Below are 60,331 nucleotides of genomic sequence, written 5' to 3' on the forward strand. Positions count from 1 at the left end.
GACTCCTCTAGAAGGAGAGTGTTGCAGGCGTTTGAAGGAAGAGGTCTCCCAAGTTCTTAGATGGAAATTTACTGCCTACAGCAACCTGAAAAGCAGTTTAACAGAATCCTCCCTCCCTGCTTTGTGTCATTTTGCAGATGAGAAAACTGCAGCTGAGAGAGGAAGGGCCTTGGTGCAGGGCTGGCCAGGGAGACAGTGGCCAGCCTGAAGCTGCCTGAGACTGAGGGGAGGTCCTTCTGAGTGGGAGCAGGTGGGAAGGGAGCTGGTTCTGTCTCCCAGGTCTCTGGGCCCCAGCCTGGCCACACACATGCCCCCAGAGAATCTAACAGCCTCTGCAGGAAAAATGGCCCTGCCCCGTCTCCACCATCACCCCACCTGCCAGAGAATCCCAGCCTTTGATAATGAAGGATTCCTAATTTAATTACATCTTTAATTCATTCAGGTCTCTGAGGAGCTTTGAGTTGGAGTTGGAGTCTGAGGGCATGCTCAATAGTTCCCAAGATGGGGGGAGGATTTCCTTCCCTGTTTCAGGGAGGGGAGAAAGAGAGGCCATGGTCCCCTTTTCCTCTGGGACTGTGTGTGCCCCCCACTTTCCCTGCAGGGAATCCCTCCATCAGACTTGGACTTTGGGATAAGCAGGGTGCTAGCAGAGGGTAAGGAGGCAGTTGGTGGAGGAAGCAAGGAGTACTGGGGAAATCCCCATATTTTAAAAGACACAGTGGACTTCCCTGGTGGTCCAATGGTTAAGAATCTGCCTACTAGTGCAGAGGTCACAGGTTCAATCCCTGGTCCAGGAAGGTTCGACGTGCCACAGGGCAACTAAGCTCACACACCAAAACTAGAGAGTAGCCCCACTCTCGCCGCAACTAAAGAAAACCCTCGAGCAGCAAAGAAGACCCGGTGCAGCCAGAAAGAAAGAAAAAGTAAGCTCAGGGCTTCCCTAGAGGCTCAGTGGTAAAGAATCCTCCTGCCAATGCAGGAGACATGGGTTGGATTCCTGATCCAAGAAGATCGCACATGTCACGGTGCAACTAAAACCATGGGCCACAACTACTGAGCTTGTACTCCAGAGCCTGGGAGCCCTAAAGCCTGCGCTCCAAAGCAAGAGAAGCCACCACAATGAGAAGCCCACACGCCACAACTAGAAAATAGCCCCGGCTTGCCGCAACTAGAGAAAAGCCTGTGCAGCAGTGAAGACCCAGCCAGCCAAAAATAAATACAGAAAAATTTTTTTAATCTGCTTTTAAGAAAATGAATAAATAAGCTCACTATTTTAAAGAAATAAAAGCCACAGAGCTCACATGCATAGCAGGAAGTTGGTTGTGGACTGCCTGCTTTCTGCTGGGGCATCTTAATCACTGTGATCATTTCTTGAGGGTCTTCTCTTGTCAGGCACTGCATCTGATTTAACCTTTACCTCCCAATATTACCATCTGTGTTTTGCAAAAGAGGAAACCGAGGCTTCGAGGAGAGGAGATGACTCACCCAAGACCACCAGGTAGGTAAGAAACATAACCAGGACTCAGAGGTGTTCTTTCTGGCTAGAAGCCCCAGCTCACATGTCCTACCCCCACAGGGATCTCCAACGTCCACTCACACATTTCTGACAAGGAATCCCAGGGGATATCTAATCCAAGGATGCTGACACTCCAGGAATGAACCTCTTGGAAATGTTTGGGAAATATTGTGTCCATGTGCAAATTTCATCAACTTATAATAATAGCAAACATTTATACAGTCTCTATTGTGAGTTAGGCGCTGTTCTAAGCACTTTCACATATTACCTCATTTAACCTTCACATCAGCCCTGTGAGGTAGGTGCTCAGATTATCACCCCCATTTTACAGATGAGGAGACCGAGGCACTGAGAGACAAGTAACCTGGCTAAAGTTCACATACCTGGGAAGTAAGACTTATAATCCTGACTCTAAAGGTCAGGAAACAGGCTCAGAAGGAGGCATCTCCCAGAGACACACAGGAAACGACCTGACTTAAACTCACACCCAGGTCTGACCTCCCAGTCTCATGCTCTCCACTGCATCGAGTAGGTAGGAACCTCTGTTTCCGCATTCACCAAACAGATTAGGTGTGAGGCCCAAAGTTTAACTGGGAAAGCACTCTACAAATGGATAGGCACCAAAAAACTTAACAGCTAGGTTCCTAAGGCGCTTAGAATGTGTTCATTTAATCCTTATGACAACCTACAGGGTTGACATTATTGTTAAGCAGTTTATGATGGAGCCACCAAAGCACAGAGAGTTTAAGTAATTTGTCTAAGGTCACACAGCAGATAGATGGTGGAGCTAAGATTTAAACCCAGACATCTGACTCCGGAGTCATGCTCTTAACCATCATGTTCTGCTCCCTCCACCTGGGAGCATGAAGGAAAGGGAAGAGAAGGGAGCCAGCAACCAGGCCTGGGAGGACACAAGAGGAGGTCATCTGACAGAGAAGAGAGGAAGGCAGAGGCAGAAGAAGGGACAATTCTGGGATCAGACTGGGGTGGAGGCACAGCCTAGCGCCCCACCCCCAGGACCAAGGGGTCTTGTGAGCCTGTCAGTGTATAAGCCTAAGCCATGGGTCTTCAGGCACAAAAGGTTTGTATGGGGGGAGAGGGTGTGTTCCCAACCCTGGGGCCAGCAGAGGAGGCAACAGCCACCCTAAAGGCCACAGCTGGACAGGCAAAAGCTGCCCACTCCCCAGGCAGGCCTGCCAGCAACTCCCATCCCAAGCAAGCATCTGCAGGCACAAGCCTCTGGACGGATGAGAAGTCATCTCTAGGGCCTGATGACCCTGGGGGCACATTCCTGGGGGTGGAGAGAAGGCAGACTCTGAGGTGATTTAGAAAGTTGAATGGACAGGACGGGTGACTCCTCTCAGGTGGGGTAAAGGACAAGGGGAGACTGGCACCCCAGTTTCTGGCTGGAGTGAGACAGAGGAGAGGAGAAGCAGGTTTGGTTGAGGACAGCAAGCTCCCTTAGGGACAGGTTGAGGCTGAGAGGCCCGTGCAACACACAAGAGCAGAGGTCATGCCAGGAGCCCATGGAGAATGAGTCTGGGCCCTAAAGAGAGGCCGGAGTTCACACAGAAGCCACACAGCCTGAGACGGCTTGGCCAAGGACCAGTGGACTCACCAGCCTCCTTTGATCCGTTTCTCAGGAGAGGAGTTGAGGGGAACTACCAGGACCCTCTGGGGACAAAGAATTGATGCTTTTGAACTGCGGTGCTGGAGAAGACTCTTGAGAGTCCCTTGGCAAGGAGACCAAACCAGTCTATCCTAAAGGAAATCAACTCTGACTATTCATTGGAAGGACTGATGCTGAAGCTGAAGCTCCAATACTTTGGCCACCTGATGTGAAGAGTCGACTCATTGGAAAAGACCCTGATGCTGGGAAAGACGAGGGCAGGAAGAGAAGGGGACGACAGATGATGAGGCAGTTGGATGGTATCCCTGACTCAATGGACATGAGTTTGAGCAAATCCTAAGAGATGGTGAAGGACAGGGAGGCCTGATGTGCTGCAGTCCGCGGGGTCGCAAAGAGTCAGACACAACTGAGCGACTGAACAGGAACAAGTGGGGACATGTCCTGCCAGTGTCCACCAAGTCAGAACCCCCACAAGGGGCGATCACCCAGGACGCCCTTCCACACTGAAGCTGCAAGTGACACTGTCCTCAGGCTGGGCTTTGCCCCCCTTCCCGGCAATTCCAGACTCAGGACCTCCAGCACGGATGCTGCAGACAGTGCAGGCGCCAGGGGCTGACCCAGGTCTGAAGGCCATCCTGCCAGGAAACAGGCTGCCTGCTGAGGAGTGGGCTCCCCGTGACAGGTTACAGCCGTACAACGAATGGATGCTCCCTCCTCCCGACCAAGCCTTCCCCCAGCCCGTTCCCCCCAACCCTGTCTCCCTGTCCTTGAGTCTGTGGACACCATCTGCATCCTGCCTGCCCCTCTACCGTCCAGCATCCACACTCACTCTGCTCCCCTCCCTCACTTCTGCCCCAAAGCTCACTCATAAGGAAATCTCAGATAGTCCCTGGCACACAGTAGCTGCTCAGTACATATTTTTTACCTAACAAATGGCTTGACACTCATTCATTCGTTCAACAGATATCTGCCAGGCACCATTCGAGGGTCTGTGGCTGCTGCCAAGAAGATATAAAGAGTTTCCCAAACAAGCAGAACCTCACAAGAAATGTTAAAGGGATTCCTTTAAAAGGAAAAAGAGGAAAAGGCCATAAGTAGGAATACAAAATTATGAAAGAAAAAAATCTGATGATAAAGGCAAATAAGTTGTAAAGGCAGTAGAGCAACCACTTATAGAGCTAATATGAAGGTCAAAAGATAAAAGCAGAAAATCTACAATGAGTTAGTGAGTGTGAGTGAGTTTGAAGTCGCTCAGTCGTGTCCAACTCTTTGCGTTACCATGGACTGTAGCCCACCAGGCTCCTCTGTCCATGGAATTTTTCAGGCAAGAGTACTGGAATGGGTTGCCATTTCCTTCTGACCTGACCCAGGGATCAAACCTGGGTCTCCCATGTTGCAGGCAGACAGTTTGCCATCTGAGCCACCATGGAAGCACCACGGTGAGTTAAAGGATACACAAAATTAAAGATGTAAAATATTATATCAAAAACACACCTCACTCTGTAGTAGGGGGATAATAAAAATGTAGCACTTTTGGAATGCACTCAAACTTAAGCAACCATCAATTTAGACCACTATGTACATAGGTTGTTATATGAACCTCATGATAAACACAAACCAAAAATCCACGACACAAAGATAAACAGAAAGGAAGATGAACATAACACTAAAGAAAGTCATCGAATCATAAGGAAAGAGAGCAAGAAGGAAGGAGCAGAGATCAAGAAAAACAACCACAGACAATAAACAAAATGGCAATAAGTGCGTTCCTATTACATTTAATGATTAATTTAAGTGTAAATGGACTGAAGGTTTCAATCAAAAGACACAGAAGGCTATATAGAAGCCCTGTGGGCCTCACATCACGTTTGGGAAGACAGACAACAAATAAGAATAAGAAGTGGAATAAAATATCTGGGGGTCAGACAGTGGTTAGTGCTGTGGAGCGAACACGGGCGGGGGTGGGGGGCAGGGGCAGCAGGAGGTGTGTGATGGTCATTTGAAGATCGCAGGGTGCATCACCTGTGGATCCATTACTGCCCCACCCCACCTCAAGGCTTTACACTCTCCTGAATCCTCACAACTCTAGAAGGTGGTGTCATTTTTTTTTTTCTTTTTTCATTTTGCAGATAAGGAAACCGGCTGGTTCTTGTGCTGCGGTGGGAGGGGTGAGGGGTGCCTTAGAAAAATCCCAAGCTGAAAAACTCTTCCAGCCATGGGCAGTCCCACTGGGCTCCCCACCTCCACCCCCAAGGGCCTCATGCTTGGTTAAAGGCTCTGCTCTCAGCTTACTGTCTCCATTTTGAACAAGGGGCGCCACACTTATTTTGCACAGGGATCCACAAATAGCTAGTCCTGCCCTCAGGGAACAAGGACTCTGACAGATGCTCCCTCCTACCCTTCCCCCCTTCCTCAGGCCTGCCAGCCCAATCACACCAAGCCAAAGGACACTGTCACCGTCTTCCCCACCAGGCTCCTTGACGGTGGTGAGGTCAGAGCAATTCTTCTCTGTGTCTCCAAAGCCCAGCACGGGACTAGCAAAAGCAGTCCCCTGGGGAGTGTTGGCTGGGTCGGACCAGTGGGGTTGGGATGGAATAAACTGACCCTTCCTGGGGGTCCTTGGTGGAGTCATTGTTGCTCAGTTGCTAAGTTGTGTCCGATCTTTTTGACGTCATGGACTGCAGCACAATAGGCTTCCCTGTCCTTCACCATCTCCCAGAGTTTGCCCAAACTCATGTCCATCAAGTCAGTGATGCCATCCAACCATCTCATCCTCTGTCTCCCCCTTCTCCTGCCTTCAGTCTTTCCCAGCATCAGGGTCTTTTCCAATGAGTCAGCTCTTCACATCAGGTAGCCAAAGTATTGTAGCTTCAGCTTCAGCATCAGTACTTCCCATGAATATTCAGGGTTGATGGTTTGATCTCCATGCAGTCCAAGGGACTCTCAAGAGTCTTCTCCAGCACTGCAATTCGAAAGCATCCATTCTTCGGTGCTCAGCCTCCTTGGAGGAACTTTTGGCCCAAATTTCTAACTCTGTGTCCTCCTGGGAGATCCTGGGATTCCCCTCTGACCACATCCTGACTCCTGGTCCCAGGGTCCTGACTGGGAGGCAGCCTCTCAAGATGCACCCAGTTTGGGGCTCTGCGGTCCAGAGAAGCCCCCATCACTGGCCCTGCCCCCATCACCCGTGCCCTCAGCTCCACCTGTGTGCGGTGAAGAGCTTCAGACATTCCATACCTTCTCTTTCCACTGGTTGGCTGGAGCCTCTCCTGGGCCGCCAGCAAGGACATGCAGGAGTGGGATGACCCTGCCCCAGCCTCTGACCCTGGTTCCTCACTAAGCTCCCCCATCAGCCATCTCAGGACCCTGGGGTTTCCTTCTCTGCGACCAGAGACCTGGTCGAGGTCTGAGCACACCCAGAGGCCTCAAGCCCCAGCTCCAGGCCTCTCAGTCCTCTGCATGCGTGAAGCCTGAGACTTCAGGGACGGGAGTTTCACCACTGAGCAGACACAGGACCCTGAAGCTGTGACAAAGTCTGCTCCTTCTCATTCTGCCTCTGTGCATAGACGATATAGGTCATCCTGGAGCCCCGGCCTGACCTCTTGGGGGCTCCTGGGGATGCTCAGGAGGGGAACTGGGAGGTGTATTAGTCAGGATGTGGTAGGCTATGCTATGGTAACAAACTGATCCCGAATCTCAGAGTTGCAAAAAACTGTAACAACAATAGTTAATTTCTTATGAATGTCACAGCTCTACTGGACTGTCCTCTGCCATCCATAGTATATTGTACCAAGGTCGTGGTAGCAAGGAACATGAGCTGGAAGGACTTCCCTGGGGGTCCAGTGGTTAAGACTCCGAGCTTCCAATGCAGGGGTGCAGGTTCGACCCCTGATTAAGGAATTGAGATCCCACATGCCATGCAGTGCAGCCAAAAAAAGGAAAAAAGAAAGAAAATGAGCTGGAGATTGCAAGGGGTGCTTTCAAGAGCCAGGCCAGGCCCAGAGTTGTGTCATTTCCTCCACCGGCACGCCATCAGCCAGAACTCATTTTCTGACCCCACCCAGCGATCAAGGCTGGTGAGCCGCTGTAAACTCCAGCACTGAGCCGTCAGGATTGGTAAGGGGGTTGATGCACGCTTCCTGGCCTCTCCTGAGAACTGACCCCCACCTTGTTCAATATCTGGCCCCTCCGAGACCAGACCCTTGAGCCCCACCCTTGTTCTTATAGGGATGTGATCTTAACCACTTAGCATTAAGAACACAAAATCAATCATCAGACACATTTTATAGCCACTGTTCCCTGCCCCCAACACCCTGTCTCCCCCTTCCAGCACTTAAAATAAGGCCACAGTCACCCACAGGTTCAGAGGCTGAAAGGTGTGCACAGAACAGCCCGTGCTCATTCTTTTCTCTGCCGTCATGATTTATTTATCAAAATCATGTATACTCTCAGCTATTTCTAAAGAAGGTTTCTCAGGAAGCAAAATAAAAAGATTAGAAATCATTTAGGGAACAAGAGTGAACTAGATAGATTAGAAAGCTGAAATGGATACAGTACAGCTGAATAATATGGTAACATAATAATGTAATCAGTTACATTTATTACTGTATTACAGTAATAATGCCATCCAATCTGAGCTTCCTAGTAACAGAGGCAAAAAGGAATACAGCTTCTTTCATGTAATCATCCCTTCTGGCTTCTTTCACCAGCTCTCTCTTCCCTTCTCTTTATCCTCCCTGTTTTCAGATTCACTTGGGGTAGAAAGGTCCCGCCACCATTTTTCAGGCATCCACATCTCCCTTGCAAAAAAGGAACAGCATAAAGTCAAAGGGCTGCAGTATTCGTGTAAGAGTGGCTCCAACTGAGGACCTGAGCATACACAGGACTTGAAGGTCACTCATGCCATTATTTTGGCTCTTGGTTCAGGGATGCAGCAGAAGCCAGAATTCCAGGGCAAGAGACACCTCAGTTCATCACGGCGAGGGGTCCAGACCACGGCTTCATCGGGTACCCTGGAACTGCATCCGGAGAGCAGACCCTGCTCTCTGATGTCCTGTACATTTAATCACTGAATCCCCAGGGCGATCCTACAAAAGAGGCCTATAGTGTTATCCCCAGTTCACAGATGGAGAAACTGAGGCCAAGGAGGGAAATGACTTCATCAAAGTTACCCAGCTCCCTTCCCCTAAAGACCCAGCCTTGGGGCAGGAGACCCCCAGCTGGTGCATGAGAGGGAAGAAGAGCGGTTCCAAGCAAACTGAAAGTTCAGGAGATGGAGACCAGCTCCCCTCTCCCCCATCCCTCAGATTCCAGTTTCCATGACAACAGGTCCTCCTTTCTGGGTGTTTGTGGAAATTTGCATTTTAATGGAGATGTAATTAGAATTAAAAAGCTGAGGCTGGAAGGGATGAGACCCTTCCTGGCCACTTGGAACCTGAACCATCCTCTACTCCCCACCCTTCGCCCATCCCGAGCCCTGTCCTGACACTTTGCAGCCAGGCTCCTAGTGTCTGTCCCCACTGCCCAGATGGGCAGCCTGAAGCCAGGAGCAGAGAAGGGACTTATTCAAAATCTCACAGTGAGGACAGGTCCCCAGAGTCTGCACTGCCTAAGGACCCCCCCATCTGACAAGAGGAAGGGGTGCTGGCTTGATGAGGGCCCCTTGGGTCCTCCCCTGACTCTTCCAAGCTCACTTTTCCTCTCCCTGTAATCTCACAACATCTCAATGACCCTGGGGACCTGGCAGGTCTCTGGGGCTGAGGCGGGGGGTGGGAACCCTCCCATCTCACCCCAGAGGGAACTGAGGCCCAAGCAACTTAGTATCTTTGGCCGGTCAGGGCTGAGTCCATAAAAAGATCCCACTTTTGGGACCTGCTTGGCAGTCCAGCGGTTAAGACTTCACCTTCCAGTGAGGGGGTTGGGTTTGATCTCTGATCAGGGAGCTACCCTCCTACTTGCCTCCTGGCCCCAAACCCAAAACATAAAAACAGAAGCAGTATTGTAACAAATTCAACAGAGACTTTAAAAATGGTCCCCATCAAAAAAAACAAAAAGATCTCATCTTTGACCCCCACCCAGAGTCACTATCTGACCCCAGAGCTCCATGGAGAATTTCTAGCAGGGTGACAAACGCTGCATTTGAACACAAGCCTGCTGACTCCAGGCTCTTGAACAGCACTCTCCCCGTGTGATCATAAGAGCATGGAGGTCCAGCAGCTACACAGACACACAGATGACACTCACAGACGTGGACGGAGGTCCCAGGGCACACTGCCGGTCCTTCATTTTCAAACACATCGTGCTTAAACTCTGTACCCAATGTGCTATTCCAAGTATTAACACTTTGCACTCAATCCCCACAGCCACCCCAGAAGGCAGGGACCATTATTATAATGAACACACAGATGAGGAAACCAAGGCACAGAGAGGTTATGTGACTTGCCCAAGGTCACACAGCTAGTGAATGAAGAAGCCCGAATCCAAACGTACACAGCCTGGCTCCAGAACCCATGTTCCCCTCCAGACCTCAGGACCCTGGAGCCAGGAGCTCTGGGCGCCGCCCCCCGCCCCCAACCCTCAGCCCTGGGAGGAGGGCCGGACAATATTTCCCAAAGCCCAATTGACAGAGGAGGAAACAGGCCTGCACAAGGAAGGCAGCCTACTTTGGGGCACACGGCTGTGTAAGCCCAGAGCCTCTGCACCAGCCCCAGCCCTGCCCACCTCCCAACCCCTCCCTCGGCCCACAGAGCCTTCCCCTACCCATGGGGGCTGCGGACGAGTGACTGCCTGGTGACAGCCTGGTCAGGAGGAGATGAGACAGGAGACAAGAGCATCACCTTTCAGAAAAGAAAGCTCCAGAGACTCTGAGAGGGAGGCGATGAGACCAGAGGCCGAAAAGAGCCCATTCCCCGTCCATTTAGAACCAGACAGTGCAGAAATGGATTTTCTCTTGAGCGCTCTTGTGAACACACTTCAAAGCCACTGATGGCAAGAGCAGGAGGTGAGAGGGAGGGAGGCAGAGAGGCCAGGCGGCAGAGGGAAGGGAGAGGGCCGGGCACATGGGGCTTGGAGACGCACAATCACCAGTCGGAAAAGGCAATTGGAAATTCCATTTGGGTTCTCAGTTTGAAGATGGAGAGAGGCTGGGGGCTTGGGGTGGGGGTGAGGGGACAGTGCAGTGACTGAGGAAGAGACAGAGAGGACTCAGGGATAGGGAGAAAAGGAGAGCAGAGAGACATGGAGAGACAGAGTCAGAGATAAAGGCGAGGAGATAAAGAGACACACAAAGAGGGGGAGGCAAAAGCAAGTCACCAGATCCCAGGTGCTCCCCAACACACACAAGTCAGAACGGCCACACAGGGACTTGCCCGGTGGCCCAGTGGCCAACCCCTCCTCCCAGTGCAGGGGCCTGGGTTTCACCCCTGGACAGGGAACTGAATCCCACACCTAGTTCCTGGACAATGGAAACCAGATCTGCTGCAACTGAAGATCCCACAGGCCACATCTAAGACTCAGCACAGCCAAATAATTTTTTTAAAAAAAGAAAGAAATTTCAAAATGGCCTCATACACACACTCACACGTGCTCTTGATCAGGACTCAGAGTTGTGGGTCCTAGTCCTCCCCCTGCTCTTGAAATACCCTGTGACTCTGCAGAAGACCCTACCTCCCTCTGAGTCTTGAGGTTCCCCACCCCTAGGCCCGGTGAGGTTAAGTTGGCTCCAGAAAGGCCAGGAAGGAGACCAGGATGGGGCGTGTGGGCAACAGGGGCTAGGGAGGCGGCCACATCACCTGGATGCTTCTTCTGTGCGGCTAAGGGCCCGGGCCAAGCAGGCACAGAGGGGTACCCAGAGAAGGGTCGGGGCAGGCTGGTAAAGAATCTGCCTGCAGTGCAGGAGACCCCAGTTCGATTCCTGGGTTGGGAAGATTCGCTGGAGAAGAGATAGGCTATCCACTGCAGTATTCTTGGGCTTCCTTAGTGGCTCAGCTGGTAAAGAATCTGCCTGCAATGCAAGAGACCCGGGTTCAGTCCCTGGGTAGGGAAGATCCCCTGGAGAAGGGAAAGGCTATCCCCTCCAGTATTCTGGCCTGGAGAAGTCCATGGACTATACAGTCCATTGGGGTCACAAAGGGTCAGACACGACTGAGAAACTTTCACTTCACTTCAGGCAGGAGCCCAGCGCTTCCACCAACAGATGAAGAAACAGGCTGAGAGCAGAAAAGCAGCAGGAAGTCAGGCAGCCAGGACAGAAACCCACCTGTGAGACCTCAGGACCCCCCGCTCCCCAGGGGCAGGAGTGAGCAGGAGGGAGCTGCCCTCTTGGAGCTGGACCAGGACAGGCCTGGCACTTCTAAGATGCCCAACTGCAGGCACCTCGTTCTTGATCAGAGTGGGGCAGACCTGGTTATAAAATTCACCAGGAACCCTCGTGGGGTACTTTCCTCCCCAGTTTCTAGTCGGCTAATACAAGCTTTATCAGTATTAACTTACTGGCTCCTCACTTTATCAGGGAGCTAAGCCCCATTTAACAGATGAGGAAACTGAGGCACTGTCTGTTAAGGGACTGGGTGAATGCCCCGTTGTCATTTGCACACCTTTGCATAAGAAAGCCTTATCGCCCCACTGGGCAGTCCAACCTGGTGGCTCTGCCTCGGCTTCCCCACCCAGTCTTGGAAGGCCACGGGGCAGGGACAGCAGGAAGCCAGGGCCATGCAGGGCTGACCACAAAGAGCCAGCCAACTCCGAGGGATGTGCCCACTCCACGTTCGGGCACCCTAGCCTGGAGAGTGGCAAACCAGATTGCAGGGCCGCGCGATGGGAGAAAGTGGTCCTGCGGCGCCACCTAGTGGCCGGAGTGGCCGCTTGTCCCCCCTGGAGGCCGGCGGAGATGCTACAGGAATCCACTGGTTGTTTGGGACATCGGGATACAAAAACTCCCTCCACGACGACGACCATGTGCTGACCATCCCACGTCGGGAGGAGAAATGGGGTACAGTCAGGCTTTGTCCTTTGCCCTCCTGAAAGGCAGACTCACTCATCCCACGCTGAGTGGACCTGGACATCTCTGCCTTCCTCTCTCTGATTCACACGTTTACGGAACACTTACATTATGCCAGACTCTGTTCCAGGCACTTGATGTAACAGTGAATAAAGGAAGATGCCTTTCTTTATAGAGTTTACACTGAGGAATGGGTGGGGAAACATTCAATAAACACTGCATGAATGTATCAGTTAAGTTCAGTCGCTCAGGTGGTGTCTGACTCTTTGCGACCCCATGGATCACAGCATGTCAGGCTTCCCTGTTCATCACCAACTCCCGAAACTTACTCAAACTTATGTCCAACGAGTCAGTGATGCCATCCAATCAGCTCATCCTCTGTCGTTCCCTTCTCCTCCCACCTTCAATCTTTCCCAGCATCAGGGTCTTTTCCAATGAGTCAGTTCTTCGCATCAGGTGGCCAAACTGATGCTGAGTTTCAGCTTCAGTATCAGTCCTTCCAATGAATATATAATAACAGAAATAAGAAAATCTGGCCATTTCAGAAGCAGGAAAAAAGAGCCTGTCTGACAACATCACTGGAATGCTGGGACCACCCCACCACCACCACCACCAAGCCCTCAGGGCAAATCTGTGGCCCTGATGCCAATGAAACCACCCAGCCCTCTGCTCCTCCAGGGCCACACCTGTCCCAAGGGACATGCCCCCACTACAGGGTCCTCCTGCCCCGGACACTCCCCTCCCACACTGTCAGCTCTTCTCCAGAGGCCTCCTGACCCACACCGCATCTTGGGCGGTTGGCACAGGCCAGCAATGCATAAATGCTCCAGCCCGATGGTCTTTATTCCCAGCTCTGACACCACCTGTGTGACCCTCTGGGCCATTTGTAAAATGAGGGAAACAGTGGTTTCTACTTCAGAGTGAGGGGGATGGTATAAGTGAGCCAACAAATGTAAAACACTGAAAACAGCACCTTGAGGTAGTGTTTGTTATTAATGTTTAGGTGTTTCTCTCCCTTCTGGACAAGCTGGTGGAGGTTAGTAAGGTTCATTCACATAGGAGCAACTGAGTCCCCTCCATGTCCTACACTCTACAGTGTCTACTACACAAAAGGCCCTCAGAACATGTTTGTCCTGCGAATTCATTCTCCACTCATTTATTGAGTGCCTTCTGCATACCAGGTACTGTGCTAGGAGCGCAGGAGCAGTGAACAAGACAGGGATCCTCCCCGCAGCAAGAAGAGCGCTAATTTCTAAGCCAGGATTTCTCAAACTATCAATATTTTATCTAAGAAACTCTTTGCAACCCCATTGGCTGCAGCCTGCCAGGGTCCTCTGTCCATGGAATCTTCCAAGACAAGAATACTGGAGTGGAACGCTATTTCCTCCTCCAAGGGATTTTCCTGACTCTGCGATCGAACCCATGGCTCCTGTGTCTCCTGCACTGGCAGGCAGATTCTTTACCACTGAGAGGTAAAGAGGTGGCCCCAGATCCTCTTCCTTCTTAAAAAACTTCAGAATCCCAAAGAGCTTCTGCATACATAACTATCTAATGAGAGTCACCATGTTAGAAATTAAAAGATACATTTTAAAATATTAATTTAAAAATATTAATTTAAAATAACAGTATCAAACTCACATATTAACGTAACTGACGTATTTTAATGAAAATGGTTGTATTTTCCAAAACCAAACAAAATAGTTAAAAAAAAACTATTAAAAACTTTTTAGAAAAAAACTATTAAAACCCACTGTTTTACGTTTTTGCAAATATCTTTAATATCTGGCTTAATGCAAGACAGCTGGATTCTCAAGCCGAACTAAACGTTGCTCTGGTTGAAGTATATGAAAAAATATTTCCAAAAACATATTCTCCTTTTTCGTAAAAATTGAGAATACTAAGTCCTCTTCCCGGCCTTGCCCACTACGTAGCGGCCTGACCTCAGAGGCTGTATCTACAAGGCTGAGCTACTGGTGGGCGGCTTCCGGGAGAAGGTGCCGCCTGTCTCGCAAAGGGTTGATTGGGTTGCGATTGGACGACAAATGCTTCCTTCGGCGCTCTGGCCCCGCCTCCAGACCCCGCCCCCTTTCCGCCGATTAGTAAACCTCACGCATGCGTTCTAAGGAAGGTGGGCACTTCCGTCCGCTCACTGTGGAACTTTTGCTTCTGGCTCAGGTTTCCGCCGAAACCACCACGGGGGCCAAGGCGGAAGTAGTTGAGACGTGTAGGCAGAACTGTGGGCAGAACTAAGGGCCGCTATGTCGGCTGCGTTGCTGCGGCGGGGCTTGGAGCTACTGGGGGCTCCTGAGGGTGAGGAGGCTCTGCCTGAGGACGTTCGGCCGGGCGGGAAGGTGGCAGGGGCTGGGGGCAGGAACCCCGAGGGCGCCCAAAGATCCAAACCAGTCTTAGCCTCGGTGGGATGGGAACCCTGAGCGCCCTCCGACCCGAGTCCGTTCTTTACAGCCCCAGGCGCCGCTCCAGGACACACCAAACCGAGCCAAGCTCCGATGAAGCGGACCCGGAAGGCGAAGGCGACCCAGGCCCAGAAACTGCGGAACTCCGCCAAGGGAAAGGTGCCCAAGTCGGCGCTGGGTGAGCTTGGGAAGGGGCTGAACGCGCTGCTTCCGGGGTCGGTGCCGGAGGAACTGGCGCTGGAGTCCGGGCTTCAAATGTTCTCCAGGCGTTACTAGACTACCTGCCATGCGACGGCCGCGGAGCGGGGTCCTGGGAACACGGAGATGAACGAATCACATCGTCCCGACCCTCAAGGTCTACAGTCCTAGTGGGGAGAGAACACTGAGGAGTTTCAAAATCAGCGTTTTGAAAATGATTTTGGGTTTGGGTTGGGTCAGGTTGGGTCTCTGTGATGAGGTTTGTGCTGTAAAACTAGGGTACTTTGAAAGGGACTTAGAAGAAAGACTTCTCTGAGGAAGCGACATTTAAGCACAGACCTGATGGAAGTATAAGAATGAGCTGGAGGAAGTATACTGTTGGCATATGTGGAATCAGAAGGTTATTATTAATCTTTGAAATGTTGAAAGAAAGAGGTCTGGTCGAGGTGACATATAGTAAACGAGGGTCAGAGACTGAGTGTTGAGTACTAGTGAACACTGCGCGTGCTGTTCTCAGCCTCTGACAGATGTTTGCTCATTTGTTCCTCACAACCCCGTGAGGTCGGCGCTGTCATTACCCGCATTGCTCAGATGCAGAAACAGACCCCTGCCCAAATGGTACCGGTGGAAACCAGGCAGTGTGTCTCCAGAGCCCTGCTCCCACCTGTCCCTTCAAGTAGAAGGTGCTGTGGCCTGAGCACCGGTGACGTGCAGAGATAACAAGAGTCCTGCGGCTGGAAGCTGTGTTGATGGTGTCAGTGGTGGATTGGCTGTGAGGATGGAGGGAGCATCTTCAGGGATTTGGTGCCACTTAATGTGATGTACAGACTTGAAGAGGGACAGGGTGGGCAGGATGGCGGGGTGTTTGGATGTTTTGACCTGTGGCAGGACTTGAGCTCCTAGTGTGTCTTCAAATCCCCAGTGTTAGTTGCTTGGTTATGTCTGACTCTTTTGCAACCCCATGGGCTGTAGCCCGCCAGCCTCCTGTGTCCATGAGATTTTCCAGTCAAGAAAGTGGAGTGGGCTGCCATTTCCTCCTCTAGGGGATCTTCCCAAACCCAGGGATCGAACCCAGGTCTCCCACATTACAGGCAGATTCTTTACTGTCTTGAGCCACAGGAGAAGCCTCAATTCCCCAGGGCCTGGTGCAATATAAAGGTGTTCAAGTATCTGTTAAAAGAACTATGAATCTTGGGGAGGTAAGACAACAGGAGCAAGTGTGAAAGCAGGGAAGTGAGCCTGGGTTGAGCCACAGTGATGCCAGGGTGGAGCGGGCACACCCTCCATCCCCACCCCACCCCACCACCCTGCCATGGCACATGAGTGAGGGGACTCTCAGGGCCAACCTAAAGGACACCTCTGTGGCTGCCACCTTGGTCTGAGCTACACCATCTCTTGCCTGGATTATTACAAAAACTTGCTAATTGGTCTCCTTGTTCCCCCTCCCCCAGTCATCTGGTTCTCACCACAGCAGCTGAAGTGATGCCGTAAAATCCTAAGTCAGACCTGTCTCTACCCTGCCTCTCACCCTCCAGGGGCTCCCATCGGCCTGGTGAGAGCCTGAGTTCTTCCCATGCCTCCATGCCTCCGTGCCTGCTGAGGGCCCCCCGTGATCTGCCCCCTCCAGCTTCCAACCCTCAGGTTCGCCCCTCCCCGTCCTTCAAGCACATTAGTCACGCTTCTGCCTCAGAGCCTTTGCACTGACTGTTCCCTCTATCCAGAATGCTCTTCTGCCCACAGTTTAATGCTCTTTTCCTCCAGTCTTTGCTCAGAATTTCTTTCAGTGAATTTCAGGTCTTCTCAGAGCCTCCTATTTTTTTAGAATTGCCACCTTACCCCCATCCCCTGCTTTCCTCCTTTCTGCTTGCCGTTCTCTTTTTCTCCATAAAACATTCACCCTCTAAACTACTGCTTGCCTTGTTTACCGTCTCTCTCCCTTCGGAATGGAAGCTCCACGAGGGCAGGACTTTTGGTCTGTTCTGTTTCCAGCTCTGTGCTCTTGCATCTAGAACAGTGCCTGACACACAGTGAATGCCCAGGACGCATTTGTTGAATAAATCACTTGAGCAGCTGGAACCACGGGGGACTCTGAGCCGGATCTATGTGGAGTGTGGTTTTGACATAAGAAGCCAGCCTGTTGCAGTGACATGGGGAATGGACCATGGGGCCTTCAGCAGGGCTGGGGAGCAGGGGTGGAGTGGGGAGATGTCAGAAGAGACCCCAGAAGGCTTCCAGGGAGTGAATCTGGAATGATACCACCCTCCCTGCCTCCACAGCTGAGTTCCGGAAGAGAGAGCGTCGAGGTTACCTTGGAGTAAACCTGAGGTTTATGACCGGTGCAAGAAGCACAGTGGACGAATCCGTCACCCGGCAGGTTCGTCAGGGGGATGGGCTGTGGGAAGTGGGGGTGAAAGCTGAGGCTGTCCCGGGGATCCGTGGGAGTCTCAGCCCTGAGCCTAGGGTGGGGGCTGGGCCCCCCTCCAGGCTCCCGAGAGCTGGACACACTGCTGTGCAGTGAGGGGCCTCCTCAGAGGGCTGACAGCATAACAGGGGAGGTGGGAGCCTGGCCTCACTCCCCTGCTACCCCTCTGGGCCTCGGTTGGTTCCTCTGTGAATGGAAACGATGTGCCCTCCCCCTCCCCAGACATGGTGAGGGCCGGGGGAGAGGGCGGCCCTTGGGCGGCTGCACCAGGCTGTGGAGCTCCAGGTGGTGGAATCCCCACCCAGGGCTCCTGACCCCCACACGCCCCCAGATTGTGCGCCAGAACCGGGGCCGCAAGGCCTGTGACCGGCCTGTGACCAAGACGAAGAAGAAGAAGAAGGCCGAGGGCACCGTGTTCACCGAGGAAGACTTCCAGAAGTTCCAGCAGGAATATTTCGGCAGCTAGGCTCCCAGGAGGGCACAGCCTCCTCTGATCTCTCAGCCCGGGGTGGGGAACCCCTGGGGGAGCTGGCGAGCTGGAAGCCCACAGGAGGACCTTCGCTCAGACTTGAGCTGACATTTCCAGGCTCAGGAGGTGCCACCGGCTTGCCAGGAAGAAACCTTTCCGATTGTTTTGTTTGCTTTAACCCAGGAAGGGCCTCTGAGCTATTTGCTGTGGAGAGGCCGGTCACTGGGCCCTTGGGGACCACACCTCTGATAGGAGGAGGGCCACTGGGTGGGCTTCGGGTTCTAATAAATGTGGCCCAGGGGCTGTGTACTGCTCTAACAGGGTGTTTCCCGTTGTCTCCCCCGGTACCAAGGAGCCTCCACCACCACCCTCCCACCCCTCCAGCTGCTTCTTAGGCTCCAGGTGAGAAGTCCTTAGGCCCAGCCCCAGTGCAGGCGCCAGCGGAGAGCAGTTCATAGCCTCCATGCGCCTCCTCCCCCTGGCGGGCAGCCACGGCTGAGAAGGCAGCTCTTGAGGCAAAAATAGCACCCACAGCTGCTGGGGGCTCATTCCAGGGAAGCCGACACCAGGGTCTGAGGAAGGGATTACTGCTGCCTCAGGCCAGTGCCCAGGGCGCGTGCACACGCAGTCAGGGGACAGATATCAAAGGCTACTTTTTTTTCCTCTTAGCTCTGTCACAAGGTGGGAACTAGTGAGGTGAGGGGGAAGGTGGAGGCTGGGCCGCATCTGGCAGGTGCAGGCACTGCTGAGTAGAATGCCCGAGCGGGTGAGTGGTGCTGCCCAGTTTGGGCTTCAGTGTGGTATTGATGACAAGTCCTGGCAGCCCCAGGAGTTCCTTCTGAGGACAAGTTGGGGACCTTGTGGAGAAAGGGCCCTGGAGGCCTTCAGGCTGCTAGTCTGGCTCTTGTAGGGCCCCCCCCCCCCACCCATGCCTAAAAAGCTCCTTGGGACAGGCATTGTCTGGTGAGCACTTCCGAAGGGCCCCATGGCTAGGAAGTTGGCCCATCCCACCATGGCTTCTTTAGTGCAGGTGGTTTTACCCCTTACACACCCATCCTGGTATGGGGAGCACTTTCCCTGGTTATTAGCCAGCTTTCCATCCTCAGTGGGGATACAGAGGACCACAGACCTGCCTGAGTCCAAGTTGGAATCCTTCCTGTCTGCAGGTGGCCGCCATCTGAGTATAAAGCTGGCCGGCCTTTCAGGAAGTCAAGGTGGGAGGAAAGGAGCTGAGACTCCGCATCGGTATTGTGCCAATGTCCTCAGATGGGCTTGTCTAAGAAGGGAGAGGCTGGTGTGCCCTGAGCTCTCCCCTGTCCTCCCCCCACAGAGAGAGGTGGTTGGGTGTGCTTCCTCTTTTAAGTAGCTTAGCAAGAAGCAGGCTCAGCTGCTCACTGCCTCTCACCAGGAGTTTGTTCTCTGAAGAACAGGCTGATCAGGCCCCCCTTCCTAACAAAGAATCTGATGGGAAAGAAAGGCTCAGGAGCCAAGAAAGAGGACACTGGGTTACCATATTGAGGCCAAAGCTAGAAAGACCAGTTCTCTTGAGTGGCTGTGAAGCACCTGGAAGCATGTCTCTGGTGGTTAGGAGCAGCTGGCACGTTTGCCTGGAGGAGACCCTAGGGTAACCCAACAGAGCCCCAGCCCAGGCTTCCTGTGGCTTCCACATGGGGTGGGCTGCTCCAGCCATCCACTGCCCTGAGCCTCCATGAGTGGAAGGGCCGGCTGAGGCCCTAGCCAGACAGCTGCATGGGCACGTGTGGGTGGGAGGCTTACCAGGTTTATGCTCGAGTTGGGTGGGCCATCTCCAGTGACTTCCTCTAACAGAGCTGGGGTGGGGCTGTCCTCTTGCGAGAGGTTTATTTGTTGGGGTTTCATCCCCACCTCCAAGGCTTTGCCTGAGTCTCAGGTGCCCTCCCCATTCTGTGTCCACAACTTTCCCCGTCCTCCAAGTCACCAAGGCCACATACACCCTTGGTGTGCTGGAGGAAAATTCGCACCTAGGTCACCAATCAGCCCAGCCCTGGGTTCAAACAGCTAGCCCTACCACTCTGAATACCCCCTGCTGTAGGACATGGGCACTGTGTTCAGAACAGTGCCTGGTGCCACATTCCCATCACCCTTGTGACCCACACTCAGCTACACTGTCCTTTATGATAGTACACTCATCTTCCCTCCACAGGCCCCAAAGGACGTAAGGGAAGAAACCTACCCAGGCTGGGATCATCTCAACAATCCCAAAAAAATGTCTGCCATATCCTGCTTTAGGACATTACCAGCCAGGGTTGCAAGGGCAGCGTAGCCCCAGTGCCCTTCCATGCTGCCTCTTCCCCACTCCGCGCCCCACCTCCAATGCATAGCAGGCCTTCCAGCTGGCCTAGGTGCCAGAGGGGAGCCTCAAAACCAGCCAGCCTTTTGACCCCACTCACCCATTTCAGCCATCACTTTAGAGCCCACTTTCTCTAAACAGACCATTTTGGGAAGCCTGTACAGAATTAAAATTAGTGCAGCCTCATGGGGTTTTATCTGGGTATTTAATGTTGGCACAAAAACAGGAGTGGCGTCCAGGCTCTTCCTACCACCCTGTAAGAAAGGCTAAATTCCCCAGCCTCACACTCAAGGGTGGTAGCATCAAGTCTAATAGTTCTTGGTTTTCAGCGAAAACCCATCGACCTACTGAAGGGATATAAACCACTCACTGTCTCAGGTCCAACCGCATCAGTCATCCTGGGGCTTCCCTGGTGGCCCAAAGGTTAAAACTCCTGCTCCTAATGCAGAGGGTCCAGGTTCCATCCCTACTCAGGTATAAGACCTAGCACAGCAGTTATTTAAAAATTGTCACCTACGGCCCAGCCGGTCAGGAAATTAAAAAATCTCACTGTGCATTTAAATACTGACAGCCAATCCCACAGCAATTGACACTTCGGGGGATTCATCAGGACTCTTACCAGAGGCAACACACCAGACTGTGCAGTAGTACTTTCACTACAAAATAATTTATTAAAACACAGCTTCAGCCTCCTATATACAAGCGCACATACTCCTGACTACCCTAACTAGGGGACCCTTTTCTTCTCCCTTGCTTTGCGAACCTCTTCTATCAGATCTTTAAGATACTGGATCTCCTTGGCCAAGGAATCTGCCTTCTCTTTCAGAGCCTCATTCTTTTTTTCTAGCTCTTTACATTCGCCAGTGAGGGCCTCCTGTTCTGCCCTCTTCTTCTGGCGGTACCTAGTAGCTGCTGTCTTGTTCTGCTCCATTTTCTTCAGCTTCTTGTCTAGCTTCTCACCCTTGACTTTTGCTACCACCATCTTCTCTCCAGGAGGGTCGTAGGGTTTGGGGCGGGAAGAGCCACTGAGGGCACCTGGAGATAGCAGGCTCGTATTTGGAGAGCCCCTGGAGGTGGAGGGGCTATCCTGGGGAGAGCCCAGAGAGGAGTCAGGGCTCATACAGATGCCACTATCATTATCTGAGGGGGCATCCTCCTCTTTTACGCGCTGAGGGAACACAGCAGTGTAAGTGGTGGAGTCTGGCTTGCTATCTCCTTCAGGGATAACCACTTCACTGCATAGCTCTAAACTAAAGGAATGATCTGGAGTGGAAGACAGGGCCCCTGGGGAAGGGGGAAGAGGTTGAAAGAAAGTGAAGGGGGCACCCTGGTCAATTGTTGGTAAACTTTCTGGAAGATGGCCAATTGGGTTTACTATCTGGGGGGGCTCCTTGTTAGTCTCCTGGACTAGGGGCTGAAAGAGATCACACGTGTCATCCAACGTGGCCAAGAGCTCATCTGGCATGGTTTCCAGGTCATCTTTACTGAACAGGATATCAAAATCAAACTCCTTCAAATCCATTTTCTCCACCATCCAATCTGTCCCGGAGAAAGCATCCTCTGGAAAAGATAAAAAGTTGGAAGAAACTTGAATCAAATGGAGGAGCCCCTATCACCAGATCCCACGAGCAGATTAAAAAAAAAAAAAATCCCTCTTACCCTTGCTGTTGTCTGAGACCAACCAATCCACAGCCAGCCATTCGGAGGAGCCTGTCTTAGCCTTGTCGCAGGAGAACCCATGATGTTTGAAGTGCTTGGCCACCTCCAGGTTGTCATCTAGGAGACCTAGGCTCTCTTCAGCCCCCAAACCCAACTGGTCGAAGGGGGACACGAAGTCCCCCCCTAACACCTCGCTGCTCAGAAAGCTCATCTCGGCCATGTTGCGAGGTTTTGGTGCTTAATTCGAGGAATGTGCTTAATTCGAAGATGTCTTTGTCGGTTACAGCAAGGCTGCTGCTGAATGCCGTGAAAAGCCTGGATAGCAATTAGAAACCGAGTCCCATTAGAAATCAGCTGGTCTGAGAATTTCATCTTCTCATCCATTAAGCAGGATGGCCAAATCAGAACTCCACTCCGTGTTGAAAACAGGGACGGCCATGGTGACACCCCAAGGCCATGGTGTCACCTTTCTATTAGGCCGCACAAGATGGACGCCCGGCCCTGCCCTACCGGCCACAAGAGGAAGTCGCCCCACCCTCGCGTCCGAATCCCGCATCAGCCGCCCGGCCCCGCCCACGTCCCTCCGACTCAAGCCGCGGCCGCCGCCCTGCCCCGCCGCCATCTTTGCTGCCACGTTTCACGGGACGCCAGATGGGACTCCGGTGGGTTCCGGGGAGCCCGGGGCCGACCAGGGCTTCGCTCCGCGGCAAAATGCCGCGGTCTCCCGACACAAGGGCGCCGGCGTTTCGGGGACACCCAAGCAGGAGTCACGCGTCCTGGGCGCTCGTAAAACCGCTTCCCCCTCCGCGACGCCGCCAGGCCTTCGGCCGCACCCAAGCAGGCGAAAACCCCTCACCGACCCGGGGATCACGGCCAGAGCGGCTCCTCCCTGGTACTTACGCCATGGCTTAAGCCGCTGGGGGGGTTGCCGCTGCAGAGCCTGGTGCTGCTGCCGCCGCTGCAAAGGCCGATGCTGCCGCAGGCACTGCTGCCTCTAATGCGCCATGGTGGCCAAGGACCCTGGGGGAGCGGGAGTAGAGACTGCGCACTTGCCCGGAGGAACTACATCTATGAACGGGAGGAAGGAAAAATGGCAGCAACAGGCCGAGCGCGGATCCTTTATAGACTCTGCCTCTGTGATGACGCATCACAGCCCACATCCTTCCGCCGCCGTCACGTGACTCGCACCTCCCGCCCACGTATTGTCATCTCTCCGACGCCCCGATCGTTTACAAATCTCCGACTTTTATGTCTAGGGCATATCAGTGAAGAGGGAGTTTGTTAAGTTTTTTATTTACGGCTTCAGGAAAAAGGTGCACTTTTTTTTACAAGGCTTTTAAAATCAAAGAGTCACTCCAGGCCGCCGCCAGAGAGCGCGGAGGGATCCGTACACTCACTTCCGGCGTTGGCTCGAGGGGCGGAGAAAGAAGTCTTTTACCCCAAGAAAGGTTTTTATTGTGAAGTAGACGGTCTCCTGGTTCTCGCGCGAGATAATGGAGGAGAGAGCGCGTCGAGATGATTGGTCAGGCACGGTGAGTCATATATATCTTCAATTTCTATTGGCTCAAGCTCCTGATCTGCGCGGGAAGGGGCGGAGCGGCCGGTGAGGTTGCCGCCGTCTGGTGCTGTCGCCCACTGGCTTTTTTCTGTGGTAACACTTTGCATTGGATTTCTCAGGCCGGTCCCCCCGGAGCCGGTCTTGATTGCCTGGGGCAGCCCTTGCCTAGTGCGTCCCAAATAATGGCGTTAGGTCCCGGCCATGCAGTCCTTTCCTGCCGTTCTCAGTGAAGCCCCTAACTAGCGACCAGTTTCAGGCCCGAAGATAAAAGGCAAAAGGAAGTGCCACTTCGTGTGTGCGTTTTCACAGTGTCGTTTTCATGCAGACACTTCTGAAAAGGTTGGCTGATTACGTCAGTCGAATCGCCTCATCTGTGCCCACCTACCATCAAAGGCCAGCTCCGCGTCCCTACTTTTGACTGTAAAAGTCGAGGAAATGCATAATCCTACAGCCCAATGTATGTTTACATAATCCATTTTGCTAAAGTATAAATTGCTATTATGTTACAGAGGGGATTTCTTTCCATTTATGTAGTTTCAATTCCGCTAAGAACAAGGAGAGATTTTATTAAGCTGCTGTCTCTCGGGTAGTTTCAATTATCTCCCACCGCAGTAACTCCAAGGCACAATCGCTTCTCAGCAAGTCCTCCCAATGCCCAATTGCGGTAGTTTGTGTTCAGGATCTCAAGAACCAACTCCAACACATGTCCGTAGCCTCAAGCTAGCTGTGGGTTTTCTAAGCAACGAGGGACACATCTATTCCACCGTGGATGATGATCATTTTAAATCCACAGACGCAGAATAACTGGATCTAATTGGGTACCCGAGATATTTTCCAGTTGGACCTTTTTTAATGCAGCCTCTTGTCTCCAACTGTGCATATAATTGGCGAGTTGACTTCTAGGAAGTAGATTTCATCTATAAAAGATTTCAACTGACATCCTTTTGAAACTTACTCCTACTCTTGTGTTTTCGATGGGCTTCCCTGGTGGCTCAGACGGTAAAGTGTCTGCCTACAATGCGGGAAACCCGGGTTCGATCCCTGGGTCAGGAGGATCCCCTGGCAAAGGAAACAGGTAACCCACTCCAGTATTCATGCCTGGAAAATCCCATGGACCGAGGAGCCTGGTAGGCTACAATCCATTGGGTCAAAAAGAGTCGGACACGACTGAGCGACGTGTGTGTGTGTGTGTGTGTGTTGCACTCTCTACTGGGGAACTGTTAAGAGTGGTGAGGAAAAGCCCTGTAGAGGTGGAAACCTTGAGTTTTTGCTTCCATCCACTTAAGTGGGCTCTACAAATATTATTCCTTTGAGGACTGTGATGTGAAAAATTGAGGAAGCACTGTCCTCCGTGACTACTGACCATTTTATTGACTTGATTCGGTTTAGTCTAACAATTTCTTTTCAGTGATAAACTGAGGACTAAAGGGATGAAGTGTTCTTGCCCCGTGAAGGCAGTATGAGGTAGGAGTTGAGAGATTTTTAGGGGCAAATACCCCCAAATTTGGCTATTAGTGGAGACGTTTTGGTTGAGTGAGTTATCCTTGCTGAGTCTGATTCCTGATCTGTAAGATGAGGCTCATGATGAGTATGCTTAGAATGAAGTAAGGTAATACATGCAAGCACTGAGCCAAAGCTCCTGGTATCTGATAAGTGCTGGATAAATAGTTCCTATTACTACTTTTATTAGAACTGAGGTCTTCTGAACCTACTAGGTCCCCCGTCCCCATCTCCATTACATCATCCTGCTTCCTCAGAGGACTATTATTTACAGAGATGAAATCAACAACTGAACAACTAGTATAGGCAAAGCATACTAGATGCGGTTTTTCTTTCCCCTTGGGGAATCACAAATATCTCGACATACATAAGGCATCTAGTCTTTCTGTGCAAAGACAGTAAGAACCCCTGGGCCACTACTCAAGTGTTCCAAAGGTGTCACCAAGGACCCAGGGGGACGTGTCCTCCATTTGCTGTATGGAGGGAGCTGTCAGTGCTTCTTGACAGATGACCATATCAATGGCTGAGAATTAAAGTAATCCCGCTCCAGACTGACACTGCAGAGGGGTGGGAGAATGACTCCAGTAGCAGGTCGTCCCATCCTTTCCATTATGGTAATCCAGTTCAAAGTGTCTCCTACCTGCAAATGGAGAACCAGTCCCACTCCTGTAGGAAAATGTTTCATACCACACACACAAGCCAAAGCTGTTGGAAACTCTTTATTTTCGTCTTCCCATGCTGTAGACAGACAGCACATTCCCCGGCTTTATTTCCTCCCTCAAGGAGAAAAAGGATAGTAGTTGTCTGGGTCTCAGGGCTAAGCTGCTTCTCTCTGGACCTAGCCCAGACAGGACAGAAAAGACTGGTGCCGGATTCCAAACCTATCCTCCAGACATGGTAACCTCTTATTGAAGGGCAGGCAAATGACTGGATGGCAGGTTGTGGGCCTGGCCTCAGGGGTGAAGAACAGAGAGCATGATGTGACTGTAACGAAAAGGTAAGCAACGCATTGTACACAGTTAGCCCCAGAACACACACCTCTGGTATTTTGGCCTCTTCCAATCAGCTAAGTGTATCTACGAGGGCTACTGCCTCACAGCTCTAGTCCTGGGTCCTCTTAGCATTCTCTTTCGCTTTAAGCTTCGGCTCAAAGGTCAGGGTTCTAACACATCCTGTGAGAGCAGTTCTCGGCCAGGGTCATAGTCTCAAAGGTGTGCCACAACAGAGCCTCTGGACACATGGCAGGGATCCCCACTCACACATCCCCACCCCCAACCCTCTCCAGGGCTCTTGATCCCGAAGCTGATTCCTCATCAAAACCATTTGCGTTCTCAACTTGAGTGAAGTACCAGGGAGCAACACCGGCCAATCAAGAATATGAACAGGAGGACCACAGGGGCTGAGCCCAGGAGGAAAGATTATAGGTCTCACAACACAATTTTTCCAAACATGAGCTTCAGTTATTTTTTTATTTGGAAAAAAAAGTCACAACCAAGAGTATAAAGTACTTTGAATTGAACTCATGTTTTAGGAAGGGGCAACAGGGAAAACCAAAATACACTTTGGAATTGATTGGGTTTTTGAGATGATGAGTCTTTTTTCAAGCATTAAGCTTAACTATGTGGTTTGTTAACCTAGATGGTGCAAAAAAATTTCCAGATGGAGTAGAAGCAGATGCTGTTACTTCAGGCAAAGGTGAAAGTTACCGAGTAGAAAGGCAGGGAAAGGCCCTACATCTTTCCCCAAAGATGAAAAAAAAGTGTGTGTGTAGGTGTGTGTAGGGGGGGTCCCCTCCTCCATCCAAGAATCTCAAAGCATTGAACTTCATCCACATGTGATGATGGGACTTGCCCCATCTCAATCAGCAAATCCACCAGGACTAGAGTCAAGAATTCCCACTGCTTCTAGTTCTGAGGACCGCTAAGAGATTCTTGCTTGTGAAATGGCAGAGTTAGGCATTTTGGTTTTGTGAAAACAGGTAAGAGACGGAGCTGCCTGTAGAAAGGTGCTCGGAGATAAACTCAAATTACACTTGGCTTAGATGATTTGGGATCTGGTCTTTAAAGTCTTTTGTTTTTTGAGTCTCCATCCAATGTCTTATATAGAATTTGATCAGAGACACCTGCTTGGGAAAATTCCAGGTTTTCTAATATTCACATGGGGAAAACCAGATCCTTTCTCTGAATGAAGAAAAACAAGAAGGAATGCTTTTCAAACACTCGTAGCCCTATCCTTTTCTTCTGATGACAGCAGATGGGTGCATCAGTGCTCGGCTCCACCCCACAGCCTCTACACCAGTCACCCTGGATGGTACTCAGGCATACAGAGCATTGTAAACTCCCGGTTTGACTCTGATGAACAGCCAACAGGGAGAACCTCTCTCAGGGTTCTGCGCTGTTGTTTTTCATTCTCTCTCAATGTCTTCATACAAAGGGAACAACTGAACCATTTCAGGGGCCTTTGCATGTATGTAAGAGAAGAGACAGGAAGACTCTAAATATAGCCAATGTTAACCCTACTGCTCAACCTACTAAACCATGACAAAAAAGGGGACAGGAGTCTCTACCTTAAATTCAAAGGGAAGCTAAGGTTTCAATGCTATTTAAAGAGTCATTTCATGTCGCTGTCATTGGAAAGGAATGAGACAGCTGCAGAGAGCTTCACCAGAATCTCATTGATGGAGAGGTAGTAAGAATAAAAATAAGATGTGATGGGAGAACAAAATACTGGATGGGAAGATCAGAAATAGAATTATCATCAGCCTCCTGCCACAAACAGGAAAAAAACCACACAAAACAAGAAGCACTGACATTGTATATTAAATATTCCTCCCCACTCTCAGGATACTTTTTACATTGCGATAAATAGTGCAATTTTAGCAGCAGAAAACAAGAAGGAATGTGGGAAGTACCCACCTCCCTCTCATGTGTTCTAGCCATGTGCTCTTCCTGGGTAGCACCGATCTCCCCAGGTGCTGGGTGAGAGACGGGATGGAGGGAGGAGGTCTGTGCATGTCTGCCTGCCCTCTGGTGATGCCTGCAGAGTTCAGCAAACACTCCTTCATGTTCATATGGCACACACTGGGGATCGAAGGGCTGGGTCTTGGACCTGTTCTTGGGCTAAGGCAATATCCGAGAAACGCAGGCCTGACAGGGAAGAATGTGGTCATTGATGTTCAGCTGCCTGTCAACCTCACGCACTAAGACTGTGTCCTTGAAGGCCTTGTCCTCATCGGCAATACGGCAGGGAGGGGCCAACAGCAGCCCTTCCGTCCGCGTCTCTTGACACCTGCACCCAGCGGCGCCGGATGTGAGCAGCCCCAGGTGAGGCACAGACATCAGGCACACAGACCCCACCGCCACCTCCAGGTTCGCCCACCTGCACTCTCACCAATGGCCACTGAGAAACAGTCTCCGAATAACTCTGCATCCAGTTTATCTTGAGCCCTCACTCCCCTGTGCGACAGCCAACAGGGTGCCCAGGAGACCTTCTCGGTCCTTCTGGATATGAATTGGTCAAGAGGTGGGGGTGGGCTTCTTTTTTCCAGGAACTTGGGTCAAAGACCAGCTTTTCCACCAGCTTTATCCCCGGAAATCCTAAATACTGTCTGAGCACTCCCTGCAGAGTTGAGTTTGAAACATGCAATCCTAACTTCAGTGACAGTCAACTGCAAGGCAACATCTTAATTAGGCAGATGCACTCCAGGAAAAAAGAGCAACAAAGAAGATGTGAACAGGCAGGAAAGACAGAGCAGACGCCGAAGAAGGGCAGGCGGCACAGCCGACACGACAGACCTAGGCCAAGATGCAAAATACCAAGTGGTCGCCACAGCTCAGGCCGGGGCTCCACCTTCTCAGTTCATTCAAGGAAAACTAACCTGGAGCATGGGGAGGGGAAGAGTAGGGAGCACAGTGTTTGATAACAAAAGTCGAAAGGGAAGGTGAGAAAAGGGGAGACAGAAATGGCATTCTAATCAGCATGAAGTGACCAGGGTGATGACCAGCAAGACAGGAGGCACCTAGGGACCCTGTGAGGCACCAACTATGTAGCCAAGTGTTTCTAACGGAGAATCGGGCCTGAGCACCCGACACCTGCTTTGGCCTTCACCTGCCCTACGTCTGCAGCAGCACCTCCGGCTCGGATAACGAGCAATAGAGAGTGTATCCCAATTCGTCTATTTCCTCAGGGGTGAGCTCTGCAAATAAGTTCACCTTGGGGTTCAGGACACTGGGCAGAACGCCAGCCTCTAAGTGGCTGATGAGCCCCCTCAAGGCCTGCAGGAAGCGGTCGGCCAGCACGTCTAGGGACCAGTCAGCCTCCTCTTGGGCCAAGTGGAGGATGACATTGGTGAGCTGGCTGGCAGTGAGGCGGCCCAGGGCCGGAGTGGACTTGCATACGGCCTTGAGGATCTTGAGGCACAGGGAGCGGCAGCCCGAGTCGGCCTGGTCCAGGGCCCGCAGGCGCGCCGTCTCAGCAGGACGCAGGCTCAGCCGCCACAGGTTGTCATACTGGGCTAGCCGGTGTGGTTTGGCCACCAAGACAGTGTCACCAAGGGTCACTGATGGCAGGAAGTCAATGACAAGGTGCTTGTCCCGCTCATACTGCACTTCCAGAGTCAGGGCCTCTGGGGGTGGGGCTGGTCGAATCACGTAGTCCAAGAGGGACCCGATGGCCGGCCAGTTGATAGAGCCAGCCACTACCTTCTCAAACGTGTCTGCCACCGTCTTCGGAGAAAGGTAGCCCCCTACTACACAGCGGTCCCAGTAACTGCTACCACGAGGAAAATACTCTGGATTCTCCCGGCGAACTAGAAAGAAGCCAGGGACGTTCATGATGGTGTCCTCCCCGGGGATACACGACCACAGGTTTTGCTCCAACACGAGGGGCACAATGAGTTGGATGTGGTCGGCTGTCACCACCTATTATAGCAAAATTAAAAAGGGTTTGAGGGACCTTCATCTCCTCAAGAGACAAGTTTCCCCAAACACAGGTCTCACCATCTTGTATCCCCCACCACCACCCTCCGAACCCAGCAAAAAAGGAAACTAAAAATTCTTGCACATGACCACATTAATTCAGAGTGAGGTCTTAAACCCAGGTCTGTTAGACATTAGAGCCTGTGCTCGTTCCACACACCCCACTGTTTCTAGACTCAGAAGTGCATATAACATCCTCCATGCCTTCAAGATCCCAGAAGACAGAAAGCCAGGAAGGAGAAACTGGAACAAGAATAAGGAAGGAGGAAGCCTCTAAAAGCTTCCTAGAAGTTTTATGACTGAAAACGAGTTAAAGGCAGGGATCAAATGTTACCACATGTGCAGAATTCAGAAGGAGTAAGACTAATCTTTTTTGGCAAGCCTGGGACACTGATCTTCTGCCCCAGTGGCACTATTGAGAAGCATTGTGGTCAGAACCACCCTACCCTTCGTAAGCACCCCCTGGTTACCTGCAAGTCATCATAGAGGCTGCCACTCAGGTACATGTCCCGAAGTGGCATGTCAGGCAACTTGGCCCGCAGGAAGCTCCGGAGCTCAGCACATATGTCCACAGCAGCTTGCTTGGCCCGAGCCTGCTCGCCGGCAGGAATGGCCGCCCGGTTCCGGTAGTAAGTGAGAAGTTTCTCCTGCAGGGACATGCGGAGTCGTGACTTCTTCAAGTCTACCTGGCCCTTCCTGGCCAATGGCTTGGGCCGGGGCGGGCAGAATGTATCTGCCAAGGCAAGAAAGAGAGGCCTGTGAGCTCATCCCATGCTTGCTCATCCACAGCCGCCTCAGCCCCAGAGAGGAGAAGGGCTTAGCACAAAAGGCCAGCGTGGTGCCTGGCGCGTGTGTCCTTAAGAAACGTGTTGAGGGCAAGAGTAGCACCAAGAGCCCGAGATGAGTCCCAGAGGGAAACAGCCTTCCTCACCTGTGTCGAAGGCAGAGGAGCCTGTGGGAAGGGCCTGCAGGGACCTGCTCAGGCCTGCCTTCATGTCCTTGTTGAGCAGTCGGGGAGAGCCCATCCAGTTTGGTTCTTCCCAGCTCCTTTTCCCTGAATGGCTCAGGCGGGTGGGGCTGGTGGGGGCGCTGATAGCCCTGTCGTACATCTGAAAGAGCAGAGAGGACCCAGCATGTGGACCTTCTTTCCTGCTTCCCACCAGTTCTCCCATATTGAGTTCCACTACTACTTTTCAATAATGTCATTTTATTTTAGATTATGGAATGCTTTGCTCCACACAGAAAAATCTCAGGAAATACTAAATCATATAAATAAGTAAGAAACACATTTATCCATAATGTCACAACCCAGAAAAAAAAACCTCATAATTTCTGCTAGTTCTATTCATAAGACCCTGCTGGGTGACTTGGGGACACCCCCTCCTCCACCCAGGCCCCAGGGCTTCCCTGACGTGGGTCAGACCTGTGCCCCTGCTGGGCTTGTCCACAGGGCCACCTCTCTGTCCTGGGGGCACAGACACCAGCTGGACCCCACGAGGAGCAGCCGACATCTGAGTCAGGCCCCGTCAGTGCAGCGGGGGCTCAGTACCCATTTCAGGGCATGACAGGGTCTGGCAGACTAAGTGCCGTGCTGTGTGCTTAGTCGCTCAGTCGTGTCTGACTCTCTGTGACCCCATGGACTGTATCCCGCCAGGCTTCTCTGTCCAAGGGATTCTCTAGGCAAGAATACTGGAGTGGGTTGCCATTTCCTCCTCCAGAGGATCTTCCCAACCCAGGGATAGAACCCAGGTCTCCTGCATTACAGGTGGACTCTTTACTGCCTGAGCCACCAGGGAAGTCACACCAGAAGATAACTATTAATATTTTGGTATATTTCTTTCTGGAAATATGTATATATAATTAGCATCTTCCTCTATGCTGCTGCTAAGTCACTTCAGTCGTGTCCAACTCTGTGTGACCCCATAGACGGCAGCCCATCAGGCTCCCCTGTCCCTGGGGTTCTCCAGGCAAGAACACTGGAGTGGGTTGCCATTTCCTTCTCCAATGCATGAAAGTGAAAAGTGAAAGTAAAGTCGCTCAGTCGTGTCCAACTCCTAGTGACCCCATGGACTGCAGCCCACCAGGCTCCTCCGTGCATGGGATTTGCCAGGCAAGAGTACTGGCATGGGTTGCCATTGCCTTCTCCAATCTCCCTCTATATATACCTTAAAAAACTGATTTTTTACTCGTCATTTTTATCACTCCTCGTATCACTAAGAATGAATCAGGGCTGAACAATACGGTACAATTTCTGATGATACAACTGTACCTGATCAGTGCACCGTAATGTCAAACACCAATCCATTTACTTACCAAACACATCACTGAATGGCTGCTCTGTGCTAGGCACTGTTCTCGGTGTACAAAATACATCAGTTTCCCAACCCAACTCCTGCCTTCATGGAGTCTGCAGTCCACTACAGGGATTCAGATACATAATCAACAAGCAAAAGCAGGCAGATACAGGTGTTAATTAAGAGTAAAGTGGGAAAGGGAAATAGGAAATATATATGTGGTGAGGGTGCTGCTGTTTTAAGTAAGGTGGTCACAAAAAGCTATTTTGGTTATTTTTCAATTTAACCCTGGGATAAACTTCTTTCTTTGTATTTCCAATAGTTTCTTTATAACAGGATCCTAGAAGCATATTTACTTAATTCTCTTAAGGTCTTGTCTAATAATGTCCAATTGCCATGTTACGTTCCCATTAGCAGTATCACGGTCTTATTCTAGGTCAGCTCCACTTGGCAGCCTCGCCACCTCTCCAATGCCTGGCCTGGGCTGAGTGCACTTACCCGCTTAACTGCCAGCGTAGCGATGCCCAGCATGGCTGCTCCTCCCACCCCCAGCACCAGCCGGGCGTTGGAGAGTACAAAATCGATGGCCGTCCCAATGCCATTGTCATCCTTCTTGCTCTTGCGCTCACCAGAGCCTGCCATCGCGCACCTGAGGACAGAGGCAAAACTCAGCTGTCGCCTCCTGCGGCCCTGAGAACGGACCTCCTCCCTCCCTCCCGCTTCGGGCTAATCCAGGGTACTCCTGAGTTCCAGCAAACCAAATCCTCCTGACTCTAGCGCTCCACGCTCGAGGGCCAGGAGGGAGGTAGTGTGTCCTGGATGTACCTGGATGCAGGCGGAGGAAATGATCATGCTAATTATGGGAAAACCACCCCACCCGTCTATTGAGATTATAGAGAGCACTAAGCTCATGGTCAACCCTTTCTTGTATTAGAGTGAAAACCCCACCACGAAACCCAATCCTCCGGCCCCTTTCCCAACTGCTTGTGGAAAGTCAGAGCAGAGAAGGTCTCATTTAATTAGAGGCGGCCCATCTAGTCCCATCACATCACCTCATACACAGGGAGGTGACTTGTCAGAGGGCTCAGAGAAAAGGGATGACGGAGCCACATGCACAACTCGCAACTCCTAGCGTGATGCTTTTCCTTCTCTATCATGTCTACCCTTGCCCAGATCAAACTGTTCCTATTCTGCGAACTTTCTGCCAACAATGGTAACAACGATGACACGGACTGAATACCCTGGCACACGGAGGCGTAACTACAAGTCCATGCGTGAGGAAGGGCCAAAGAAGAAAAGAACTCTCTGCGGACAGTCCCACTTGACAAATGCTGTTTCTCGGGGAGAGTGCGCAGGGGACCACGAGAAGCCCAGGTGAGCCTGGCTCTGGGGCAGAGACTGAATAAACACAACGGTCGCTGGAGACTGAGCTGCTAACTGGAGAACAAGAAAATCCACCCGTTCACATGCACCTGAAAAATGCACTGAAAATGTGGCCCCCCGAGTGGAGTTCACAGGCACAGTGCAGACGAGGCTGGCCTCCGTACAGGGTTCACGCGGGGTGAGCTCACCTTCGTTCCTTGGCAACAACGGGGCCATCCTGACTGAAGTTCCCCTCATCCCCCAAAAAACCCATTTCCCATGGACTTAAAACCCTGGGCCCAACCCAGATGAGGGATGACAAAGTGGCTCAGATCTGAGCACGGCGCTTCACACTGCTTTCTTCTTCCTCCCGTGTCCTGTATCCCGGGAACTCCCTATAAAGAGTTGTGTACCATTCACCCGTATACCCAGAATGGGAGGACAGAGGGACAAGATCGCTGGCGCACCTTCCAGTGTCAAGTGATTTCTTTCGAATACCCTTACAACCGAGTACTACTCATCTCACACCGCATCATCAACAAGAAAGGAGTATTTCTGACTCTACTTATTTCAGCAGGAGTTGCAGTCAAGCCTTCCTTTTTCTCTAACTAGAATTCACCACCTTGGCACTTCTCTGTTCTCTTCTCCACCTTCTGCAGTTAGTAGATGCTTCAGGTTCAGGGACAGGATGAGAGACTTGGCCAAATTAAATACACTTCCACTTCAAATGCTCAGAGCAAGCAAGGCTGAGAAGAGGGAAACTCTGTATTTGCAGGTGGGGTCAGGCAGGAACTCTAGCCATCATCATCCCTCCAGCAGCCACTGAGACAGAGATGGGACATAAATGTCCCCGAGGCAAACTAACACAATCAGGACAAAGCTGACAGGTACAGTTCCCCATACAGAATGATGAGCACTGTTTTGTGTGTGTGCTCAGTCGTGTCTGACTCTGCGACCCCATGGACTGTAGCCCGCCAGGCCCCTCTGTCCGTGGAATTCTCTCGGCAAGAATAATGGAGCGGGCTCCATTTTCTATTCCAACCACTGTTTTATTTCTTTTAAAACAAAAGGCTCTTTAGGGATGTATTTACAATAGGGAGAACCATCTCCTAAATGATCCTTGCATATGATACAGCAGAGCAAGAAGGGCCCAGCTCCCCTCTGCGCGGAAGCTGGAAGGAGCCTCTCTGGGGCATTTAGTCCTTGACCCTCTGATGGCTGGTGAGAATGAGGCAGTGAGGTGGCACGACAGAAGAGGCTGAATTTTAGAGTCAGAAATCTCGAGAACCTGCCATTGAGCCCTGACTAACTAGCTGGGTGACCTCAAATGAGTTACTCAGCCCCTCAGCTATGTAAAGGGGATAATGATGCCTGCACGGCCTAAATCACAGGGTTGTAGTAAGGACAACACAGCTACTAAAATACTGCACGTGAACATTTTATCAACTGTTAAAGGACTCTACGAACGTGGGCTATCATTAAGTCTTCTACGATTTCCATCCACAGGACAAAGGTCACGTTTCAGAAGGCACTCAGCAATCCAGATTGTCCTGTGAGGTCCATTTCACCTTCTGAAATGGAGCCAGGAACGGTCTCTGAAACCCACACCGATGCCATCCTGGGCTTGAGACCAAAACTATTACGTTGAGCAGACTTGGGAAAAGGCTTTTCTACACCAGTGCAGTATATTCCCTGCCCAATCCAAGGACCAGGTGGTGCTGACGACCTAGCAACCAGCAAGAACAGAGAACACCCACAAGCTGCCCCAGGGAGATCGGAGTTTCTAAAACTGAACTCAACCTATTCCAGTTGAAACTGCTTATCCACAGTATACCCTCCACTCAGGCCGTGCTCTACTAGCTGGGAGCCAGTGAGGGGTAGGAGCTCTGTCTAACAAGGGGGAAGGAGCCTGGGTCCTTGCACAATTAGGAAGGAGCCCTGTGGTTTAGTTTCAGTTTTACAAGATGAAAAAGCTCTGGAGATCTGTTACATCATAAGATGAATATTCTTAACACCACTGAACTGTACACACACAACTAGTTAAAAGTATTTAAAAAAAGAGGAGGAACCACTGTCCCGGTGGGCAGGGCTGAGGATGCAGAATGTGAACTCTGCTGACACTTCAGACATGGTGTTTAACCTGCCTCCTCAGACACAAGAATGGGAACGGACATACTCACCACCCCGTGTACTGGCAGTGGCGGGGATGAGTAACACTGGCCCTGTGGCTTCCTAGAATGACGACACAGAACTCTGAACATTCCAACTTCTTTTACTTGAAAAGGTCATATGATTCGAACTAAACATGACCTGGCTTAAGTATGCATGATAAGAACTACCATACATTGAGCATGTACCATGTGCTGGGCATTTTCCCCCTCTTTGCTCTCTTATTCTTCACAACAATCCCATGAGGTCAGTCACATTGTTAGCTCCCCTGTCAGATGAAGAAACTGAGGCAGAGGTCAGGTAACTGGCCCAAAGTCACCATGCGAGTAAGCTGTGCAGTCGTGAGTTGAACCTAGAGCTCACGGTGCTGGGGTGCAGGTTACAGGGGTCCCAAACAGCCTGCAGCCCCACCTTGTACCCATCTACTCTCCATGCACCACTAGACCATATGCCCCAGGACCATTCTGGCTCATTCACTGCCCCCAGGGCCAGCAGTACTTGACAGACTGGACTTAATGCATCTGTTCCACCAGTGAGCTACTAATTCTATGGATTTTTTTTTGTTTTTGGAGGAGGTAGTGGCAGCAACCTTTAACGCAACTCACACTCAAAATAGACTCTGAACACAAAATCTTCAGTACTCACTTACACTTTCCCTATGCAGGCATAGGAAAGTGGGCATCACTTCCTACCTGCCCTTTACTCCCAAAGGCAGGTCTGCCAATCAACCCAAAACCATTACACATGGCTCCTCCTGCCTTCCCTCTCTGTTGAAAACAGTACCCTCCACCCAGCTGGCATGCTTTCCACCTCAAAGTCATCCTTCATCCTCTCTCCTCCTGCTACACCAGCCCCCACTTGGTAAAGTCCCCTGCTGCCCACATTGCACCTACATGCAGCCACCCCACCGCCTCAGTCCCTCCACTCATCTGCTCAGATTCACCCCCTCTGGAGCCTCTCACCAATTTACTCTGCATGCTGCCACTGCCCTGACCCCTCATCCACACCACTCCTCGGCTGACAAAGCTGTGGTGCCCACCACCCCCTCATCAGATATCACGACTTCCTCAACAGGAGATTCGATGTCCTTCTAGACCTGGCTCAGTCTCAACTCCAGTCACCTGCCTTCAGTTCAGTCAGTTCAGTCACTCAGTCGTGTCCGACTCTTTTCGACCCCAGGAATCGCAGCACGTCAGGCCTCCCTGTCCATCACCAACTCCCGGAGTTCACCCAGATTCACGTCCATCGAGTCAGTGATGCCATCCAGCCATCTCATCCTCTGTCGTCCCCTTCTCCTCCTGCCCCCAATCCCTCCCAGCATCAGAGTCTTTTCCAGTGAGTCAACTCTTTGCATGAGGTGGCCAAAGTACTGGAGTTTCAGCTTTAGCATCATTCCTTCCAAAGAAATCCCAGGGCTGATCTCCTTAGAATGAACTGGTTGGATCTCCTTGCAGTCCAAGGGACTCTCAAGAATCTTCTCCAACACCACAGTTCAAAAGCATCAATTCTTCGGTGCTCAGCTTTCTTCACAGTCCAACTCTCACATCCATACATGACCACTGGAAAAACCATAGCCTTGACTAGGCAGACCTTTGTTGGCAAAGTAATGTCTCTGCTTTTGAATATGCTATCTAGGTTGGTCATAACTTTTCTTCCAAGGAGTAAGCGTCTTTTAATTTCATGGCTGCAGTCACCATCTGCAGTGATTTTGGAGCCCCCAAAAATAAAGTCTGACACTGTTTCCACTGTTTCCCCATCTAGTTGCTGAATTAAATACAGTCATCAGGTTACAGTGGAACTTGCTGGTCACCCTGGCATGACAGGAAACAGAGCTCACATACCACTGACCAAGAACCATTGAAGCACTCTGTGCATTTTCTCATTAACTCTTGCAATAAGCTGAAGAAGTGGGTACTATTTTAGTGGTGGTGCTCAGTCGTGTCCTCTTTGCAACCCCACTGTAGCTAGCCCGCCAAGCTCCTCTGTTCATGGAATTTTCCAGGCAAGAATACTGGAGTGGGATGCTATTTCATCTACAAATGAGGAAATGGAGGCCTGGACAGATTGGATGATTTGCCCTAAATCCCACAGTTGTTAGCAGCAGAGCCATGAAGGCAGTCCTCTGAGGTCTGGACACTATGCTTGCTTTAGAGACTTTTGAAACAGAGTATAGTTATGTTTACACTTCCCAGTGGCTTAGTTGGTAAAGAATCTGCCTGCAGTGCAGGAGACCTGGGTTCAATCCCCAGGTTGGGAAGATCCTCAGAGAAAGAAATGGCAACCCACTCCAGTATTCTTGCCTGGAGAATTCCATGAACAGAGGAGCCTGGTGAGCTACAGTCCATGGGGTCACAAAGAGTAGGACTGGACTTAGTGACTAAACCACGTAGTTATGTTTGGGGGAACATGATCTAATTCTCAAGAGAACTGAATCCACTGAAGAATGAGCCAGATGGAACAAGATCTAAGTTTTAACCAGTAATTTTTCTAGCATTTTCATACATTAAATGTTCTATGAAGAAAAATGATCCCTAGTAGGACTTGAAACTAAGGGCCTTTTTAACTGGGAGCATTTTATAAGGGAACATTCTGTTATTTATGTTATTTCCTTCTGTATGCCTAAAGAACTTTGGCCACTAAAAGGAAAGATTCTCCCTTTCCTGGTCCCCTGTATCAGAAAAAATGAAACCTACAGGAACACAGGCCTACCAACCTGAGACTTCTTAATGCATCTGTGAGGTGGAGGTGGGAGAGAGGCAGGTGTGTCTCTGGAAGGCACCTGTGTCCTCTTTCCCTTGGAATTAAGATGGGAGGGGAAAGGAGAGGATCCTAAATGATCCCTCCCAGCTTGCTGTGGAGGAAGACCAGGCCCTTTTCCAGCTGCTTCTCCCGGGCCTCGGGATCCTCCAGTTTCTGGTTTTTCCGGAACTCACGGCGGATGGAGGCAAGGTAGAAATCTCGATCAGTGTAGCGAAGCTGTCGGCCTTGGCGAAGCAAAGTCCGGTAGAGACTCAGCACCGCCTCTCGGCTCCATGAGGCCATGGGGGACTGACAGGGGCTGGGCGTCAAGCTATACACAGGAGGGAAGAAAGAGAAGCCTAGAATCAGAATTAATGATAGAAGGGAACTACACTGTTGTTCTCGTTCAGTTGCTCAGTTGTGTCCGACTCTTTGTGACCCTTTGGACTGTAGCCTGCCAGGCTCCTCAGTCCATGAGATTCTCCAGGCAAGAATACTGCAGTGGGCTGCCATTTCCTTCTCCACAGGGATCTTCCCCACCCAGGGATTGAACCCACATTTCCTGCATTGACAGGTGGATTCTTTACCGCTGAGTCACCAGAAAAGCCCAGAAGGACCTATGAAAGTGAAATGTGAAAGTGTTAGTTGCTCAGTCATGTCTGATTCTGCAAACCCATGGACTGTAGCTCACCAGGCTCCTCTGTCCATGGTATTCTCCAAGCAAGAATAGTGGAGTGGGTAACCATTCCCTTCTCCAGGGGATCTTCTTGACCCAGGGATTGAACCCAGGTCTCTCTTGTTGCAGGCAGATTCTTTACCATCTGAGTCACCAGTAATTCTGTAGTTCTTAATCCAGGTCTCAGAGACCCCCTCAAGGTCACATTGTGACTTAGTGGCAGGGCCGGGACTAGATCCCAGCCTACAGACTCCTGCTCCTGGGAAACTACCAGCTATGCTGAAAGGTCAGGTACTGGAAGCTGGACTACCTGGGCTTGAGTTTTGGCTCTGCCACTTACTTGCCATATGATTTTGGGCAAAGTACATAACCTCTCTGAGCATCAGTTTCCTCGCTTGTAAAATAGAAATAATGCTATCTACATTTATATATTGCTATGTACTTTTATGCTAATAGTACTTACCTCATAGGAGTATTTTGAAACTTGCCTGAGATATTGCATGTAAAGTGAAAGTGAAAATATTAGTTGCTCAGTCATGTCCATCTCTTTGTGACCCCATGGACTGTAGCCCACCAGGCTCCTCTGGAGCCTAGCTTCTCTAGGTAACTGGAGTGGGTTGCCATTTCTTCCTCCAGAGGATCTTCCCGACCCAGGGGTTGAACCCCGGTCTCCTGCACTGCAGATAGATTCTTTACCATCTGAGCCACCAGGGAAGAAGCACATGTAACATAACTTCACCACAAAGGGCCTCAGTCATACTTGAATCCTAGCACCAACACTTAGTAAGCTAATTACCCTGGGCAAGTTTCTTAACCTCTCTGGGCTTACCTTAGTTCCTCATTTGTAAAATGGGGATTAAAACTATTTTCCATATGGTTAGTATGAGGATTAAATGTGGTTAGAATAGCACTCAGCATATGCCAAGCCATCTATTGTGGCAGCTATGATTCATGCTACCTCCCCTTGTGTGTTTGTAAGTGCTCAATAAGTATCAGATTTAGTTACACATAAACCACCATCATCTACCTTCAGTAACAATAAACCCTTACAGAACCACGGAATGTTACCATTTGCAAAGTGCTTTGTCATCCATTATCACATTTAAACTCAGGAACTTATGAAGTGGACAGGGTTCATAACAACAATGGTTAATGTTTATTGATTGTTTACTATGATAGCAGGCACTGGCCAAGCAGGTCCCACGTGACATCTCATTCCATCAACAATTCTAGTGTCACCAGTATCTCCATTTTAAGTGGAGGAAACTGATGCTCCCAGAGAGAAGTAACTCACCCACAGGCAGGGCTGTCAAGCGGGGGTGCACTTCCGACCCCAACTCTGCCTGCCTGTGGAATGAAAACTACCGTGGGCTGGGATCTTACCATGCATACAGCACTTCTAGGTGCTGTACAAACTTTCCCAGTTCCGCGCCTGGCACATACCGAGGGCTCAAAAAATAAACTTAACGAAGGACGCTCAAAGTGTCCCTGTGTGGAAAAAATGATCACCCCTCTTTCTGAAATAAAGAAATGAGACTGAATGGGAGAGGTATCTGACTGGTAAAAAGGTCTGAACTTTGGGCCCAAAGTCAGCTACCGTCAGCCTCTGGCCTTGAGAGCCTGCTGCGCGAGCGTGAGCCAGCCACCGTCCTCATCCCTTTAGCCTCAACTGCAGAAGAGCGCCCCTCGGCGCCAGCTCTCCCTGAGTGGGACAGATGAATCCAGAAATCAACAGAAAAGTGTTTTACGAAGTAGGAGGCGACTGGCATGCAAGAGCTGTTACAAGGTCGACAGGCGAATGGGCGGGTGGGCCCTGGAGGGTCCCCAGGTCCTCCTCCTACCTGGGGGGATCGCACCGAACCAGGGTGGAAAGACCCTGAGGCTGGGGCAGGCCGGCTGTGGGGCACCGGGAGAGCTCCGGAGGTTGGGGCGAGGCCCCGGAGCGGCCTCCAGGGGAAAAACCAGGGCAGGCTGGGGCGAGACCCCCGGTGATCAGGCCGATAGTGTGGGCCCCGGCCGGGCAGCGACCCTGAGAGAAGGCGTGGCGAACCCCCACCCCTAGCCGTCACCTCTCCCCCCGCTCACCTGAGGACCGCGCGCACTTCCTCTACTCGCGATTCGCCTCTCGCCCGGTACCTCTCCTAGGGTCACCCACCAACATGGCCCCTTTACTTCCGGGCCACGACCTTGCGACCGGAGCTGAGAGGAGGAACCGAAGGGAGCCGGGAGGCCGACGGTGGCTGGAGGACTTCCGGTCTCCCCTGCCTAGGCCTCTCTCGGGGTGGGGCCAGGAGCCGCGTTGGGCCCCGCCCCTCGCGGGGCCCCGCCCCACAGTCCTGAGTCCCGCCTCTATACGTGACGTCACCTAAGGATGGGCCCGGCCAGGCCATTTGGACCCCGCCCAGAGGGCCCCAGAGGGCCGCGGACAAGTGGTCCGGTGGAAGAGAGGGGGAAACCGTTGTGTGGGCTGGATCAGCCGTTGTGCGGGCTGGTCCCCCAACCTGCTGTCAGCCCTATAACCTGTCAGGCCCCAGCACTGTTTGCTGATCTCGGGCTGGAGCCGTGGAGGGTCCCTGGGGAGGTTTAGCACTAACAATGTTCCCTATCGTGGGTTTTAAAGCTCTTCCAGATTGCTCTCTTTTCATCCTTCCGTGCTGTTACCACTCGACTGTTAAAGACCTACTGTTCAAGGTCCTCCTCAAACATCCCCTCTAGAAGTCTCCAGCTCATTCCGCGCCCCTCATCCAACACACCTAGGTGTCTCCTTTGAGTCCCACAGAACTGTTTGCACATCCCAGTTAGGGCTTCACTCCTTCAAGGAAATGTGTTGTTTGGGTATTTTTTTTTTTTTTCTTTTTTCTTTTTTTGGCTAATCCGGGTCTCAGTTGGGGCACTCAGGATATTTGTTGCTGCATGCGAACTCTTAGTTGTGACTTGTAGGATCTAATTCCCTGACCAGGAATGGAACCTGGGTCCCCTGCATTGGGAGTGCAGAATCTTGGCCACTGGACCACCAGGGAAGTACACAAACACGTTTATTGGCGCCTGTTATTTGCTAGGCACTGTTTTTAAATTTCTCCATTGCGTTTTGTCTCTCATCAGATTTGAGGGCAGAAGCCATGTCCTTATGGAATCTGTCAGCCCTCTTCCCCCTTTTCCCAGCTCAGCATCTCAGAAGGGTAGGGGAAAAGGCAGGCTTTGTAATCAGGCCTAGCCTGCTCCAAATTCAGCTCTACCTTAAAGAGAGCAGCTTGCCCTCTGGCAACTTTCCTAACCTGACCCCTCTCAGACCCTCTCAGCCCCTCTCAGCCTTTGTGAGGATTAAAAAGCATCTAGCAGGAAGGGGCAGTGGCTGAGAGGAGCAAGCCCACATCCAAGGAGCGGTGGCTGCGCGGGCGCAGGAGGGCCGAGAGGAGCTACTCCACGTTCAAGGTCAGGAGGGGCGACCTCGTCCAAGGTAAAGAGCTGCAGCTGCACTTTGCTGGAGCAGCTGTGAAGAGATAACCCACGTCCAAGGTAAGAGAAACCCAAGTAAGACGGTAGGTGTTGCAAGAGGGCATCAAAGGGCAGACACACTGAAACCATAATCACAGAAAACTAGCCAATCTGATCACATGGACCACAGCCTTGTCTAACTCAGTGAAACTAAGCCATGCCGTGTGGGGCCACCCAAGATGGATGGGTCATGGTGGAGAGGTCTGACAGAATGTGGTCCACTGGAGAAGGGAATGGCAAACCACTTCAGTATTCTTGCCTTGAGAACCCCATGAACAGTATGAAAAGGCAAAATGATAGGATACTGAAAGAGGAACTCCCCAGGTCGGTAGGTACCCAATATGCTACTGGAGATCAGTGGAGAAATAACTCCAGAAAGAATGAAGGGATGGAGCCAAAGCAAAAACAACACCCAGTTGTGGATGTGACTGGTGATAGAAGCAAGGTCCGATGCTGTAACCAGCAATATTGCATAGGAACCTGGAATGTCAGGTCCATGAATCAAGGCAAATTGGAAGTGGTCAAACAGGAGATGGCAAGAGTGAACGTCGACATTCTAGGAATCAGCAAACTAAAATGGACTGGAATGGGTGAATTTAACTCAGATGACCATTATATCTACTATGGAGTAGCTATCATGGTCAACAAATGCAGTACTTGGATGCAATCTCAAAAACGACAGAATGATCTCTGTTCATCTCCAAGACAAACCATTCAATATCACGGTAACCCAAGCCTATGCCCCAACCAGTAACACTGAAGAAGCTGAAGTTGAATGATTCTATGAAGACCTACAAGACCTTTTAGAACTAACACCCAAAAAAGATGTCCTTTTCATTATAGGGGACTGGAATGCAAAAGTAGGAAGTCAAGAAACACCTGGGATAACAGGCAAATTTGCCCTTGGAGTATGGAATGAAGCAGGGCAAAAGCTAATAGAGTTTTGCCAAGAGAACGCACTGGTCATAGCAAACACCCTCTTCCAACAACACAAGAGAAGACTCTACACATGGACATCACCAGATGGTCAACACCAAAATCAGATTGATTATATTCTTTGCAGCCAAAGATGGAGAAGCTCTATACAGTCAGCAAAACAAGACTGGGAGCTGACTGTGGCTCAGATCATGAACTCCTTATTGCCACATTCAGACTTAAATTGAAGAAAGTAGGGGAAACTACTAGACCATTCAGTTATGACCTAAATCAAATCCCTTATGATTATACAGTGGAAGTGAGAAATAGATTTAAGGGACTATATCTGATAGAGAGAGTGCCTGATTAACTATGGACAGAGGTTCATGACATTGTACAGGAGACAGGGATCAAGACCATCCCCATGGAAAAGAAATGCAAAAAAGCAAAATGGCTGTCTGGGGAGGCCTTACAAATAGCTGTGAAAAGAAGAGAAGCGAAAAGCAAAGGAGAAAAGGAAAGATATAAGCATCTGAATGCAGAGTTCCAGAGAATAGCAAGGAGAGATAAGAAAGCCTTCCTCAGTGATCAATGCAAGAAAATAGAGGAAAACAACAGAATGGGAAAGACTAGAGATCTCTTCAAGAAAATTAGAGATACCAAGGGAACATTTCATGCAAAGATGGGCTCGAAAAAGGACAGAAATGGTATGGACCTAACAGAAGCAGAAGATATTAAGAAGAGGTGGCAAGAATACACAGAAGAACTGTACAAAAAAGACCTTCATGACCCAGATAATCACGATGGTGTGATCACTGACCTAGAGCCAGACATCCTGGAATGTGAAGTCAAGTGGGCCTTAGAAAGCATCACTATGAACAAAGCTAGTGGAGGTGATGGAATTCCAGTTGAGCTATTCCAAATCCTGAAAGATGATGCTGTGAAAGTGCTGCACTCAATATGCCAGCAAATTTGGAAAACTCAGCAGTGGCCACAGGACTGGAAAAGGTCAGTTTTCCTTCCAGTCCCAAAGAAATGCAATGCCAACGAATGCTCAAACTATTGCACAATTGCACTCTCTCACATGCTAGTAAAGTAATGCTCAAAACTCTCCAAGCCAGGCTTCAGCAATACATGAACCGTGAACTTCCAGATGTTCAAGCTGGTTTTAGAAAAGGCAGAGGAACCAGAGATCAAATTGCCAACATACACTGGATCATGGAAAAAGCAAGAGAGTTCCAGAAAAACATCTATTTCTGCTTTATTGACTATGCCAAAGCCTTTGACTGTGTGAATCACAATAAACTGTGGAAAATTCTGAAAGAGATGGGAATACCAGACCACCTGACCTGCCTCTTGAGAAACCTGTATGCAGGTCAGGAAGCAACAGTTAGAACTGGACATGGAACAACAGACTGGTTCCAAATAGGGAAAGGAGTACGTCAAGGCTGTATATTGTCACCCTGCTTATTTCACTTATATGCAGTGTACATCATGAGAAATGCTGGGCTGGAAGAAGCACAAGCTGGAATCAAGATTGCCAGGAGAAATATCAATAACCTCAGATACACAGATGACACCACCCTTATGGCAGAAAGTGAAGAGGAACTAAAAAGCCTCTTGATGAAAGTGAAAGAGGAGAGTGAAAAAGTTGGCTTAAAGCTCAACATTCAGAAAACGAAGATCATGGCATCCGGTCCCATCACTTCATGGCAAATAAATGGGGAAACAGTGGAAACAGTGTCAGACTTTATTTTTCTGGGCTCCAAAATCACTGCAGATGGTGATTGCAGCCATGAAATTAAAAGATGCTTACTCCTTGGAAGGAAAGTTATGGCCAACCTAGACAGCATATTAAAAAGCAGAGACATTACTTTGCCAACCAAGCTCCGTTTAGTCAAGGCTATGGTTTTTCCAGTGGTCATGTATGGATGTGAGAGTTGGACTATAAAGAAAGCTGAGCACCGAAGAATTAATGCTTTTGAACTGTGGTGTTGGAGAAGACTCTTGAGAGTCCCTTGGACTGCAAGGAGATCCAACCAGTCCATTCTGAAGGAGATCAGTCCTGGGTGTTCATTGGAAGGAATGATACTGAAGCTGAAACGCCAATACTTTGGCCACCTCATGCAAAGAGTTGACTCATTGGAAAAGACCCTGATGCTGGGAGGGATTGAGGGCAGGAGGAGAGAGGGATGACAGAGGATGAGATGGCTGGATGGCATCACTGACTCGATGGACATGACTCTGAGTGAACTCCAGGAGTTGGTGATGGATAGGGAGGCCTGGCGTGCTGCGATTCATGGGGTTGTAAAGAGTCAGACACAACTGAGCGACTGAACTGAACTGAACTGAGCAGGAAGGGGTGGGCACCCACAGAGCAGTTGCCCACCCATCCAATTATTCTTGCACAAATCGTTGTTTGGGGTCTCTAATGTCAATCCTAAAGAAAATCAACCCTGAATATTCATTGGAAGGACAGATGCTGAAGCTGAAGCTCCAGTACTTTGCCCACCTCATGTGAAGAGCTGACTCACTGGAAAAGACCCTGATGCTGGGAAAGATTGAGGGCAGGAGGAGAAGGGGCAACAGAGGATGAGGTGGTTGGATGGCATCACTGACTCGATGGACATGAGTTTGAGCAAGTTCCAGAAGATAGTGAAGGACAGGGAAGCCTGGTGTGCTGCAGTCCATGGGGTTGCAAAGAGTCAGACATAATGAATGAACAACAACAGCGTGCCACGCACTGCCACACGAGTGGCCAATGAGATGAGATCAAGTCCTCGTCTTCCCACCGGGGCAGATGTAAAAGGAAGTGATAAGAATTGGGAGGAAAAATAATGCATAAGGATGGAGAGAAAGGAGCTGCTTTTATACCTGAAATGTTGCTGGAGAGCCTGTCTGATAAGAGGAGCTGAGTAGGACCTGCAGGAAGGGCATTCCAGGTATTGGCCCTCAGGTGGGCCCTTAGTCTATCTTAGGAGCAGGCAGGAGGAGGCCAGTGCCTGGGGGAATAGAGTGAGCAAGAGGTGAAGAAGAGGCAAGACAGGAGGTCCTTGTCACAGGCAGGGGATAGGAGACCATCTGAGACAGGAGCCACCAGAGGATTTGGAGTAAAGTAGTGATGGGAACTGACATCCATTAGTTTGTCTGTGGTTAAAAAAAAATTATACTTAGAATTAGCCAACTGGACTTAGTTTAGATGATACAACTTGTTGGCACCACCCAAAGCATTACGGGGCCTGTCGAACCTATATGCTTTCTTCTCTCCATCAGACCCCATCAGGGTGTTGGCCTGGCTAGGTGATGTCATAAAAGCATCTTCCCAGCCTGTCTGATGCCTGTGTTGATGGCCTTGACCTCCACAAAGAACATGAGTGTGTTGCTGTCTTCTCTTTCACAGCGGATCCAGTGGCCTGGGGGACGTGGTACTGGCATAGTGGTCAAGCTTGGTTCTCCTGGGGATGCACTTCCGAGAATATTTAGGCTCCCGTTGGAGCCATGGTGTCTCTGTCCTCTGGAAGATGGGTGACATGTGGATTTTCTTTTGTGTGTGTATCTTTGGTTGCGTTTCAGCACTGCCTTCCTGACCTTCAAAGTCTGTTTTGACGTCAGCTCTGGGAGGGCAGGGACTTTCTTCTTCACTTTTGGTGTCATCTTTGAGAAAGAGGCCCCTGAATTCTATTTTCAAAGGATCAGTCTGACTGGAGACTAATAGAAGGCTGAAGGACTAAAGCAGAGTGACTGGTCAAGAGGCTGCTGCAAAGCCCCAGGGGAGAGAGGACAGGGGCTCGGCCCAGGGGGCAGCAGTGTGGAGGGGGGTGGTCGGATCCAGGAAGTATTCGGAGGTAGGGCCACAGTCTGTTGATGGGGGAGTGAGACGGAGGGTCAACCATGGCTTTGGGGTCCTGCCTGAGTAATGCCCTATTGCTTCCCCTGCTCCAGCCTATTCAAGAGCATCTTCCAGGCTTCCCATGTTTCTAAGAGAAGGCAGTTTTCTGGGGTCTAGAGTCTCCACTCACGTAAAGGAAGATCTCCCATGACAGAGGGAGCCCCATCAATACTGGGGAGACCATGGACCCCTGGAACATCTAGGAAAGGGAGGGACCCGGATAGGGGCCTTGAGGAGGCTAAGATTTAGGAGTAATAATGTGTGTGGCATCTGGGATCTTAGGCATCATTCCCCGAGGGCTGGATTGGTATGGGAGAAACACTGAAATGGCAGCAAACCCTACAGGTGCCTTTATGAAGCAGCTGTTGTGTGCCAGACACGTGGCTAAGTACTTTACAAATGTTGTTTATGTCAAAAGTCCATGTTGGGTCAGCATGATTGTCCTGATGATGATAAGCAAAGCAGAGAAAGGTTCAGGCATTTCCCTAAGACACCAAGCCAGGCAGCTGAGAGGCTCACTGTGGAGCCCAGGTCTGTCTTACTCCAAAATGTGTATTCTTCCAACTCTTCGAGGCTGCCCTACTTTGCTCTTTAAGGAAATAATTTTGTGACCCACATAAGCCTAATTGGTGACATTCCCAGCTGGAAGACCAAGGGAACTTTTATATCTCCCCTGACCCTCCTGTTCTGGAGAACATTAATTTTAGGAGGGAAAGAGGAAGGCCCCTTGGGCATCTGCCCTTCAGATCAGCTCCTGCAGACTCTTCTTGCTCTTCAGAGCAAACTCTGGGAGACAGTGAAGGACAGGAAATCCGGGTGTGCTGCAGTCCTTGGGGCTCACGAAGAGTTGTATGTGCCTTAGAGACTGAACAGCAACAAGACAGAAAGCCAACCCAGCCCACCAACTCTCCCCAGCCTACCCAGGGAGACTCAGGGTGTAGGAAAGTGTAGATGCTCTTACTACCCAGGATGATGGAGATGTTGACTGTGACCGGATCAATGAAGACTCCGTGATATAAGCGGCCAGGGACCTGGAAATCATTCTCTGAGAGCTAACTCCATCCTCATGGGGTTTGCTATCTTCAGATGTCATCGATTCTGTATTTACCAGACTAGAACCTGATACCCCTGGACAGGTGTTTCCCCCATTGTCCTGTGAAATCTTTGCTGCCCACATTGTGCCAGGTGGTGCTGAAATGGGCTAAGGGAATGGAAGCTTGTTCACTGAATACCTCTCTTTGGCAGGCAGTCACCAGGAGTAGGGGACTGAGGGCAGAAGATGTGTGGGCTCAGAGCCCAGATCCCAGCTCCCCACTTTCCACTTGTGCACCTCGGGGAGTTCCAGGACGTAGAAGAGAGACAGGGAGACGGAGCACGGTGGCCAGCCCAGGGCAGCTGCTCGGGGAGCGGCAGTTGGCTTTCCTTCGCCCCCACCATGGGTCGCCTGCAGCCTGCCGGGCGCTGCACTAGTGCACCCACTTTTTAAAAATTGCTGCTGCTGCTAAGTCGCTTCAGTCGTGTCCGACTCTGTGCGACCCCATAGACGGCAGCCCACCAGGCTCCCCGTCCCTGGGATTCTCCAGGCAAGAACACTGGAGTGGGCTGCCATTTCCTTCTCCAGTGCATGAAAGTGAAAAGTGAAAGGGAAGTCGCTCAGTCGTGTCTGACTCTTCGCGACCCCATGGACTGCAGCCCACCAGGCTCCTCCGTCCATGGGATTTTCCAGGCGAGAGTACTGGAGTGGGGTGCCATCACCTTTTAAAAATTATTTTAAGCTTAATCCATGTTGCCATATCAGTTTACTCCATTTTACTGCTAGATAATATTCCAATATGTGTGTGCACCACAATTTTTTTAATATTTATTTATTTTACTGCCTTGGGTCTTAGTTGCATCGTATGGGATCTTTCATCACTTGGGATGATGTGACTCGAGTTGCCCTGCTGCATGTGGAATCTTAGTTCCCCGATCAGGGATGGAACCTGTGCCTCTTTTGTTGGAAGGCAGATTCTTAACCCCTGGATCACAAGGGAATTCTCTCAGTGTACCCATGTTACAGATGAGGCACCATTCAGACTGACTATAACTTCCTCGACTACAGCTTCACGACTTAGCGATTGAACAAGCACGTAGCTTTCACCTCCTCAAGGGGCAAACTGGAAGTCCCCGTGCTGGGCTGGACCAAGATGTGTTCTTGCTTCGCATCATAAAAGACAGCTTTCTAGTTCAGCTTAAATGTTTAGAAGATCTGGAAGCACTGGGCTCAGAGTTTGAGCTCCCCCTGCACACCGATCCCCACTGCTCCTTGTCATCTTATCCATGGGTGTTCATTCATCTACATGACTCGTTGGGCTCCTGTATCCTGCCAAGTCTGCCAAAGCCTCACAAGGCTTTCTCATCTGAGCTGGAAAGGAAAGGGATTTGGAGAGAAAGCATGATTGCCCACCGGAGTCAGGATGGGTACCCTCTCTGACGTATCTTCCCAGCTATAATCACAAAGCATCAAACCCTAAAATATAGAATGAGGAAACCACAACAGCACAGCTGTGCTCAAATCCAAGATAAATACCTCCACAGCTCAGGAAGGGAACTGAAGCCGAAGTTCTTGGTACAGCCTGGGAGCCAAGGTGGACTCTTGGAGAGTGCTGGGACCTGCAGGGCTCCCAAACCCTCCTGGAAGTCCCAGGAGAAAATCCAGGCATGGTGGGGCAGCTAGAGTTGAAGAAGTGAGAGCTAAGATTATTCCAGTCAAGGCCAAAGTATTACAGGAAGCAGATGGATGTGGATGGAGAAGGAAATGGCAACCCACACCAGTATTCTTGCCTAGAGAATTCCGTGGACAGAGGAGCCTGGTGGGCTGCTGTCCATGGGGTCGCACAGAATCGGACACGACTGAAGCACTTTAGCATGTATGCATGCATTGGAGAAGGAAATGGCAATCCACTCCAATATTCTTGCCTGGAGAATCCCAGGGACAGAGAAGCCTGGTGGGCTGCCATCTATGGGGTCGCACAGAGTCAGATATAACTGAAGTGACTTAGCAGCAGCAGCAGCAGCAGTGGGTGTGGAGGGCTGAGGGTCGCTGGGCTGAGGGTTAAACCTGAGAGGTTATTCAGCTTAACTTTCCCTCTGCACAGACCCCCCTCTTCAACTGTACAGCCACTCAGAGACAGAAAAGACTGGCCAAATTGTACTTTTTAAAAAATCTTATGTCTATGGTGAATTCATTTTGTTACAAGGAGCAAGGGAGGGGTTGTAATTAATCTTTTTTTGAAACGACTGTCTGATATTTATGAAACAATCCTTCTTTCCCCCAATGCCACTTTTATCATATATCAAATTCCTGTGTGTATTGAGGACCCCGTCTCCAAGTCTTCAGAACAGAGTGGCAACTTCACATTAGCCGACTTGCAGGTCAGGGTACTGCCTTCCAATGTCTACTACTGTTATTACAAGTTAGAGGCCAGGGAGACCAGTCACCCGAGGAAGGGTGAGTTACTCTGTGCCCAGGTCAGTACAATTCATGGAGGATTTAGTGAGTATGCCCAGGCCTGGGGCAGACCACTGGAGACCAAAAAGTGAGGCTCAGCCCCTCTGTGTAGACAAGAGAGATGCTCCAGAGGTATGTCCTCTGTTCATGCTTCTCTCGGAGCTCCAGCACCGCCGGTTCACTTCCTCTGTAAACGGGAGAGAAGGTTCCCTTCCAACCCCCAACCCCACCTCCAACCCCGCTGTGCCTTCAGCACTCTGACATGCCCCCAGCATCGCCTTCATCGTGTTGTGTTACTTCCTGAGATTGGTTTTCTTTTATCATTTTCCGAAATTCTAATTTTTATACATTTGCTTTTCCATTCTGTGGCCTGTATTTGTATCATCTGGCTCACACCCAGGGTGGTGTCCCGCGAGAAGGAAGAGGAGGGAAAGAAGGGAGCAAGCCAGGCAGGTTCTGGCTCTCCCACTAGGGGGCAGCGCTGCGCCACGAGAAGGCTGGTAGAGCCCTGGTCCTTAATCCGGCTGGAAGCGGTTCCCAGCCTTTCAGCAATTCTACCCTTAATCTCCCGAAATCCTAGGCTCCCCACCTCCAATCTCATATTCTGGAATGTGGGAGGAAACCCTTCGTTCGGATTACGGGAGAGATCATATAGCCAAAAGGCCTGGTGTGGACACAGAAGAGGCTCAGGGGCCAGGTGGCCTTTCTTGTGGATCGGAGGCTCTATGGTGAGGGCTTCAGGAGTTGCCGCTCGAGAGCTCATCGTTGTGGCACCCGGACTTCGTTTCTCCCAGGCATGTGGAATCTTCATGGACCTGGGATTGAACCGGTGTCCCTTGCATTGCAAGGCAGATTCTTAACCACAGGACCACCAGGGAAGCCCCAACGTGCCTTTAACAAAAGGGCACACATAGTTGAGACTCCTGGCTGTGGGTCTTTTTGGTTTTTTTTCCTTTTTAATTTGGCTGTACCAGGTCTTAGTTGCAGCATGTGGGATATAGTTCCCCGACCAGGGATTGAACCCCGGATGCTTAGATTGGGTGTGCAGAGCCTCAGCCAATGGGCCATTAGGGAAGTCCCTGGTTGTATTTTAGCAGAGGCTCCATATAGCAGCCAGTGTATAAGCTATATGCTCCACACACACCCCTGTATTTTTCCTGGTAGTGGATGGAGAAGTTCTTTTTTATTAAAGAAAAGAACTTTTTTTTCCAGCTACACCGTAAAGTTTGCATGATCTTAGTTCTCTGACTAGGAATTGAACCCAGTCCCTTGGCAGTGAAAGCACAGAGTCCTAACCACTGGACTGCCAGGGAATTCCCAAGAACTTTTTTGGTTAATATTTGTTTATTTGACTGCACCAGGTCTTAGTGGTGGCATGCAGAATCTTCACGCTTCATTTCGGCGTGTGTGATCTTTAGTTGTGGTGTGTGGACTCTCAGTTGGGGCATATGGAATCTAGTTGTGGCATGTGGTTCTTTGATGAGGGATCGAACCCGGACCTCCTGCATTGAGAGTGTGGAGTCTTAGCCACTGGACCATTAGGGAAGTATCCCCAAGAACTCCTCCTCTAGGAGCTTCCAGCAATTTATTCTGTATCATGACCAATCTAGATAGCATATTCAAAAGCAGAGACGTTACTTTGCCAACAAAGGTCCGTCTAGTCAAGGCTATGGTTTTTCCTGTGGTCATGTATAGATGTGAGAGTTGGACTGTGAAGAAGGCTGAGCGCTGAAGAATCGATGCTTTTGAACTGTGGTGTTGGAGAAGAGTCTTGAGAGTCCCTTGGACTGCAAGGAGATCCAGCCAGTCCATCCTAAAGGAGATCAGTCCCGGGTGTTCTTTGGAAGGAATGATGCTAAAGCTGAAACTCAAGTAGTTTGGCCACCTCATGTGAAGAGTTGACTCACTGGAAAAGGCTCTGATGCTGGGAGGGATTGGGGGCAGGAGGAGAAGGGGACGACAGAAAATGAGATGGCTGGATGGCATCACCGACTCGATGGATATGAGTTTGAGTGAACTCCGGGAGTTGGTGATGGACAGGGAGGGCTGGCATGCTGTGATTCATGGGGTCGCAAGGAGTCGGACACAACTGAGCGACTGAACTGAACTGAAGTCCGAACTGGGCCACTTGTCCATCCCTGAAGCTATCGCCCTGACCAGGCCATGGATGTACTCATTGGCTTAGCCATGCAGGGCCACCTTGGAAGCTGGGTGTACCCACTAGGAGATGCTGAGAAGAACAGGTGCAGACGTCCACAGCAGGTAGCACTGACTGAGTACTTACTGGATGCCCAGCTCTGTGCCCACTGCTTCACAGGCCTCGTTTAATACCCACACCCAGCCAATGCTTTGAGGTTGGTGCTGTCATCCCCACTTTACAAATGCTGAGCTGAACACATCTAGGGTCATGTGATTAGCAACTTGGAATCTGGATTTTGGACCCTGAGTGGCTGGATCATAACCCTGGTATACAGTAGGTGATCAGTAATGGTAGCTACTATTAGGGGATTTTCAAGGATGACTCTCAGATTTCCAGCTGTTGTGACTGGGAAGATGACGCATCATCAACAGGATGGAACGTACAGAGAAAAGAGCCTTTGGGGAAGCTGAATTCCATTTGGCTCTTCAGTGTTTGATGTGACCGTGACACAACTCCAGTGGGATCCATGAATAGGGTGCTCAGGAGAGAGGACTCGCTGGAGAGGTGTATCTGATCCCACCTTTATTTTTAGATTAATTAATTACTTTTGGCTGCGCTGGGTCTTGTGCACGGGCCCTCTTTAGCTGCAGAGTAGGGGCTGCTGTTCGTTGCAGCGCCCAGGCTCCTCACCATGGTGGCTTCTCCTGACGCCGGGCACGGGCTCTAGGTGCACGGGCTTCAGTACTTGCAGCACTGGGGCTCAGTAGTTGTGGCACACGGGCTTAGTTGCCCCGCTGCAAGTGAAATCTTCTCGGAGCAGGGACCAAACCCATATTCCCTGCATTGGCAGGTGGATTCTTATCCACTGTGTCCACCAGGAATATCCCTCAATCCCACCTTGATAAGAATCATGAACTGTAAGCAGAGTTGTGGGCCCAGGACCAAGCCCCAGAGAGACCCCTTACTGAAGGGCTGTATGGGGTAAATTGTTAGTCACTCAGTCGTGTCCGACTCTTTGCGACCCCATGGACTGTAGCCCACCAGGATCCTCTGTCCATGGAGTTTCCCAGGCAAGAATACTGGAGTGGATTGCCATTCCCTTCTCCAGGGGATCTTCCTGACCCAGGGATTGACCCTTGGTCTCCTGCATTGCAGGCAGATTCTTTACCATCTGAGCCACCAGGAAAGCCCTATGGGGTAAAAGGGGCCCAGAAAGGCAACCAGGAAGGAATGACAAGGAGGAGGAAGAGAAATGCACAGAGGCTAAGGGAAGGAGTGTTGAGAAGGGATGCATGGTGCATGTGTCAAGTGCTCCACGGGAGGAAATGCAGGGAGGTGTCGGTCATAATAATGACTCACATCTACAAAGTCCTCACAGTGCTCCAGGCTCTGTCCCAAGCTCTGGGCATCCTCACACCCACTCCAGAAGCCTGTTCTATGAAGACCCTCAGCTCACAGATGATCCAGGAGAGCAGGTTGACCAAGGGCTGGTGAAAGGTTTGCTGAAGGCAGCTGAGATTGTACCAATGGTGATATCTTTGCCCCCAGTTTGGGGGAGCATCTCCCTTCCTTTTCAGTCAATGTAGAATGGGCTCTGGTTGATCTAAGCCAATCAGTATATATGCCAACCCCTTTCCACTCTCAGTAGTCAAGGCACGATCACATGACCTCATCCAAGTCAGTGAGATCTGCGATCCAGACCCAGGGCTTTTAGGAGCTCTATTTCTTCTGTGCTGAGTACACAAGACGGGAGGGTGTGAGCCCTGGAGCTGCTACAGCCATCTTACAGGCACGAGGGGTAAAACCGTCTGGGAATGAGGGCAACACCAGTTGGGATGTGGAGCTGGGCTGAGCCACAGAGAGAGCTGGATGACCATGTGACATTGAGCTCTGCCTCAAGCTGCAGCTGAAGGCTTTACCATTACTGACATTCATTGCCAGCAACCAATAAACTCTTCCTCTGCTTTTCTAGTTTGGGTTGGATTTTCTATCCTTGATTGAAAGCAAACTGTATCAGTTATGTAGGGCCACGATTAGGCTGAGTAACAAATCACCCCCACAGCTTAGTGGCTAAAGCAGTTCAGCTCATGAGACTGGATTGATGGGTTGGACTTGACTTGGAAGTCCTCCGGCCTTGACCAGTGGGATGATGGAGACAGCCAGGCCACATGTAGAGGCCCCAATAATAACAATTATGTCACTGTTGATGTTTTGTCTCTGCAAGCTTTCAGGAGTCTAGGATAGGTGCTTCAAAGATGGTCTGTGCTACTGATGGAGGGTCGGGCTTTTCTTACAAATACTGCAGGAAGGGGTTGCAGGCTGTGGAAGGGTAGATGAGAGGCCAGATTGGTTTTTTCTCTTAATTTGGGTTTGTGTGATGCTTCCTTGGGATCATAGTCAGGCAGTGGTTTTTTTTCAGCAGCAGACCTCATGGGTAAAATGGGTCCTTCTCAGAGCCTCTTCTCAGTGGGTCTGTGAGGGTGAGGGAGTCCTGTTTATGTGACTGTTGACGGGCTGGCAGGCTCATTCTCTTATGTGTTATCCCTTCCTTTGTCAAAACAATGCAGGTCAGGTCTGAGCAGGTGGACATGTGTCTATAGCAGCTGTCCACCCACTGCAGATCAGAAAAACTGTTCAGCTGAGCCCAGCCTGAATTGTAGAATTGGGAGCAAATAGATTGTTGTTTTATCTACTATATTTCAGGGTGATTTGTGTTGCATCAATAAATAGCAACAGTGTTTAAAAACAAACAAACAGAAAGACTATTAGAAGACTATATTAATTTGGGGGGCTTCCCTGGTGACTCAATGGTAAAGAATCTCCCTGCCAATGCAGGAGACACAGGTCCAATCCCTGGTCCCGGAAGATCCCACATGCCATGGGACAACTAAGCCTGTGGACCTCAACTACTGAGCCTGTGCTGCAGAGGCCAGGAGCTGCAACTACAGAGCCCGCCTGCTGCCATCACTGAAGCCTGAGTGCCCTCGAGCCTGTGCTCTGCAGCAAGAGAAGCCGCTGCAACGAGAGGCCCTGCACTGTAACGAGAGTAGCCCCCACTTGCCACAACCAGAGAAAAGCCTGTGCAGCAACGGAGACCCAGCAAGACCAAATAAGTAAACAATTTTTTTAACTGTATTAATTTGAAAGAGTTAGTTTCCTATTACAACTGAGTCACTGGGAATTCACCGGAACAGCAGGTGAAGAGTCAAGGATGCTGGCCCTGGGCAAGGCCTCTCACTCCTTTGAGCTTTAACCAGAGATCTGTTTTAACCCCAAACATCTGTGGGTGTTTCATGATTTGGGGCACATGGGTGGAGATTTCCAATGGGCTCCAGGATGATGGGCCTTTGGGATTTGGGGGTTTTATCTGCACACAGCCAAAGCCCCCACTTGCAAAGCATACTGGGAGGATTTTAACGATGGGTCTTGACTGCAGTCATCACGTTTGCTCTTGTCTCTTCCAACCTAATGGAGCTTACCAGGTTGCCAAGCTTTTCTCTTTATTTCATTTTATCCTCTGCATGCAGTAAAGCTTTCTATGGGCTATTTTGGTAGAGAGGAGACTGAGTCTGAAAGAAAGTATATGTCCCCCCTCTGAGGTCATGGAGCCCATCGATGCCCCCACACCTACCTGGACGGCCAGGGGAGGGGATGTGTTTTACTTGATGCCCACGGACAGACAGCGACACTGGTTCCTGCATGATGCCAACCTCCGGGTTCTGGGGACTCTGTGCCAGCCTCGCCTCACTGTCCGGAGGTCACGCTTCCCTGGGTTCTCCACTGACTGTGGTCCCTCTGAGAACAGGGACTGTCCTCTCTCTCGGCGACCCATGACCCAGCCCTGTGCCTGGCTGTCAGAAGTCTGGATGATGTCTGAATGATGGCACTGGCATCACCCCCAGCCTCTCCACCTCTCCCCCCACCCTCCTCCTCCTCCCCGAATGGACTCAGAGATGGAGTGAAGTTTGGCAGTTAAGATCTCTGTTTCTGGAGTTAGGCAAACTGCCCTTCCCTGCTTTATTGAAAGTATCCAAGCCTCACTTTCCACATCTATAACATGGGAATGATAGAGAGGGAACTCTCTTAGCCCAGAGTTTGGCACAAAATAGGCATTTCATTAAAAATGTTTGTGAAGGATTACAGTGGTGATGATTCATTATCAGACACAATTTAAAGGCTGTAAACTTGACCTTAAGTGGCAGGTGGGTCATTGTTGCCGTCTTCCAGATAGATGCAGCATCTCCATCTCTCCCACTCCTGCTCAATCCTGCACCTGTGGGCACCTTCTTGGGCTTTGGGGTGTGGCTAGGAGTCCAGGCATCAGTTATGGGCATAAAGGGCTTGGTACTTCCTGGGTGCTCAGGCTACATCTCTCCCACTCCTGCTCAAGTCTGCACTTTCAAGCACCTTCCTGGGCTTTGGGGTGTGGCTAGGAGTCCAGGCGTCAGTTATGGGCGTAAAGGGCTCAGCATTTCCCAGGTGCTCAGGAGACATGAGCCCCTGCTCTGGTCAGCAACACTGTGGTCACTCCTCTTCCCTGTCCCCAGCCTGTTTGTCCATCTAAGACAGAGGCTGCACAGCCACCCCATAAGGGACCAAGGCAGAGTTCATCTGAGACTCTCCTTAGAAAATATCCAGAGGCTCCCCTCCCCAGGACAATGCCAGGATCCAAAAGACCTGGAATAAGCCTCCAGGAAGTCCCCACGTTCCACCGCCCAGGCGCCATCACAGCACAAGTCCGGGTTAGCTCCATAGGGGAGACGACCAACCCTGGAGGCTGCCATCCCCACCTGCCCTGGAGGGTTGGTACCCCTAATTCACGTCTGACCCCACACCCACTAAGTGTGTGGCCTTAGGACCACTGACAGGTGCACAATAGTGGAAGAATCACTCCCCTCTCCCTAGAGGCACCAGGGTCTTCATCTAGATCCCCAAAGGGGTCCCCTGCCCACCTCAGGAAGGTGTGGCCAGGCCCGGACCTTCTTCCTCCTTCTGTGAAGGACCACCCGTCATCACCCCCTTTCCAGGCCCGTTTCCACTGGTGGGAGGTCAGAGGCTCCCTTGGTCGGGGTCAGGGGTGGGGTAACTGCATCCCTAAATGAAGATGCTTGGAATGCCCCCCCACTGCCTGTCCAGTCCTCAGGAAGGCTCACCAACCCCCACCGACCCAGCAAGACCAGAGTCACCCACTTGCACCTCTTCTTGTGCCAGCGCACCCCCAAAGTAGCCACTCAAGTACAATCTTCAGACTTTGTAGCTGTTTTTATTATTAATATTATCTTCTCCTTTAAGCATCCCTTTAAGGGTGAAATGAAATCCAACCATTTACAGAGAAAATGATTTCAGAATGTACATATTGATTTTCCCTTACAAAAAAAATAATACTATTATTATTATCGGTGTCCTTAAATTACACATTTCCCAGGGCGCTGCCTGCTGCTGGGGCAAGTCCTAGCTCCCCACCCTGTCACCTGTCCCCAAAGCTCTCCCACGCCTGCCTGTGGGAACCACCACACCCTAGGGAACCCCTGAAGGGTGGGCTGGGCCTCCATGAGTCTGGAAACACCCGGGCCAGGGCTTCCCAAGGAAGGAAGGAAGGAAGGTGGCTACGAGGACAGGGCCAGCAGCTGCTGGCGTCCCCTTTCACAGCTTGGTTTGCCTTCATAGAGGGGAGTGGCCCAGGGCTCCCCTGTCTCCGAAGTTCCCAGTGTATGATGTGACTCTGAGTGAAACCCTGCGACCCCACGCCTTGGTCCCCTGACCCTGCGGACGGCTGTGCTTGCTCTCCATGGCCAGGCCTCCACTGGGGGGTGACCACGAACACGCCTGGCCCTCCTTGTCCGAGAGGGAAGGTGGGGTCTGGCACGTCTGAGCTCCTTCCCTCTTTCTACCTTTGCCCCTGAGCTGGCGAACTGGAAGCAAGCGACCCCTGCCAGCCTGGAGGGGGGACCTCCCCACAGGTGTGGGGGTGTGGGGTGAGGAGGCTGTCAAGGTGGGAGGCCCTGGGCTGGGGCTCAGGCATGTGTCCCCAGAGATGCCCGCCCAGGAGGTGGGCAGAGGTGGCTGGCGGGCAGGCCCTGGCCTGGGGTGACCTGGAGCCATAGGGACACCCTGACCTCTTGAGCCACTTCTCAGCCCCAAGAGGGGCCGGGGGGTTGGGGGGTGCTGCTCTAACTCCGAGGGAGGGGTTGGTTTCCTTGGGACACCCCCTCAACCGGAGGGACAGTGGGGGCCCCCCAGCCTGCTTCATGCCTGCCTGCCTGAGGCTGTTCCGCGGCCAGCTCCCCACACCACACCAGCTCCCCGGGAAACCCCCCAGTAAGACATGCCGAGAAAGTCTTGGCTGGCGACTTGGAGGGAAGAGGCCGGGAGGTCGTGGGCTCGCAGCGGTACAGCCCTCAGGTTGAGAGCATTCTCATTCCTTGGACTGAAAGACAGACAGACAGACGGACCCCCATATCCCTTTTAGCCTGGCTTTCTGGCTCCCCAGGTTGCCCTTCTGCCTCAGTCATTTTGGGGAGTTGCAGGAAGTATGGCCACAGGCTCCAGGCCCCAGCAAGGGGAGGCCTGGGCCCGGCTCCCACGTCCCACACACAGGCATATATGCACAGGGACACACCAATACGGACACGGACAATCCACACCAAGCATGCACCCATGCCATAAATACACACGCACGCAGACAGGTACCGTTCCGCAGGCAGGCTCTGTGTCCAGCATCACTGGGTGAACACCCAAGGGGGCCGTTGGGAGGGGGCGCCTCTCCCCGCCCCCTGCATGCTCTCAGTGATCCAGCCCTGGGTCGCCAGTGAGGCGGGCAGGGCCGGGCTGACCCAGGAGCTGTGGGCATGCCAGCAGGGCCCCACCAGTGCGACAGCCACTTCTGCCCTCTCCCCTCCTCCCTCGGGGCCAGAGATGTCCCTTGTCCCCGTAAGTATCTCTCCACCTTCATTTTTTCCCCTCCTTCCTTTAATAGGTGAAAAGGGCAGCCCAGCTGGAAACTACTTTTCCCTGGTGGCCAGGCAAAATTTCTGGTGGCCAAGTGACTGAGTCCTGCAAGATGCCATCAGAAGTGACTGTGCCATCTCTGGCTCACGCTCTTAACAGAAAGGGTGTGCACGTTCTGTTTCCCTCGGACATGGATGCAAACGTGATGGTGGGAGCTGGAGCAACCACTCTATCCAGAGTTGGAGGCATGAGGCAGGGAAGCAGAGCTGCCCTCCAGACCACCACCCTCCAGAGAGGTAAGTTAGAAACAAGCTTCTGTCTGCCGAAACCACTGTATTTTGGGGTCTCTTAATTACAGCCGCTTAGAATCTACTCTAACATATACACCCCCCTCCCCCGAGGCAACTAAGGAATGAGACGACAAACAACTGGCCTTAATGTCCCTCGTGGCCCCTTCCTAGCCCCAAGCCAGCCCCCAAAGGGGCACAAGGGTGCCTCCACCTGAGACAGTGGCGAGCTGAGGCTGTGGGTTCTAGTGGGAAGGG

General features: G+C 51.1%; 4 protein-coding genes, 1 long non-coding RNA gene and 1 other non-coding gene across 6 annotated transcripts; 2 read left to right on the plus strand and 4 right to left on the minus strand.

The window, feature by feature from the left end:
• Positions 1-14,293: 14,293 nt before the first annotated feature.
• RPS19BP1 (ribosomal protein S19 binding protein 1) lies at positions 14,294-17,965 on the plus strand. Its single transcript, XM_006071285.3, has 4 exons — positions 14,294-14,454; positions 14,608-14,736; positions 17,033-17,130; positions 17,510-17,965. The coding sequence occupies exons 1-4, from the start codon at positions 14,403-14,405 to the stop codon at positions 17,642-17,644; spliced, it is 414 nt and encodes a 137-aa protein (XP_006071347.1). The 5' UTR covers positions 14,294-14,402; the 3' UTR covers positions 17,645-17,965.
• Positions 17,966-20,626: 2,661 nt separating this feature from the next.
• On the minus strand, positions 20,627-22,720 carry ATF4 (activating transcription factor 4). Its single transcript, XM_006071286.4, has 3 exons — positions 22,536-22,720; positions 21,636-21,950; positions 20,627-21,536 (listed from the first exon to the last, which is right to left on the minus strand). The coding sequence occupies exons 2-3, from the start codon at positions 21,853-21,855 to the stop codon at positions 20,704-20,706; spliced, it is 1,053 nt and encodes a 350-aa protein (XP_006071348.3). The 5' UTR covers positions 21,856-21,950; positions 22,536-22,720; the 3' UTR covers positions 20,627-20,703.
• Positions 22,721-22,886: 166 nt separating this feature from the next.
• On the plus strand, positions 22,887-35,979 carry LOC123333160. The gene is made up of 2 exons (XR_006550315.2): positions 22,887-23,167; positions 33,137-35,979. It is a non-coding gene; the product is annotated as an uncharacterized LOC123333160 (long non-coding RNA).
• MIEF1 (mitochondrial elongation factor 1) lies at positions 26,144-32,605 on the minus strand. Its single transcript, XM_006071288.4, has 4 exons — positions 32,462-32,605; positions 30,601-30,778; positions 30,140-30,402; positions 26,144-29,612 (listed from the first exon to the last, which is right to left on the minus strand). Exons 1-4 carry the CDS (start codon positions 32,603-32,605, stop codon positions 28,806-28,808), a joined length of 1,392 nt encoding a protein of 463 aa, XP_006071350.1. The 3' UTR covers positions 26,144-28,805.
• Positions 32,583-41,135, minus strand: LOC123333159 (MIEF1 upstream open reading frame protein). The gene is made up of 3 exons (XM_044940845.2): positions 40,995-41,135; positions 38,208-38,564; positions 32,583-32,612 (listed from the first exon to the last, which is right to left on the minus strand). Exon 2 carries the CDS (start codon positions 38,534-38,536, stop codon positions 38,324-38,326), a length of 213 nt encoding a protein of 70 aa, XP_044796780.1. The 5' UTR covers positions 38,537-38,564; positions 40,995-41,135; the 3' UTR covers positions 32,583-32,612; positions 38,208-38,323.
• A 721-nt stretch (positions 41,136-41,856) lies between these two features.
• Positions 41,857-41,929, minus strand: TRNAG-CCC. Its single transcript has one exon. It is a non-coding gene; the product is annotated as a tRNA-Gly (tRNA).
• Between the last annotated feature and the right edge of the window lie 18,402 nt (positions 41,930-60,331).

This window comes from Bubalus bubalis, chromosome 4, assembly GCF_019923935.1.
Source record: "Bubalus bubalis isolate 160015118507 breed Murrah chromosome 4, NDDB_SH_1, whole genome shotgun sequence".
Classification (NCBI taxonomy): Eukaryota; Metazoa; Chordata; class Mammalia; order Artiodactyla; family Bovidae; genus Bubalus; species Bubalus bubalis.

Excerpts from the sequence above, each read along its gene's own strand:
- ATF4 (XM_006071286.4), bottom strand. The coding sequence starts at position 21,855 with ATGGCCGAGATGAGCTTTCTGAGCAGCGAGGTGTTAGGGGGGGACTTC. Across the intron at positions 21,537-21,635 it reads GGTCTCAGACAACAGCAAGG|AGGATGCTTTCTCCGGGACA; the intron begins GTAAGAGGGATT and ends TATCTTTTCCAG.
- MIEF1 (XM_006071288.4), bottom strand. The coding sequence starts at position 32,605 with ATGGCAGGCTCTGGTGAGCGCAAGAGCAAGAAGGATGACAATGGCATT. Across the intron at positions 30,403-30,600 it reads CTCCTCTGCCTTCGACACAG|ATACATTCTGCCCGCCCCGG; the intron begins GTGAGGAAGGCT and ends TTGCCTTGGCAG. Across the intron at positions 29,613-30,139 it reads GCCTCTATGATGACTTGCAG|GTGGTGACAGCCGACCACAT; the intron begins GTAACCAGGGGG and ends TTGCTATAATAG.
- LOC123333159 (XM_044940845.2), bottom strand. The coding sequence starts at position 38,536 with ATGGCCTCATGGAGCCGAGAGGCGGTGCTGAGTCTCTACCGGACTTTG.
- RPS19BP1 (XM_006071285.3), top strand. The coding sequence starts at position 14,403 with ATGTCGGCTGCGTTGCTGCGGCGGGGCTTGGAGCTACTGGGGGCTCCT. Across the intron at positions 14,455-14,607 it reads GCTACTGGGGGCTCCTGAGG|CCCCAGGCGCCGCTCCAGGA; the intron begins GTGAGGAGGCTC and ends CGTTCTTTACAG. Across the intron at positions 17,131-17,509 it reads ACGAATCCGTCACCCGGCAG|ATTGTGCGCCAGAACCGGGG; the intron begins GTTCGTCAGGGG and ends ACACGCCCCCAG.